Below are 72,089 nucleotides of genomic sequence, written 5' to 3'. Positions count from 1 at the left end.
AATCCAAATGGCCAACAGATATATGAAAAGGTGCTCATCTTCTTTAGCTATTAGAGAAATGCAAATCAAAACGGCAATGAGATACCACCTCACACCTGTTCGATTAGCTGTCATCCAAGACAGGTAATAGCAAATGTTGGAGAGGCTGTGGAGAAAAAGGAACCCTCATACACTGTTGATGGGAATGTAAAGTAGTACAACCATTATGGAAGAAAGTATGGTGGTTCCTCAAAAAACTGAAAATAGAACTACCTTATGACCCAGCAATCCCTCTACTGGGTATATATCCCAAAAACTCAGAAACATTGATACGTAAAGACACATGCAGCCCCATGTTTATTGCAGCATTGTTCACAGTGGCCAGGACATGGAAACAACCAAAAAGCCCATCAATAGATGACTGGATAAAGAAGATGTGGCACATATACACTATGGAATACTACTCAGCCATAAGAAATGATGACATCGGAACATTTACAGCAAAATGGTGGGATCTTGATAACATGATACGAAGCGAAATAAGTAAATCAGAAAAAACTAGGAACTGTATTATTCCATACGTAGGTGGGACATAATAGTGAAACTAAGAGACATTGATAAGAGTGTGGTGGTTACGGGGGGGGGGGGGGGGAGGGGGGAATGGGAGAGGGAAAGGGGGTGGGGAGGGGCACAAAGAAAACAAGATAGAAGGTGACAGAGGACAATCTAACTTTGGGTGGTGGGTATGCAACATAATTGAACGACAAGATAACCTGGACTTATCTTTGAATATATGTATCCTGCCTGACCAGGTGGTGGCGCAGTGGATAGAGCGTCGGACTGGGATGCGGAATATATGTATCCTGATTTATTGATGTCACCCCATTAAAAAAATAAAATTATTTAAAAAAAAATTTGCTAGGAGGATCAATCTCATGTTAAGTGTTCATACCACGAGAAAATAAAATTTAATAAAAGATTTATTGGGATTAAAAAAAAAAAAAGATAACTTAAAGGAAAGTTACTACTTGTCCTGGAGCTTTGCAATAAATGCAATGAGGAACTTAAAGTGAGGGCTCTCAGTCCTTGAGGCTGTGAGTCCCCTGTTCCCATCTTTAAATCTTCTTTTGTGTAGTCTTTCCTTATGTTCTATGGCTCCCTTCACTCATTGCAACCTATTGCTGACCTGGACTCAGCAGCTTCCATTTCCTTTCATTCTTTTTCTAGGATTCCTTTTGTTCATTTATTTGGAGCATATTTCTTTGTCTTCCCATTTTTTTTCTGTGTACTAAGTAGCTCTGCTGTGCCTCCTGAATTTGTTCTGATGACTTTATGAGGCTGGTGGGCTCAGTGGTATTAACCTCCAGGCCACCTGAGCTCCTTGTTTTAGGAATGTTTCTTGAGGGTTATATGTACCCTAATGTTGTCTGTGAGTCTTGAATGTTTTTGGCCCTTTTGCATGTAGAGCAGTGGTCCCCAACCTTTTTTGGGCCACAGACTGGTTTAATGTCAGAAAATATTTTCACGGACCGGCATTTAGGGTGAGACGAATAAATGTATCACGTGACCGAGGCAAGCGTCAAGAATGAGTCTTAGGCAGATGTAACAGAGGGAATCTGGTCATTTTTAAAAAATAAAACATCGTTCAGACTTAAATATAAATAAAACAGAAATAATGTAAGTTATTTATTCTTTCTCTGCGGACCGGTACCAAATGGCCCACGGACCGGTACCGGTCCACGGCCCGGGGGTTGGGGACCACTGATGCAGAGTTAACCTTTCTGGTTGGCTGGATGTAAGGGTCAACCTTGGTCACATGTATTAGATGCTGTACAGTGACTGATCTCTGGGGTGTAGTTATTCTCAGCAGGGTGTGGTGCCTGCTAGACACCCACTTTAGGCGTGCCACTTGTATGTGGCTAGTTGGGTCTAATGCTGGTGTGGTCTGCAACCCATTACAGGTTGTGTTGGTTCTGGGTTCACTTGGGTGGGGTTCAGGAATGGGTTGATGTCAAACATTGTTTATAACCATCTATGGGCTACCTGTCTGTAGCTACCACTCTTTTCACTTTATTTATTTATTTATTTATTTATTTATTTATTTATTTATTTATTACAGGGACAGAGAGAGAGCCAGAAAGAGGGACAGACAGACAGGAACGGAGAGAGATGAGAAGCATCAACCATCAGCCCTTCGCTGCGACACCCTAGCTGTTTATTGATTGCTGTTTATTGATTGCCTTCGCATATGTGCCTTGACCGCGGGTCTTCAGCAGACCGAGCAATCCCCCCTCCCCTCGCTCAAGACTGCGACCCTGGGTCCAAGCTGGTGAGCTTTGCTTAAACCAGTTGAGCCCGCGTTCAAGCTGGCGACCTCGGGGTCTCAAACCTGCGTCCTCCACATCCCAGTCCGACGCTCCATCCACCATGCCACCGCCCGATTTTCACTATTTTTATCTGCATTTTCTGTGTCTGGGTGTGTGTGGGAGGGGCTAACCCATGTTTAAAGGTTGACTTCCTCCTGTTTAGAGCTGCCATCAGCTCTGTAAAAAGGCTCAAGCTCCTTAAGATTCACCCCCACATTTTAGCTGCTCTACCTCCTCTTGCAACTGCTTGGTCTTCCCACAGAGTCTTCTGTAGAAAGACTGTAGAATGGGCTGACTGGCCTCACCCCACCAACACCTCCACAGGTTACAATCTTGATAGGGTAGGGCAACTGAGGTCAGGAGGATAATATTAGTGAGACCCCCTATTAGGGGAGGTCTCTTGGTCAGGCACTTGGTATTGGAATGTGGCCCCTATTCCAGAGCCTAATCCCTCGGTCACTGCTGGATATTCTAATTCTATTTCTCCCCCCGAGTTGTGAGCAGGAGGCTCAGGTTGGGTGGGGCTGACAGTCTCCTCTGAAGTTCTTTCAACTGAGGACTCCCAGGTCACAGGGAGGAACATTGAAAAAGCCTTTCACTGGGGCTGATTGTGAGCCTTCCCCCAGATGGTGGCTAAGCCCCTTGTCTTCTCCCAACAATAACCTCCAAGGAACTCATACTTTGAGTGTCTGAGCTCTAAACATCTCATCCCTCCCCCTGTGGAACTGAGCCCAGTGGAGGAGGACATCTGAGACTTAGGCTGGCTGACTGTGAGGCTCTATCTCATCTAATGCATGAGAACTGTTGCACAGGTGCTGAGCACAGAAACTGGAATTCTCCTCAGCTGGTTTTGGTGCCTGCTAAGCTTTCCCTTTGGATATGCTGCTTGTAATGCTAACTGAGTCTTGCTCTGATGTTGTTTGTAGCTGGCCACTGGATGTGTTGGTTTTGGGTCTCTTGAGAGAGAACCTAGGGCAGACCAGTGTAAGACACTGCCAGTGACTGACCCTCTGCAACTTGTTTGGACCTACAAGTGATCCACAGTTTGTCGCTGCCTCTGCTGGGCTTAAGTGCATATTGAAGGAACAAGGTGCACACCTAGGTTTGCTTTTACCATCACCAGACCTGGGGGCAGGTCAGCAAAAGTCCCAAGGTCACTAAGATCCACCTCCCCCTGCCTGTGTCTGCTGGCTGCTTGTTAGTCTTGGTAGAGTAGAGGGCCTGGGGTTAGTAAGCTCCTCTGACAGAGAGGCGTCCATTCTGTGTCAGGGAAGGTGATGGGTGTGGCTCCCTACCTAGAGCCCTAGGTGTCCTCAGTTTTTTCTCAGACCTCAGTAGGGTGTATTCTCTAGGAGTCAGGTTGGTGGGACCACTGAAACCTAGAGATTTGGTCTGCCAACAGCCCAGACAGTTTCTAGTGAATCCCCCCTGAGGGAAAAGCACCAGTCATATTCTTGGAAAAGTGAAGTGAATAGCTTTTACCTCAGAGCCAGACTACTGAGTCACTGTTACCCTGTGAGTCTGTTTAGCTACCCTCTGCTCCCTGGGCAAGGCTGCTTACTTCTCAGCATAGCCCAATCTCCATAGGGTGCAGCAAGAGAGATTTCCAAGGATGGGGCAGTTGCTTTTCCCCATGCTGATGCCACATTGAGGGTAATCATCCTCCCAAGAAAGATAGTGAGTGTGGTACTGGCAAATGAGTGTACACAGAGATCCTGGTGGCTGTCCCCTCACCGTGTCTCTTCTCAAGGCTATCAATCTCATGCTGTCCTCACAGTACTCTAGTCTGCTCAGCCCTCCCTCTGCCTAAGACCAGGGTAAGTGGCTGTGAATGAGCTTCGCTGTGTTTGCCCTTTAAGAAGGTGCCTGTGTTTGTGTGAACTCCCGTCTCTTTCCTGGAGACAGGAACCACCAAATGTTATGTGGGCACCTCTTTTTGGCTCTGGTTCTCTAGACTGGGGAGCCCGGCTAGGGGTTTAGGACCCAAATTTCTCACAAAGAGCCTTCCAGCAGCTGAGATATTACTCCGGAACCTCGTTCATTGCTCATGGGAGTGGAGTCAAACATTTTTCGCATCTCCGCCCTTCCTATCAATCTTGATGCGGCTTCTTCTGTGAATTCTTGGTTGCAAGACTTCTCTTTATTTAGTCTCGAGTTGGTTTTTCAAGATGATTTTTCTTAAATTTAGTTATAACTCCAGTTGGGAGAAGGCAAATGGGTCATCTGCCTACTCTGTTGCCATCCATATTAATTGAAATTTCCAAATCTACTAAGACATGGTAATTTCCAGCAGATCTATCTGAGTTAAGGTGGTTGGGCAATGATGCTAGAAGGAGCTGGCCATGATTATAAAGAAAATTAAGTTGTAGTTCTGATCTCAGTGAGCATAGAATAGGAATCAAGAAACATGCATGTCAGCAAGGGTTCAGAGAGAGAGTTCCACTCACTTCCAGGCATGGCTTGTTGACTATGGGCCTGTAAGATGCCTAATCATAATGACTGAAGTATAGGTAGACCTGAATAGTAGGAGATCATGACAGGTGACTTCAAACAAGGTGATGATGATGATAATGATGAATATAATGATAATAATAAATAATACTTATGGTACCAGATAGTTACCTACATCCTTAAAACACATTATCTCATTTAATCTTTATAATAATTTTTGTAAGGTAGGTATAAGTGTCCCCATTTTACATAGGAAGAAAGCAAGGACAGAGACCTTATCAAGGTCACACAATGGTTAGTGGTAGAGTTGCAATTTGAATCCAGGTATTCTGGTTTCAATGTCTATGCACTTACTCACAAAATAAATTATATGACAATATGATAAATACTACAGTAGAGCTAAGATTAGAATGCTGTGGGAACTGAGAAAGGAGCAAGTAATGAAAGTGCCAGGGAAGCTTCACAGAGGAGATATTTGTTGTATGTCTTGAAGAGTGAGTAGAAATTCCCCAGACAGAGAAATCTTGGATGTGTGTGTGTGTTGGGGGCGGGGGGAGTGGAGAGAGTATATCCCAGACAGCATAAGACAGCATGAGCAAAGGCATGAAGTGAGAAAAGGAAGTGGTATTTTTGAAGACTAGAAAATAATTCTGCACAGCTGTATGAAAAGGCGTGGAAGGTTGGCTTGCAAAGAAGTCAGAAGTTAGAGACAGATTGTTAACCATTTTGCAAACCACACCAATTTGTTCTGCAGGAAGTAGGGAGCTGAGGAAGGGATGAGTCAGAACTGCCACTAACTTTCAGGGATCCACAGGATGATGTCTCAGTTACCTTGCTTTAGATTACACACAATATAAAATGACTTCTGCTTTGGCCACCTGCTCCTTGCTTTTAGCACCCCCAGCAATTACAGGAAGAGGTTGGAGTTGGGTAACTTTAGTCCTACTGCCAGTCAGGGCTGGAAAGTGAAGAATGCATAATTGCTTAAAGGCAGAGTTGGCAGGATACCCCAGCAGCATTCCTACAAAAAATTCTGGGCTCTTTATCCATTCTGTGAGCCCTGAACCCAAGAAAACTCAAATAGAGACCAGAAAAGAACTTATTTTCCTTAGAATCTCTGAAAAGATCTCTAAGAATGAGCCTCTCAGTGAGAAGGCTCCCTGGAACTTCACATGTAGGAGAATGAATAGACAATGAAAGTTGACTCTCCTCATGACACAACTTCCATCTAATTCAACAATCTCTTCTCATTCTCTTCAGAACACACTTGCAGCCTCACCAAACATAATAAGTCCTTCAGTTACAAGCTGTGTCTCTATATCCAAAGGTTCCCTTACTAATAAATATGTAGAAAGTTTATAAGTGCAAAGGCTCTCAGACCATCTGTTTCTTTTTTAAAAATTATTTTTCAATTACAGTTGCCATACAATATAATATTAATTTCAGGTACAATATAATGATTAGACATTTATATAACTTATCAAATGATCACCCAGATAAGTCTAGTACACATCTAGCACCATACATAGTTATTGCAGTATCATTGAACATATGTATTTCCTATACTATACTTTGTATCTCCATGACTATTTTGTAACTACCAAATTGTACTTCTTAATCCTTTCACTTTTTTCACCCAGTCCTCTAAACTCCCTCTTATCTTGCCCACTTGCTTCTTGGTGTCTTGGCAGATCACTGAGAAAGAGTCTACCAAAGGTCCTGCAGCCTCAAGGGCATAGCGATGCAATTACAGGAATAATACAACAGCAGGGCAGATCAGACAAAAGGGAAGTGGGTCTGGTCAGCTTCAGTTGGAAGCCTGGTTGAAATGAGCTAAGGAAGTAAGATGGTCATTACCACTGCTGTTATATGTGTACCTTTGTGTGTCATCTTTTTTCTGACTCCATTCTTTACCCTCAGGCCCAGCTAGTGAAGTAGTGCCCAAAGAACTCTAGAAGTTGTTGTCACAGGCCCTCCCTGGGATAGGAGGAAGTGGATAATTATTTCCCCAACATTTTTTTTATTATTAATCTATAATTGGCAAACAAAGAAAGCTGTACATATTTTATGTGTACATCTTGATAAATTTGAAGGTAAGTATACATTTGTGAAACCATCATCAAAAACAATGTCATAGATGTAACCATCACCTCTAAAAGTTTCCTTTCTATCTCTCTCTCTTTGTGATATGAACATTTAATATAAGATAAACCCTCTTAATAAATTAAGATTACAATACAGTGCTTAACTATGCACTAAGCTATACTCTAAGATTTATTTGTCTTGCATAATTAAAACTAAGTATGGAAGTAGACAAATATTAACACAAAGCCTTAGAAGATGTTTGCTTGTGTTTCACTTTGGATAAAGTAATGAAACAAAGAAGTTGAAGACCGAGGTTTAAATCTTCCCGGTTTGTTCAGTAGATCACAGAGAGGGGCTTGGGCTGATGGGAGGAAAGGGGAAGAAGAAGGCTAACATTAACTTCCTCTTATTGGCATCTAAGTGCTTCACAGTCTCAGGACATTAATCTTGACAACAATACCATAAACTGGCTACTATTATTATCCTCTATTTTACAGATGAGGAAACCAAAGCACAAACGTTAAACAACTTGTCCAAGACATTCAGCAACTAAATGACTGAGCCAAACTCCAAACCCAAATAGTCTGGCTCTCAAGTGCTATAAAGGTTTTCTGCCTAATATGAGAAAGTACTGACTAATCAGTGGTTGCTCAGTGGATAAAGCATCAACATGGAACACTGAGGTCACCAGTTCAAAACCTCAAGGCCACTGGCTCTGAGTGCAGGCTCAATAGCATGGAGTCACTGGCTTGAGTGGGGAATCATCCACATGATCCCAAAACTTACCAGCTTGAGCCCAAAAGGTCACTGGCATGAAAAACCCAAGGTTTCTGGCTTGAGCAAGAGGACACTGGTATAGCATCAGTCAAGTTGATGCTTCTCGCACTCTTTCACCTTCTCTCTCCGTTCCTGTTTTTCTCTCTCTCAAAAAAAAAAAAAAAAAAAAAAAAAAAAAAAAAAAAAAAAAAATAGCCTGACCAGGCAGTGGCACAGCGGATAGAACGTCGGACTGGGATGTGGAGCACTAAGGTTCGAGACCCCAATGTCGCCAGCTTGAGCGCAGGCTCATCTGGTTTAAGCAAAGCTCACCAGCTTGGACCCAAGGTCGCTGGCTCGAGCAAGGGGTTACTTGGTCTGCTGAAGGCCCGTGGTCAAGGCACATATGAGAAAGCAATCAATGAACAACTAAGGTGTCGCAATGAGCAACAAAAAACTAATGATTGATGCTTCTCATCTCTCCGTTGCTGTCTGTCTGTCCCTGTCTATCCCTCACTCTGACTCTCTTTCTCTGTCTCTGTAAAAAAATAAAAAATAAAAATAAAATTAAAAACAATATGTATATATGACAAAGTACTTTCATAGTTTACCAATTAAAAAAAAAAATGAAAGAGAATTGTTCTATGGAAGTATATAAGCCAAAGCTAAGTGGCCATGTTCAAGAGATGCTGGCTCAGTAAATGTTGCTTTGCAGGAAGTATAAGAAATCAACATTTATGACTTTAAGTCAGAGGAGGATGAGAAGGAGGAGAAAAAGTAGAAGAATATAAAGATGAAGAGGAAAATCAGTTGAAAGAGTGTTGGGAGTGGGTGCAAAATAAAAGAAACTTCTAAATATCCATATTTGAGAAGGTACAGAACAAAGACTGCCCTAAGACCCAGGGAGCAAGAAGTAACTAACCATTTCTTTGGGGCTACAATTATCCAAATGAATCAACTCTAATATATTTCTGTCTTTTCCCCATTTTGTTCAAGATTTAAATGCCAGGGAAAGAATATTCCCTCATCCTAGCCTTGGAAAATATTTATGATAAAAATTGCTAATATTTATGGCATGTTTATTTTAAACCAGACATTGTTCTAAGCACTATATTTATACATATTTTTTCTCACAATAACCCTATGAGGTAAGTACTATTCAAATTAAAAAAAAACCTGAGGCACAAAGAGCTTGAGTTACCAATCTAAGTTTGTGTAGATGATCTAGTGACAGAGCTGGAATTCAAGTAGAAACAATGTTGTTCCACCATTGCTACACTTCTTCTAATACCAACAGGGAGAGGAGAGGTCCTCCCAAGCAGAATTTTGGTATTGATGAAGAAGGGGAATGGATGCTAAGAGATAAAACCCACAGATGCTTCCTGTAGGGCCAGTGGCCGCCACCATCATGGCCATCAGGTTCACATTGGATTTGGGTAGACAGTAAAGAAACAGTGGAGCCAAAAAATGGTGGGCTGTTCCTTTATTAAAGTCTTACACCGGCCAATGAGCAAACAGGGAGAGAAAACACTTTCTTTTCATGCAGGGCTCCTGTTGGTCGAATAAGTTTTTAAATATGATATATGTTTGCTCACTTATATTTTGCATTGGGTGTGGGGACAGGCTGTAAGCAGGCAGGGTCCTTATAGCTTAAGGCTTAGTTTTAAGATTAAGCTTTTCACCACACCCTTGACTGATTGCATGATGTGGGGTGATGCACTATCACAAGGAATCCCATTATGCCTCAGATAAGTGACTTTGTATCAGAGACTTGCTTGTTTGTATATTGGATTAAAGGTTTTGATTTCTACACTATAAAATGGGGCAGACCAGGAGCTTGCTCTCTCTCAGTTCCTGAGATCAGCATTAGAGAAAGGAGGGCAGAAAAAGGCCACATGAAGGAGAGGAGAAGCAGCCAAGATGGTGGAATGCTGAAGGAGAAGCCAGTTTGTGCAGAGAGAAGAAGATGGGGAACAGAGGTGAATAAGTCTGGTGAGCTAGAAACCTTTGATTCTAGGAATCTCGGATAAGTTAGTGGCTTTGGGAGCCCTGAATGGAAAGGGAAGTGTTTCCCACTGTGTGTATTTCTTGCCTGCTGGGTGCAAGCTAGGATTAAAGCTAATGACCCACCAGTTCTAGGCTCCATTGTTTCATTACAGTCTGTCCGAATCAAATGTGAACCTGCATGGGCCAGTGTAAAGCCAGCGGCCAGAGCCACCATCACAGCCGCCCGGCCCATGCAGGTTCGCATTGGATTCGGACAGTCGGTAAAGAAACCATGGAGCCAAAAACTGATGGGCCATAACCTTTAATCTAGCTTGCACCCGGCGGGCAAGTAAAAATACACACTGGGCTCCAAAACCCAGTCACACTCAGTGCTCACAAAGCCACTGACTTATCCGAGTTTCCTAGAATCAAAGGTTTCTAGCTCACCAACCTTATTCTCCTCAGTTTCCCATCTCCTTCCTTATCCCAGATACAAACTCTACACAGACTGGCATCTCACTCAGTACTCCGCCATCTTGGCTGCTTCTCCTGGCCTACTCCACATGGCCTCCTTCTGCTCTCTGCTCTGCTCTCTCATGCTAACCTCAGGAACCAAAAGCGCAAACTCCCGTTTTGCCCCCACTTTATACTGTAGCTTCACAACCTCTAATCCAATATACAAAGTAGGGAAGTCTCTAAAACAAAGTCACTTCTCTGAGGCATGATTGGATTGTACCGCCCTACATCAAAAAGGGTGGGAAAGGCTTAATCCCAAAACCAAGCCTCAGGCTACAACGATTCTCAACACACATTAATATCACCTGGGCAACGGCCTCTTTAACAAAGTGAGCATAATACATTTTATCTGCCCAACAGCCAGGCAGCTGTGATGGTGGCCATGGCTACTGGCTTTACAGCTCCCAAAACCCTGACACATTCTCCAGTTCCACAACCAGGAGAATCTTCTCTGGTTCCTCCTAGAATCAAGGCCCCACCAGTCTCAGCATAGCTTGCAAAGTCCCTCAGCTCAGGTTCCCCATCTGCACACCTCTCTCTCTGCAAAAACTGCTGCCTTCTTCAGCACTCTGCATTTTTTCCCCTTTCTCTCCCTGCAAAACTGGCTGGGGCCTACAAAGAACCCTCCTCCAGCAAACATTAGCAAAACAATGGCCCCTCCTAAACGGGAATGCAATCCCTAATTTACAATCAACTGCCCTGCTCTGAGGGCAAGCACACCCATGGCTGCCCAGCACCATTTTTTAATAAAAGCAGATTCAAAAAATACAAATTTTACAAACTCATTTTCCAACACTTCCTCATGCCTTGGTCCTGCTAGAGAGAAAGAGAGAACTCCTGAGTTATCTTCCTACCCAAGAATTTCACATTCAAATTTTCATCCTTACCCTCTCATCTTTGCAAAAAGAACATGAAAAAAAGCAAGATGCAAAAAGACAATTAAAAAACAGATAACAATTAAATTGTTGTATATCTAAACGAAAGGACTGAATGAAATAAAGTTATAAGAAAATTAATAATTTTTTAACAAGAAATAGCCAAATGACAAAATTCTGAGAGAATAAGAGTCATGCCTATAAAGGACAACTTGAAAGATAATGAAGAAAATATTCCAAATAATGAACAACTCTGAGAAACTGAAATTAATTGGAGAAAAACAGAGAAGCCAATATCCCACAAATACTGAAAAGAATTGATGTAAATTCTAAGTACTACTAGAGTCTGGACCTCACTGGTTTAGGATGAGAGTTTGGAGTCAGCCTGCCATGATTAAATTCATGTCACCTTGGAAAAGTTACATGATCTCTTCAAGTTCCAGTATCCTTATCTGTAAAATTTTAAGAATGCCTATATCAAAGGAATGTTGAGAGGATAAAACAATATGTGAGAATGTGTTAATCCCACTGCCTGGCACAGAACAGGTGTTTACTAAATATCAACTACATGACCACTAAATGTTAGCTTCTACAAGCCCAACATGAGCATCCATGATTGGATGCCTAGAACCAGCCCCTCTGGGGAATCATAAACAAAGACCCTAGGACCACAGAGATCTGGGTTGCGTATGGGAGGCCAGGGAAGGCAGCACTAGATGGGCCCCCACCAGAGAAATGATCAGGGTGAATAGAGGAAAAACACCCCAAGAGTCTGAGAAGGTAGATAGTGGGGTATCAACAATGAAGCTCCAAGACATTCTTCCTAAAATACAATTGTAAGAACTCCTCTCTGTGGACCCCTTAGAAAATGCCTTTGAAGTCTCCAAGGAGGCAAGTAACAGAAGCCTTGGGCTGGCAATTAAGAGCCTTGGATTTTGGCTTCTGAAAATGCCAACTAGGCTTTGTGGCCTTAAGTGAGTCATTTATACTTTCAGGGTCTCAACCTCCTTGTCTGAAAAAGTGGGAACAGTGAGATCCACCTCAAACCACTGGGGTGAAGATTAAATGAGCTGATGCCTATAAAGCACTGGGCACATAGATACTGAACAAATGACAGCTTTCCTCCCTTTTACCCATTGTTATAAAACAACAATACACCAAGCAGAGAGTCCTCTAGACCCAAAAGAATAAGGTAAGTGAATGCTTTTCAAATTCAATTCCCAGAACATTTGTGTGTGTGAATCCATACCTTTAGCCAGTCTCACAGTCCAGAATGACCTCTCCACCCCACCCCAGCCTTTCTTTCTAGCAAACATATTTTACCCTTCAAAGCCAAGCTTGAATATGTACCTCAAGAAATTGTTTCTAGAAATTCCTCAGTGGGTGACTTGTTCTCCAATTATGCATTTATTTTCCTCTGCCTTGTGTTGTATTTAGTTCTTGAGGGCAAGGAGGATATCTTATTTGTCTTGGTATTATTCACAGTCTAGGCTACACCACGTATGTATATTTTTTAGCATTTGACATGAGGCTCTAGGGAACACCCTGTTTCTAAATTCATATCTCCTTTTGGAGCAACACCTAGTTCCTCCACTTGGCCTTCCTCAATGCTCCCCAAGAAAGAAGGAGATGATTATGTAGTTGGGAAATTTGGGAACAAGAACTGGACATGCAGGGCCAACTTATCCATTTGGCATGGTGACTAAGGTCCATAATATTTTTAGGGACCACAAAAAATATTAAAAAAATTTTTTAAATAAGAAAATAAACATTAAGGTTAGATCAAAAAATGTCTTAAAATATAATATATATTTATCTTTATGCCACTAGATATGTAATTTTTATATTTCTTATACAGGAAGGGTCCCTTAAAGGCAAAAATTTTATATTGCAACTATGTGGGTGTGAATAGCTCAGCCCTCTCCCGCCCTTCCTCTTGGGGAGCTGCCTGTGGGCAGGAAGCTGGCATTTAATCTGCTGCTCCATGCCCACAATTTGGCAGCATCACAGCTGTATTCAGAATTGCTGGTGATCTTAAGGAAAAGCCAACTGTTGCTGTACACCCTAAGCTAAGCATCTGAACTTGGTCTCATCAGTAATAAAGGTAGTAGATTGACCTCCTCCCATTTTGCTCCTGTGTCTATCACTCCCATTATTTCCTAACTTGGACAGAAAATAGGGATGTCATCTATTGGGCCCCTAAAATTATTAGGCTGATACTTTCAATGACCTTGTCAGATAAGTATAATCTTTATTCAGCTAATGAAGACACTGAAAAAACAGGAAGTTTAAAGAATTTACTCAAGGTCAAACAGCTAAAAAATGAGTTTAGATCACAGATTTTTTTGGACTCCAAGTTAAGGCTCCTTTCTCCTACACAATATATAGTAGGGGCTAAGTAATTTTTTTATATTTTATTTAGACAATTTTAATGGGGTGACATTGGTCAACTAGAGCAGTGGTCCCCAACCCCCGGGCCACGGACCAGTAGCAGTCCGCAGAGAAAGAATAAATAACTTACATTATTTCCATTTTATTTCTATTTAAGTCTGAATGATGTTTTATTTTTAAAAAATGACCAGATTCCCTCTGTTACATCTGTCTAAGACTCACTCTTGACGCTTGTCTCGGTCACGTGTTACATTTATTCGTCCCACCCTAAAGGCCGGTCCGTGAAAATATTTTCTGACATTAAACCGATCCATGGCCCAAAAAAGGTTAGGGACCACTGAACTAGAGTTCATAGATTTAGAAAAAACATCTCCAGATCATTTTGACATTCGATTATGTTGTATACCCATCACCCAAAGTCAAATCGTCCTCCGTCACCTTTTATTTGGTTTTCTTTATGCCCCTCCCATCCCCCTACTGCCTCCCTCTCCTCTTTTTTCTTTTCCCTGGTAAACACTGCACTCTTATCTATGTCCACTCTTATCTATCTCAATTTTGTGTCCCACCTATGTATGGAATCATAAGTTCTTAGATTTTTATGATTTACTTATTTTACTCAGTATAATATTATCAAGGTCCATCCATGTTGTTGTAAATGATCCTATGTCATCATTTCTTATGGCTGAGGAGTATTCCATAGTATATATGTACCACATCTTCTTTATTCAATATTCTGTTGAACGGCTTTTTGGTTGTTTCCATGTCTTGGCCACCGTGAACAATGCTGCAATGAACATGGGGGTGCATGTGTCTTTACATACCAATGTTTTCTAGTTTTGTAGGGGATTGCTGGGTCATATGGTAGTTTTATTCTTAATTTTTTGAGGAACCACCATACTTTCTTTCATAATGGTGTACTACTTTACATTCCCACCAACAGTGAATGAGGGTTCCTTTTTCTCCACAGCCTCTCCAACACTTGTTATTATCTGTCTTGTCTATAATAGCTAATCTAACAGGTGTGAGGTGGTATATTGTTGTCATTTTGATTTGCATTTCTCTAATAGCTATTGAAGATGAACATCTTTTCATATATCTATTGACCATTTGTAATACAGTAAGGTAGCAGGATACAAAATTAATATCCAGAAGTCTATTGCTTTCTTATATGTCAACAATAAAACTTCAGAAAATAAACTCAAAAAAATAATTCTTTTATGGTTGCAACAAAAAAAAATACCTAGGAATAAACATAACAAAGAATGTAAAGGACCTACCTATATAATGAAAACTATAAAGCATTATTAAAGGAAATAGGAAAAGACACAATGAAATAAAAAAAATATTCTTTGTTCTTGGATAGGAAGAATAAATATAGTTAAAATGGCCATATTACCCAAAGCAATATACAAATTTAATGCAATTCCCATCAAAATTCCAATGTCATTTTTTTAAAGAAATGGAACAAAAAATGATCAGGTTTGTATGAAACTATAAAAAACCTGAATAGCTAAAGTAATCCTAAGGGAAAAAAATGAAGCTGGGAGCATTACAATACCTGACTTCAAATTATATTATAGAGCCATGATAATCAAAACAGCATGGTATTGGCAGAAAAATAGACACAGAGACCAATGGAACAGCATAGAGAACTCAGAAATAAAACCACATATATATGGTCAAATCATCTTTGATAAAGCAGCCAAAAACATACAATGGAGAAAAGAAAGCCTCTTTAATAAATGATTCTGGGAAAACTGGAAAGCCATATGCAAAAGAATGAAACTTGACTACAGTTTGTCCCCTTGCACAAAAATTAACTCAAAATGGATCAAATACCTAAATATAAAATCTGAAACAATAAATTTACATAGAAGAAAACATAGGTACTAAACTCATGGACCTTGGCCATAGAGAACTTTTTATGAATTTGACTCCAAAGGCAAGGGAAGTGAAGGCAAAGATATATGAATGGGACTATATCAGACTAAGAAGTTTCTGCACAGCTAAAGAAACTGACAACAAAACAACCAGACAGCCAACTAAATGGGAGATGATATTTTCAAACAACAGCTCAGATAAGGGCCTAATATCCAAAATATACAAAGAATTCACAAAACTCAACAAAAAACAATCCAATAAAAAAGTGGGAAGAGGACATGAACAGACACTTCTCCCAAGGGGCTAAGTAATTGAGTGCCAAAATTAATGAAATGGTGAGATGGTATTTGCCAGGCAACAGAGCTTAGTTGCAATTTCTCCAAAATTGTTGACTTGGCAATTATAAGCTTCATATGAAACCTTTGACATTCACCATTTCCTTAATAAACACTTTATAAAGCTCCAATCCATTTCCCTGTCTTGAAGAAGCTCCAACAGTTAGAATATGTTTAATACTATCTTTTGCTATCTTTTCAGGGACAGATTAAGGGGGAAATCTTTTAATTACCAGTTTTATTTTCATGTAGACAGACAGAAATATGAATAATCATGCACTTTTTTTAAAATTAAGCTTCTATTCCAGGATGCCATCACTCAAAGATTAGCCCTTTCTACTGTCTCTGGGCTATTGATTTCCACACTGAGAGCTGGAAAGGAAAGAGGCCTTGGAGGATGAAAGTGACAAAGGGTGATGCTTGTGCTACTACTCCAGAAGGACTCTGTTTCCTCTCAAACAGAGGCCAGGTAAATCACTGATCACTGGTCACATTTAGAATCCTCAAATATTTGCCAAATTTTTTTTTTTTTTTTTTTTTTTTTTTTTTACTTAGCGAGAGAGAGAAACATCAGACAGGAAGGGAGAGGGATAGAAAGATCAACTCATAGTTATGTCACTTTAAGTTGTTCATTGAGTGCTTCTCATACATACTTTAATGGGGGAGGGGGACAGCTGAGCCATTAATCTCTTACTCAAGCCAGCAACCTTGGGCTTCAAGCCAGGAACCTTTGGCCTCAAGCCAGTGACCATGCCATGGGATCAAGCCTATGATTCCATGCTTAAATCAGCAATCCCACACTCAAGCTGGCAGCCTGCGCTCAAAGCCGGCGACCTCAGGGTTTCAAACTTGGGTCCTCAGCATCCCAGAGCAATGCTCTATCCACTGCACCACCACTGGTCAGGCCAAAAAAAAAAGTTTTTTAAAGAGTAAAGAATCTCCCACCCACTCTCCTTGCCAGAGGGAATTCCAAGATTGTTGGGCAAGATGAAGTAAAGAATTTTCAGAAAGAGAAATTTCCTAATTTTCACATTGAATTTACATAAATTTCTGCCTCACCTTGTTCCTATCTACCAACCCCAAATAATGTTAAGCCTTGAATCATTCAAGTACAGCCAGCCCCTTAACAGCAAAGATTCACACAAGGTATTAATAAGCAAGATTATGCTAGACTTATGTTCACAAAATATTCTAGAGTGTGTTTCACAAATACAGGTGAATCATCTCTTTGTTTATGAGTGCCACAAACCTTTCATCCTCCCCTCTCACTTATGTTTCACACACATAATCAACTCTTCTTCGTCCTTTTTTCCTGTTAGAGTATGAACTCCATGAAGACAGAGACCAAGCCTGCCTTGTTCACAGTTTTGAGCATAGTGTATGGCTGTACAGAACAGAGATCAAGAGCATGGGTTCAAGGAAAAAATAGGCCTGGGTTTGAATTCTAGAAGCTACTTACTCATTATGTGACTTACAGACAGTGACTCTGTATTACTCAGTTTCCTTATCTGTAAAATGTAAGTTTCTCTTCTGTAAGAGCTATTGTGAAGATTAAATTAGCTCACACATGTAAAGTATTTAGCTTGACTCCTGGCAATACAAGTGCTTAGTAAACATTTGCTAATTCTATTGTATTAAGCACTAAATGGATATTTTGAGTAGAATATTTTTAAATGAGAGTGAGTTCAAGCAAGAGGAATGCATAGGGCTACCCTCATTAAAGAGAATTCTTCAACCCTCTGGGATATTGCTGGGTGGTTTCTGGAGGGTTCTCACATGAAACAGCAGGGAAAAATAAGCAGATCATAAGCAGTCCTAAAGGCACCAGCTCTTATGATATTAGCCTCGTCTCCCCCTGCCCACCCTCAGAGCAGTGGAAACTAAGACTCTTTGTTCCATGAAATTCTTTGTTCCCAAGAAAAGCTTCATCCAGAGCAAAGGAGACAAGCTCCACTGTGGAGGACGTGTGCCCAGGTCTCCCACCACCCCTGACGCCAACTGTGAGGCTGGCAGCGCAGGGCCTTGCCCCAGCATCCTTCATTATAATGTAGCACTCACCACTCTCTTGTTAGCTTGAATGCAGGCACCACTGCCCAGATCTCTGGGCCATTGCTGGGATAGGACTACAGCTGAGAAGGATTGAGTGTGTGTGTGTGTGTGTGTGTGTGTGTGTGTGTGTGTGTGTGTGTGTGTTGGGGGGCAAGCTGAGCTGTGGCACCAGGCTAAGGGTTCCCCAGTATTAACATTTTGAAACACCCAATTCAAATGTGATGATGACTATTTTTGTAAAACTAAAGAAAATTAATAGTCTACACAAAGAAATGTGTTACCCAAGTGGTGAGGTACCTATCCTCAAAAGACTAAACTGTCCCAGCTTTGAACATTTTCTAGCCTTTCCTAATTGTATGTAGTCAGTTCCCTGAGACGTCCTAAAAACACTAGAACTCAATCATGGAACAAAAATATCTTAAACATCGCATTCAAAATCATGTGTTAGAGGTTTATTATATATACCTTAGGAAATTTAGAATTCTTGCAAAGTTTAGTTATTACATCAGATTGCTAATTTTTCCCTTTAAAAAAATTATCTTTGAACCAGTCTTTGAATTAATGACTTTTAGATACTTTTCATAATTGAAAGGGGCTTTTTTCTTCTGATTATATAAATAATACTTGATGTAAAAAAAAATCCATAATACATAAACCATAGGATGAAAATTAAAAATTACCTGAAATGTTACCACTCTGAAATAATCACATTAACATTCAGTGATTATGTCTATATAAACTATATATATGAATATTTATATTTGTATAGACATGTAGACAATATATGTGATTTTATAAAAGTTGTGCACTTTTAAAATTATGAATATTTTTTTTCTTAAGTGCAGTGTTCTAGATAATCCTGACACAAGGATTAAGGAACTGGGTGGATATGTGATATATATCTCATGCTTGTCTCTCTATATATAATAGGATATATGTATTATAAAATATCTATAAGGCGATAGAGATCTATATGGCTAGCTATATACAACTGCATAAATATAGAGATCAGCTTCTATAATTCTGTAATTTTATTTGACAGTCTGGTATGAATTCCTACTTTATCAGCCCATCAATCATCATGTGTATATAATAAAGAATATGATACTTTTTTTATGATTTCAGAAAGAGTAAGGGAGAGAGAGAGAGAAACATAGATCTGTTCCTGTATGTATCCTGACTGGGGATCAAAGTGGCAACCTCTGTACTTCCGGACAATGCTGAACTATCCAGCCAGGGCAAGAATATGGTACATTTGTTTTCTTAAAAGTTCAATACATAATTTGTGATTTGTTATTTTGAAAGTGAACTAGGGATGTGCCACAAGGCACATGGTTACGTGGCATTGTTAGAAGCTAAGATCAGGAGGTATTATAATCAGCTTTAAATCTAAGAGAGAGTTTGAAATTCAAAATCCTATAACTAATCACAGTTCAAAGTAAATCAGACCACAGTAAAAAAAAATGTCAACTCTGAAAAGAACCTTTGAGACCACCTGCTCCAAATCACTTCCTTTAAAAATGACAAGACTTGGGCCCAGTGAAGTGGATGTGGCTAGTGTGGCCAGACTCTGTTTTCCTGAATCATTACTCCACCTCTTTCCATCAGATCTTATTTCCTATTATATGTAGCAGATGGTAAAAATGTTTTCCCTTTTTCCAAATCACACTTGCCCAGAAAGGGCTGGCGCCATATTCATTCAGACATTTTCAGAGATTGAGTCAGAGGTGGAAATAGGGCAAAATGGGGTACAGAAGAATTCAGACCTCAATATGTCTAGGAAGATCAGGGCAGAGAGAATAATATTGTAGTTATAACAATAGCTAGTACATGCAGCACTTATTATGTTTTAAACACTGTCTCAATCCTTAAAATGGCCCAATGAAGTTATTGTTATTATGCCCTCTTTACAGAGGAGGAAACTGAGGCTCCAAGAAGCTAAGTAACTTCTCAGGATTTTGTAACTAGCAAGTGTCAGAGCCCTGATATGAAGCCAGCAGTCCAGCTGCTTCCATAACTATTTATTGACCCTTTCTTATTTCTTTGTTCTTTTTTTGGTTTTTTTGTAATGTTTTATTTCGGAAGATCTCAAACATATACAAAAGTAGTCAGAATAACACAATAAATCACCATGTACCTGGCTCTTACCAACAAATGTTTGCCCCTGTGTTTTTTTAAAAAATAATTTATTTCATTTTCTCACCTATTTAAAATATGTTTTTACATTTTGTATATATAATGTACTTAATATAGTAAAAACATCATACATTTTATAATTTATAGATAATTAAACATACATGCACTGGAGAGCCTGCTTATACATATGACACTAAAAATACTTTTTACTAAATATTTAAAAACATACACTCAAGTGGCTAACAGTGATTTATAGACATAACTGACATGTCAAACAGAAATAAAGCCAGATGTCTGGGTTCAGGTTCTGGCTCCACTGCTTACTTGCTGAGGAAGCTTGCATAGTCACCTCACTTCTTTGAACCTCATTTTTCTCACCCACAAAATAGGCCTAGTAATCTACCTATCCCTCAAGGTTGTGGTAATCAAATGAGATTAGAAATATAAAAGACTTTACAAGCATTAATGAACCACATAAAGAGGAGGAGGAAACCAGACTAGCATAAGGTGGAGTATCTATGGCACCAATGTTGAAAGCTAAAATCCAAGGTCAGGAAGGTCATTACAAGGATCACACCAAAAGTAAAAGAAGAAGCATGAAGCAATTACAATACTTGCTAACTGAAGTAACCTAGGCAGGCTTTCAAATATGGCCTCTTTGTCCCTCCGTTGGCACTTGAGGTAGCTACAGTCACAGCTGGACCCAGGACTTCTTCAGGACAGTTGGGGTCTTATGGGCTGCTGAGGTCATGGAGTGACTGTGGAATGGAGTCTGTGACTCACTTTATCTTCTTAGTCCCCCACCCCACCTTCTTTTTGTACTAGTTTATTTGCATGTCTTCTCTGGATGAGCAATAGTTTAAGTATGAAAGTCTTATCTCCAGCCCTGGCCTACTAGGTAGGCCATTCCAAGGTCCCTCTGCCAGCCAAAAGGAATTCAAAGACAGTCCTTCTGTTTTCAACACTGCGGGTTCTATTGCTTAAATCATTTGTAATCTTTGCCAACTCTCCTCTGACACTATTCCTAATTAGACTAGTGACTCCCTCCACTTCATCTCCAAAGACACAACCAAGGCAAGACTGTCCATCCACAGTAAGTGGAATCAAGAGGGCACCAGACCTCCATGGCCAGTGGAAAGAACACAAGCATAATATTCTCCCTTGGTGACCACACTGCTATACAGTTGACACTCAACCCTGCCCACTGCTGTCCAACCTATCCCCAGCCTCCTTAGGAGGATCAGCACTCTTTTGATCTCTACCCTTGAAGTACAAATGCCCCTCTACCTCCTACCCTGGGCCCACCACTTACTTGAGGTTGTTAACCTCTAGTCTAAGGGGCTCCTTGCCTCTCAGGGAAGAGACAGAGTGAGACAAATGCAGTCCCTCTAAATAATCACAAGTCAGAGGAGCAAATAAACACAGACAGGCCAGCTGCCACAGCACATGGAGGCTGAGAGTAATTGAACTTGTGCACATTTTATAAGCCACTTAGAGAATATTTTTAAATTGGGATATTTCTGTCCCAGAGTCGCCCTGGGGACTTTGTTCATCGACATGTCTGATGCCTGAGAATGGCAACTTTCCACAAAGACTTATGTGTTGGGGTTACAAAGGCCACATACCCTGTATGTTTCCCCAGTGATCAAGGCCGACAGAAACTGAAAGGCTGCAACAACATTGGGGGTTGCCCAATTAAACGGGCCTAGGGCTCTGGGTAGTGCATTCTTGCCATATTGGGATATGATATTTCTCTCTATTCCCAAAGGGGAATGAACATATATACCCTCAAGTATGAAAACTGTAGCCTGGACTATTTGACCCATGGCCCTGTCATTGCAGGTGTTATTCTTATCTGCATGTGTATTTATTTGATGCATATTTACATCTCAGTTCTTGAGAAATTGTCAGGCTCAGGGCTAACGTGACAAATGAAGAAGAAAAGCTTTTTAGGACGTAAAGGACTTAAAAGGTGTTTGTGAAATGTGCCGCAGTTTTAAAATGTGGTGCTGGCCAGGGAAGGGGCAGAGGTGGAGGAGGGTACCAGGTGATAAATGGTGATGGACAAAGACTTGGCTGGGTGTGGGGAGACACACAAGCAGAATAGGGTGTATGAAGATGCGTTACAGAATTGGGCACCTGAATCCTGTATGATTATGTTAATCATTGTCACCTCAATAAAATTCAATTAAAAAATAAAATAAAATGTATTAATTTAAAAGCTGCCTGGCCTGTGGTGGTGCAGTGGATAGAGCGTCAACCTGAAATGCTGAGGTCACCGGTGTGAAACTCTGGGTTTTCCCAGTCAAGTCACATACAACAAGCAAGTGATGAACAACTAAAGTGAAGCAACTATGAGTTGATACTTCTCTCCTGCTCCCTCCTCTCTCTTTAAAATCAATAAATAAAATATTTAAAAAACTAAAAAGGACCATTTTCTTTATTATTGGCAGAAGATACTTAGCAATTACCCTTAAAAAACAGTGCTCCACAGCACACTTATTAAGAAATGACAGAGTCAGGGAGGATTCACCAAGGTTGATAAGACACATCTGACCTTCGAGGAATCCATGGTTTAGTGAAATAAATAGACAGATGAACCTGTCTTTTTAATACAGAGAAAAAAATACTGGAAAAGAACTAGTATAAAGTATTTGTGAGCACCAGAATAGAGTGACCAAATGTGCATGGAGTAGGACTTGGGCATCAGGGAAGACTTTGCAAGGGAAGTAATAATTATAGGCAGCCTCAGTGGGAAAAAAGGGTTGGACGTAGAGGCCCTCCCAGCAGCAGAAGCATCTTATGCAAATGTAAGCGAGTGATTCAGTACTCTAGTAGCTGGTATCACTGGGCTATGGACTCAGTGCAGGGCTAAGGAGAGATGAGGCCACAGAAGTTGCAGGGACCAAGTTGAAAAGGAATCGATTTGCAGTAATGTGGTTAAGGTATATATGCAGCACTTTACTGCTCCCAATCTCTAGCACAGGGGTCCCCAAACTACGGCCCGCGGGCCGCATGCGGCCCCCTGAGGCCATTTATCCGGCCCCCGCCGCACACCCGGAAGGGGCACCTCTTTCATTGGTGGTCCGTGAGAGGAGCATAGTTCCCATTGAAATACTGGTCAGTTTGTTGATTTAAATTTACTTGTTCTCTATTTTAAATATTGTATTCGTTCCCATTTTGTTTTTTTTTTACTTTAAAATAAGATATGTGTAGTGTGCATAGGGATTTGTTTATAGTTTTTTTATAGTCCGGCCCTCCAACGGTCTGAGGGACAGTGAACTGGCCCCCTGTGTAAAAAGTTTGGGGACCCCTGCTCTAGCACCTGCTCCGTCAAACCAAATCAACATTGGTTGTTTGCTTTGCAAATGCAGCTTCACTGTATGGTTTCTTGTCTCACTCAGCCTTCCAATTAGATCAATACCTTAAGCCTCTCTAACATAGACATTCTGAAATTTCCACTGCTTTATGCCTGTCTGGGGAGTTTTCTCCACTGTGTGATGGGAGCCACAGTGGAATTTTTAGCAGAAGAGGCTCTTGGCTTTAACCAATAACATTTATCCCCAGCAAATCAGTGGTAGAACTTTTTGAAAATCTGGAACCTCAGAGCTGCCATTTTGCTCCCAGTTACCTTAATGTGAATTAGGGAAAGGTTTTCCTCCTTCAAGATGCTGTATTCTGCCTGACCAGGCAGTGGTACAGTGGATAGGGTGTCGAACTGGGATGCAGAGGACCCAGATTCGAAACCCCGAGGTCACTGGCTTGAGCGCGAGCTCATCTGGTTCAAGCAAGGTTCACCAGATTGAACCCAAGGTCGCTGTCTTGAGCAAGGGGTCATCAGCTCTGCTGTAGCCTCCCCCCCCCCCCCGGCCCCATCAAGGCACAGATGAGAAAACAATCAATGAACAACCTAAGGTGCTGCAACAAAGAACTGATGCTTCTCCTTTTTCTCCCTTCCTGTCTGTCTGTCCCTATCTGTCCCTCTCTCTGTCTCTCTCTCTCTCTCTGTCACAAAAAAAAAATATATATATACTGTATTCCAAGTGCCATAAAAGTAGATAATATATTGCTTTTGTTAGAATGGATACTTTACTGCCATCTGCCATAATATACCAATCTAAAATGTCTAAAATATAAGCAGATCCCTTCAGATGTTTCATCCTGAGCAGTGTGCAACCTATACTACCATGCACAGCAATCCTACTTCAGAGAAAAGCTCATTCATCTGCTTTGTCAAAAATGAGGCTGCTGGAGACAGGCAAAGAACCAACGTGGCACAGGTGATGAGAGAGGCAGGGTCCCTTCCAGTATCAATCAGCGCAGAGACTGTCCTTCGTGCTCTCCCATGTCACCAGACACTGAGAGCTCTACTGAGGCTGGGCCTGGTAACGATCCTTTCCTCTAGGCTTTTACCCTTGTTCTACCCATCTCCACCCCACCCAGGCTGTTCAATACCTTTTAGAGACATCTTTATTTCCTCTTTATTTTCCCTCAAATGGGAGGCATCCTTGAGTACCTTGATTAAAACTGTTAACCCCAGCAAACACCTCCCCCCAGTTCCCTGCTTCTTATGTGTCTCTCTCAATTAGAATGTAAGCTCTGTGAGACTAAAGGTTTGATCTGTTTCAGTTTGCTGCTGGATCTCCAGTTCTAAGAACAGTGCCTTGCACATACTAGGCACTCAAACATAAGCTGAATGAGTTCTTCTTTGGGGTCACTGCTCTCCCTGTTTCTGAGGCTCGCTCTTTTAGCTCTGTTGATTTGGGGAGCTTTTGTTCTTCTGATCACACACTGTTGTTTGCCCAAGATCTTGAGCACCCTGTGCCTTAATCAGAGCTTCATTCCCTGGAGTAAGGCTCTGAGTCTTATTAAAATGTCTCTGGAAAGAGACAGTACATTAAATTCAAGTCCATTATCAGTACCTTTGGGTGAACCTATTGATGAGATTCCTTCCTATAATAATATGACAATAATAGCTATTTATCCACTAGGTATTATCATTCCCTATTTTTATAGATGAGGAAGGTGAAACTCAGAAACATAGGAAGCATGACCAAGGTCTCACAGGTAGAAAGTATTACAGCCCAGATCTAAATCCAGAGCTGTCTGAGCCCTAAGTCCCGCGTCGGCTGGCCATTCTCCTGTCCCCAGTAGTGTCGTCAACTGAGTAGTCACTGTGGTTAATTCACACCAGAAATTTATAATGGGCATTAACCAAGTGGGCCCTGTTTCTCTGTCTCCATTACACACAATTCTTTTTTTTTTTTTTTTTTTTTTTGTGTTATTTATTTATTTATTTTTTCATTTTTCTGAAGCTAGAAACAGGGAGAGACAGTCAGACAGACTCCCGCATGCGCCCGACCGGGATCCACCTGGCACGCCCACCATGGGGCGACGCTCTGCCCACCAGGGGGTGATGCTCTGCCCATCCTGGAGTCGCCATGTTGCGACCAGAGCCACTCTAGCACCTGAGGCAGAGGCCACAGAGCCATCCCCAGCGCCCGGGCCATGTTTGCTCCAATGGAGCCTTGGCTGCGGGAGGGGAAGAGAGAGACAGAGAGGAAAGCGCGGCAGAGGGGTGGAGAAGCAAATGGGCGCTTCTCCTGTGTGCCCTGGCCGGGAATCGAACCCGGGTCCTCCGCACGCTAGGCCGACGCTCTACCGCTGAGCCAACCGGCCAGGGCCATTACACACAATTCTAGTGATAAATCATTTTCATGAATTCCTGTCTGAGGAATTGAGAGCAAGGAAACCAAAACAGAATCTGTTACTATTGAACTTTAGGAAAAGCTTGGATGGAATAAATGTTAGCCATTCAGATACTCCTTTGGGTAGGTTTGCTTTTCTGTCTTCAGCAAAATGACAAAACAGAGTTGCACTGATTCCTTAATGCTTAGCCATCTATTTAGTGTTTTAAAAAAGAAAAAAAAAAAAAAGGACAGGTGGGTTCAGAGTAAGGAGCACTACTAGCCTTACAGAAATGGTCCTGAGTGGAAACTGTGAGAGGTTATACTAGAGATGAGCCATATTCATTCCTTGAACAATTATAGAGTACCTACTACATTCCGGGTTTAGCCAGAGCATGCACATACAAGAATGTATTTTGTTAAAAACCATATCCTACTCTAACTGAAACCCAGAATTAGGACCAAAATAGTTGTCAGATCCACGAGGTTCATATCCAATACCTGGAGAGTTATGAAAACTTTGAAAGGATGAATTTCATCCTTGCTTAAAGATGAGAACAGTGTATGGTTTACAGTATAGTAAATAGCAAACATATAGTTATACACAGGTGCAAACACCTCACAGTGGGTCCCTAATGATGACTCACAACCCCTTCTTAATAAGGAGTTGGTGACAACTCTTCTCCAGCAGTACCCAAAAAAGACTGTCACAGTTTTGGTGGGTCCAGATTTCTTGTCTCTTTTCTTTACCCAGATTCTGAGAATCCTATCCCTCATCCCACACTATCTTTTTCTCAGCACTACCTAGGAGACAGGCTACTTCTTTGTGTTGTGGCCTCATCACTACTTTCAGAAAGTCTCAGAGTCTTCATCTACAGTTTGATCTGAGTGCAGCCTAAGTATAGAGAATATATCCTCAGTATTAATAAGATTTAGATCCCTTTTAATATAAATACATGTGAGAAACCATTCACTAGCAATCCTTTAATCATCTCAGTGTCTCTCTCTCTCTCTCTCCACTGTTTGACTTTTGCTCCATATTCTGTGTTATCTTCCTTGTAACCTAGCAGTGAGGAGAAGGCCTGTAAATCCTTTGCAAAGTGAGTAACTGGCAGCTTGTTCAGAGCTAAAAATGGATTCCATAAGTATAATTTCATGTACTCACCATTCTCCTTTGACTGAAGCTTCATGGGGTTTTATTTCTGTTACCATTCATGACCAATAAAACAGACTGTGTACTGAGTTCTGAAGATGCAAAGACGAATAAGACCCACCCCTGCCCTCCAGGATTTTCAGTTTAGTTGGGGAGACACAATAAACAGATGACAACAGTCCAAGGTGAGGTAGGTTATCTTAGAGCCCAAGGAAAATGACTCATTGTCTGTGAGACTTGAGGGATGGGGAATAAGAAACTTTGAAATGGAAGGGATTTTAAGACTAACATTCCCTACCAGCCCAGTTCTGCCCAACACCTAGCAATCAGATGCTGTTCTAGCCAGCAGAGGTTTCAGCTTCTGGCCTCTTTCTCTTAAGCTCTTTGAGTTTTCAGCATTCAGAAACTACACAAACTTTTCCAGGGTCACATTTCTTGATATCCTTGTAGGACCAGTGGCCATGGCCATGCAGGTTTATATTGGATTCAGGTCAGAGGCAGATTTAATGGTGGGCACACCGGGCATATGCCCTGAGCCCCGACTTCTGAAGGGCCCTGGAAAACCCCAACTTTATACTTTTTTTCTAATGACCCCAAGTTTGGTTTCATATGTGCAATTTTAGCATTAATAGTACATAATATTTTTTATTTATTTTAAAATATGGTTAACATGTATTTTTATTTTCCCTGTCTCTCTTTTTTTTAGGGAGCTCAATATTTTCTTCTGTGCCTGGGGCCTCAATCCACCTTAACCTGCCTCTGATTCAAGCAGATGATAAAGGAACTGTGGAGCCAGAGGATGGTGGACCACTCCGTTTATTAGAGTCTCCCAACAGCAGATGGGCAAGCAGGCAGGGGAAAACCACTTTCTCTCAGAGCAGACAAGCAAAACAGACCAGGGAGTAAAAACCCCTTCTCTCATAAACAATAGCAAGAAGTGGCCCCTCCCAATGGCAGCAGACAATCTGACATCTGCAATATGTCACACTGAGGACAAGCACCTCCAGCCCCACTTGGACTATACACAGGAGGTGCTGCCCTTGCTCATGCAGCAATAGGCAAAGTGCAAGTGAGTAAGCCCGACACACTAGTTTGCCCAACATTCCACCTGTTTAGGGTTGGTTGCTCACTTCACAATCTACACAACAGGTATCTTCCATGATGGTCCCTGTGCGAGGAGTGAGGTACATTGCATAAACAAACAGACTACAGCAACAGCACAAGTTATATATACAATTACAATAATTACAAAGGTGCCCTTCACAATGTCTCCCTGAGCACTCTGCCCAAGGTGCTAACTGGAGGCCCATCTCTAGCCCCCTTACCCCATGGTAGGTGGGAGGGCCTGCATAGTCCAGGGCTGTGTCCATGGAAACCATAAAGTGGGCCTCAGGCCTCCTTGCCCATCCCTATTAAGCAAGTCTCTTGGCCTTCCCCCTATTCAAACTAAAACAATGGGTCTTCAGGATCCTCCTTTCAAAACTGTCTCCAAGAAGTAATCCTGCAACCGTGCTGCCGGCACACCAACCACTTTATTGGTAGCTGCTGGTGCCTTTCGTCTCAGCAACTGGAATCTCTATTCTGGCTCAAGCTGCCACCAAAGCTCTTAAAGGACTTTATTATACCTGCCATCCAAATTTTCCCTATCTTCCCCCGCCACAATCAAATTTACCCACATCTGTGTCCGGGTTACCTTTACAGGCCCATTTCCCTTGTTAGTTGGGCGGAGAGAGGGGGCAGCATGGGTAGCAGCCCGCACAGCCTTACAGTCCCATGCTATCTCCAGCTTCCCCAAATCTGTTACCATCTGCATAACTGCATTGATGAACTGCCCCATATAGGGGCCCAAGATATCCACTAGTGACCCAAAAATGGTTGATGGGGTGCTGCAGAAGATAAAGTTTCTTATCCCTGCTGTAAACTCTTCCTCATCTGGCCCACGGGACCTTGGGTTGAAAACAGCATTCTTCATACCTAGTTCCTGAAGGACCTTTACTAGCTCACTATAGCATGCCACCTATTCACTGCTTCTGGCAAGTCTCCGGCATTCTGCCAGACTATACAAATGACATACATCATCTATTCTAATAGGGTATGGTTTCCTGGGTTGTCATGGCAGTTCTAAAGATGCTGCTTTAAGTAGGAGTGTATGGTAATGGCAGCCAATTTCTCCATCTCTGTTCTGGAGAGCATGATGCCATCCACCCCCTATGTCCCACAACCACAGCAATCAGGCTGCTAGGGACACCGTGGGTTTCTGCCTAAATTGTGCCTCCAACTCCATCAGCTCTGCCTGGGTGTATGGCTGGACTACAGAGCGCTCCACTACCTGCAGAGGGGACTGTGCCTGCCACTGAGGGACACTTGGTTGCTGGGTTTTTACCTTCTGGGCGACCACTGGCTGGGCTCTGAGTTTGTGGACATCAGCTTCATCCCAAGCCTCCTCTTCCTCAGAAGAGTAGTAATAAATGCTAAGCCTCCCACTGACTCAGAGCCACTCTGCTAGCACAAATGCCCCTTCTTTGGTGACTGTTTTGGATCTAGAGGCTGCCAGCTCTTGGCCTGAAGCTGAGACTCTAGCCCTTGAACCTGCAGTTGTATCTCCACCAATTGTTGGTGCCAGAATTCTGCTTCTGGGAAAAACTGGAGCTCACAAACCTGTAATTCCTTCTTCAGAGATCGCTCCAGTTCCAGGTGCCATTGGTATTCAGCCTGCATCTCACACTGCAGCTTTTGATAGTAGTTGGCCTCCTTCTCCAGCACTCACTCCAGTTCAAGCCATTGCTGGTTCTCAGCCTATAGCCTGACCTGCAGTTCTCAGACCTGCAGCTCTTTCTCCAGTGACCATTCCAGCTCATGCCATTGTTGCTATTTGGTCTGCAATTCACCCTGGAGCTTTTTTTGCACAGAGCTCTTGGTTTCCTCTCACAGGATTGTAAAAAGCACCCAGCCTACAGCCCCCAAAAGGAAAGCCATGGTGAACCATACACTGGAGAGCAATGACCACTCCTCTTACCATTCTTTAAGGGAGTTGACGGTGCCATACCAATCTGATCTGTATCCTGCTGGCTGCACCAGATGGAGGGCCAGTGGCCATGGCCTTGTAGGTTCACATTGGATTTGGGAAGATGGTTAAGAAACTGTGGAGCTGGAAGATAGTGGGCCATTACATTTATTAGAGTCTTGCAACAGTGGACAAGCAAGCAGGCAGGGAAATCCGCTTCTCTCGCTCTCAGGGCTGACAAGCAAAACAGACTGGGGGAAGAAAACCCTTCTCTGGTAAACAATAGCAAGAAATTTGCCCACCCAGTGGCGACAGGTGATCTGCAATCTACAATTTCCACCTTGAAGTCAAGCATCTGTAGCCTTACATATACTATACACATGAGGTGTTGGCCCGTGCTCATGCGCCAACCAGGCAAAGTACAAGTGAGCAAGCCTGACACACCTGTTTGCCCAACAATCCCTGACAACTTCCTTCAGTGATTCTTAACTACTAAATGGCAAAGTCAGGAATGCAGATATGTCAGTAAATGAGTTTCTCAGAGTGGAAATGTCTCCATGAGATGAAAAGCTGGCTTGGCAACCAGCTCAGGACAATGTGGTTCCCAACACACACTTAGAAAGTTGACAAAAATGACTTCAAGTTATTAAGTGATCTTCAGACCATGATTAGGAGCAGCATTGGCCACGCATGGCCAGTCTCCATCCAAATCTGGTGTCATAAAGTGATGCAAGTCTAAACTTCAGCATTCTTCTTAAAACAAGAGAGGTAAGTTAATGGAAATAGCTCTTCCTTTTCTCCGTATTTCTGTGGACTATGGGGAAATTGGAATCCATCTGGGAAATAGTAGCTATGCTCCTGAGTTATGTGTACTCTTTGAGAATATTCACTGAATTATATAAGATTAGTTTTCATATTAGCATGTTAGTGATTGATGCTCTTTCCTACTTCTTGCCTAGTATTTAACGACAATTCCTGGACATTAGTGCTGAAAGTTTGGATGAAGTGTTTACAGTGAGAAACTACAACTAGTCATCCTTATCAACAGTTTTAATTCATCCTCTTTCCATAGTGTTAATGTTAGAAGTAGAAGCATCACTTTAGGTTCAGATCTCAGCTCTGCTTCTACCTAACTGTGTGAGCAAAGTATCATCTTTGTCCCTCAGTTACCTCATCTGGAAGGCACGATACATTTTTTTTTTCATTTTATTTCTTCATTTAAAGTTTACATTCAATATTATTTTGTATTAGTTTCAGGTGTACAACATAGTGGTTAGCTAACCTTACACTTTACCAAGTGTTCCCCTGATACTGTCAGTACCCACCTGGCACCTTACATAGTTATTACAATATTATTGCCTACATTCCCCATACTGTATTTTATATCCCTATGAGTATTGTGTAACTACCACTTTGTACTTCATAATCCCTTCACCTTTTTACTCAGTTCTTCAAACCTTCTCCTCTCTGGCAACCATCAGTCTGTTTTCTGTGTTTATGAGGGGTTTTTTCCTATTCTGTTTATTTGTTTGTTTGTTTGTTTGTTTTCTCCTATGGGTTTCACATATTAATTAAAACATACGGTATTTGTCTTTCTCCGACTGACTTATTTTACTTAGTGTAATACCCTCTAAGCCCATCCATACTGTCACAAATTTTAAGATTTTATTATTTTTATGGCTGAGTAATATTGCATTGTGTACCACCACTTTTTCATTCACTTATTTATTGATAGGCACTTGGGTTGTTTCCATATCGTGGCTGTTGTACTTAATGCAGCACTGAACATGAGGTGTATATTCGTTTGAATAAGTGTTTCAGGTTTCTTTGAATATATACCCAGAAGTGAAATCCCTGGGTCATAAAGTAGCTTCATTTTTAATTTTTTAAGGACCCTCCATACTGTTTTTCATAGTGGCTACTCTAGTCTTCATTTTCACCAACAGAGCATTAGATTTTCTTTTCTCTACAACCGGGCCAACAGTTGTTGTTTGTTGATTTATTTATGAGCGCCATTCTAATAGGTGTGAGGTAATATCTCATTGTGGTTTAAATTTGCATTTCTCTGATGATTAGTGGTGTTGAGCATTTTTCATATTTCTATTGGCCATCTGTATGTCCTCTTTGAAGAAGTGTTTATTCTGGTCTTCTGCTCATTTTTAAATTGGATTATTTGTCTGTTTGGTCTAGAGTTATATGAGTTCTTTATAAATTTTGGATATCAACCCCTTTTCAGATGTATCATTGATGAGTATCTTTTCCCATTCAGTAGTTTGTGTTTTTGTTTTGTTTATGGTTTCCTTTGCTGTGAAAAATCTTTTTAGTATGATGTAGTCCCATTTGTTTATTTTTTCTTTTGTGTTCCTTGAGCAACAACATTATTTACTTTGTAATATTTTAATCATTCATTCATGTATTTATTCCACAAATATTACTGAGCACTTACTATGTGCTATGCAACAAAAGGCAGTATACTTTTTTGGGTTCAACGCACTCTAGAGCCAGAATATGTGGTTCCAGGATCCCCCATTTCCTAGCTATGTGACTTGAGACAAGCCATTTAATCTTTCTATACCTCAGTTTTTGTATTCATAAAATGAAAATAACAATAGTACCTACCTCATAGGGTTGATATAAAAATTAAATTTCTAACATGCGTAAAGTACTCAGAATATAAATAAACATTAGCTATTTTTTTCTAGGTACTGAATTTCTGGTTAAAATTTATATTCTAACAGGAGAAGGGGTAAAAAATATCATAAATAAGTGAACTAATAAGTTAGAAGTTAACAAGTGTTATAGAGGAAAATAGAGCAGGGAAAGCAAGATGGAGTGTCAGAAGTGGGTTGCAATCTTTAACTTGGTGGTTAGGTTAGGCCTCATTGAGAAAGTGATATCTGAACTCTGAACAAAGAATTAAGGGAGGCAGTAGAGTGTGAGTGAAACCCATATCTGGGGAAAGAACATCATAGTAGAGAGATCAGCCAGTACAAGAACCCTAAGGTGGGCATGTGCCTGTCATGTTTGAAGAATAATCAGTGCAGAAAGGAAAAAAAAAATTCTTTTTTTTAACTTTGATTTTTTAGATAGAGGAGAGAGAGAAAAAGAGGAGGGAGAAGGAAAAAAACCACATTTTTTATCCTCTTATGTTCAGTATCTAGGGTCTTATAAATTAAACTGACAAAAGATAGATTAACAAGAGAAGAAGCAAACAAATTCTATTTGATGTTAATATTTTAATTTAATTTTTATGTGTACATAGAGATCTCACAGAAAAAGAAGGAAAAACCCAAAGAACTGGTTAGGCCTGAAAACTTATTTATATTATATGTATTATATTATATTATATTATATTATATTAATTATATTATATTATATATAATTTTAACAAAGAGCAATACATTTGTGGAGAAGGAACAAGACAAAGAAAAGGGTTTGGGTTTCTAGGTGCAATAAATTGTGGGAAGGTAAAAATATAAAGGGAAACTAATTGAAGTTAGGGTTATTTCAGTATGGTTTATTTATGTCCATTCAAGTCAGTGCCATCTCCAATGACAAGAGTTGTCTTGTCTTCCTAATATGGGAAAAGTGAGGGACACCTTCCCAAGGGGAATTTGTGCCCTGCTTTTAGGTAGTTGGGGAGAGGACAGAGAGCTCATCCTGCATCTGTTGTTGCATTTACCCTTGACCCTCATTGAGAATGCTCACTTCTGGATGCAAAGGGAACCTGGGGTACTCCCCAGCCAGGGTCTGCCTTTTTCAAGGCTGTCACCTGGTTGCTTCATCATTCATTGTCACTGGTGTCAAAAATTATGTTTGTTCCACCCTCCTTCTTATCTCTCTCCCTAGAGTCTTTCCCTTGTCAGTAAGTACAACAGAAAACTATAGAAATAGGAGATCATCACTCTTCATTACTCATTCAAGAAGCATTTCTTGAATACCACTATGATACTGTCCTGATTGCCCACAGAGGTCGCAGTGTAACAGGGTACACAGCATCCAGCAAGAGAACCCCATGCCCTTCCTTGGATTTGAGATCTGCCCATCTAGCCCATGCACAAAGACCAGTGAGATGACACAGATATAAACAACAGATCAGCTTGTCTCATGCTGATTCTTAACCTTCATTAAATTGACAAGGCCAATGGAGGAAGAATGATCGCCCAGAACCAGCACTTCTCTCCAGTGGTTACATTTTGAGGGCCTCAGAATGGCTGTGTCCCCTTCTTCCTCTGCCAACTGACCTTTCACCATTTAAACATTGAGTTTTTTTAATTAAATTGATTGTGGTGACATTGGTTAATAAGATCATGCAGGTTTCAAGGGTACATTTCTATGATACATGATCTATATTTCCATTGTGTGCCTACAACCCACAGTCGAATCATGTTCTGCTCATATATCTGGCCTCCTTTACCCTTTACAAATGTCCCCAACCTCCTCCCTCTGGTAACCACCATACCTTTGTCTGTGTCTATAGGTTTCAGTTTTATATCCCACAAATGAGTGAAATCATATGGTTCTTAGCCTTTTCTGACTGACTCACTTTACTCAGCATAATATTCTCAAGGTTTATTCATGTTGTTGCAAATGGCAGTGTTTTCTCTTATGACTGAGTAGTATTCTACTGTATATATGTACCAAATCTTCTTTATCTAATCCTCTATTGAAAGACACTTTGGTTGTCTTCAAGTCTTGGCCACTGTGCGTAATGCTGCAATGAACATATGGGTGCATATATCTTCACAAATAAATGTTATCAAGTTTTTTCAGTAGAGACCCAGAAGATGAATTGCTGGCTAGTACGATAATCTAGTCTTAATTTTTTGAGGCACTGTCATTCTGTTTTTCACAGTGGCTGTAGCAGTTTGCATTCTGATCAGCAGTGAATGAGGGTTCCTTTTTTTCCACAAACTCTCCAACTTTTGTTATTACCTGTCTTGTTGGTAGGTTGTATCTCATTGAAGTTTTGATTTGCATTTCTGTAATAGCTAGTGAAGTTGAGCATCTTTTCATATCTGTTGGATGTTTGTCTTCTTGGGAAAGGTGTCTGTTCTGGTCCTCTGCCCATTTTTCAACTGGATTGTTTGGTGTTGAGTTTTATGAGTTTTTTATATATTTTAGATACTAACTCCTGTCAGAGCTGTTGTTTGCAAATATCATCTCTAATTCGATTAGTTGCCTTTTTGTTTTGTTGGCAGCTTCTTTGCTCTGCAAAAGCATTTTAATTTGATATAGTCCCATTCACTTATTTTTGCCTTTACTTCTCTTGTCTTTGGGGTCAAATTCATTAGATGTTCTCTAAGATCAAGGCCCACAACTTTAATTCCTATTTTTATCTATGTATCATAATTCATTGTTTCAGATCTTACATTTCAGTCTTTGATCCATTTTGTACATGGAATAGAACAGTGCTTTTCAATCACAACTTATTTGTGAGTCATGAAATCAGTTTAGTGGGTTGCCGTCACCAACTTTAATAAAAGAGAAAATAAAATAACAGTGTGCATTGCAAAAAGTAAGGGCCTATATTGTTTGGTAAAACTTTTGGTTGCTAGCATAAGTGTGTGTATGAGTGTATGTGTATGAGTGTGTGTGTGTGTGTGTGTGTGTGTGTGTGTTGTATATTCTGGCCTGAGTATTAAGTGTATTTTTTGTTTTGTGACAGATTCAGAGAGGATAGACAGACAGGAAGGGAGAAAGATGAGAATCGTCAATTCTTTGTTATATTGAGGGTAGTTTCTTAGTCTCCTTAGTTGTTCATTGATTGTTTTCTCATATGTGCCTTGACAGGGGGCAGGGAGGGGGGCTCCAGCAGAGCAAGTGACCCTTTGCCCAAGCCAGAGACCTTGGGCTTCAAACCAATGACCTTTAGGCTCACGTCAGTGACCATGGGGTCATGGCTAGGATCCCACGCTCAAGCCAGTGACCCCGTGCTCAAGCCAGTTAGCCTGCACTCAAGCCGGATAAGACTGCGCTCAAGCTGGCGACCTTGGGGTTTCAAATCTGGGTCCTCCACATCCCAGTTGATGCTTTATCCACTGTGCCACCGCCTGGTCAGGCTTAAGTGCATTTTTTACTATGCTTACAATGAAGTCTTCCCATCCCCATCAAAGAGCAATACCTACTACAGACTGTAGCAGAGAGTCTTTCAAAGCAGAGGCTGGTCTTACTCATCCAATAATGAAAAACTGAGGGTTCATGAATTGGGGGGCTACAGGCTCTGTAGAGGGCTGCCTGCCACCTAAGTTCAGGGGTATGAGTGAATCTGAGGAAAAGTTTGATTTGAGAGTGATCTTGAGCAGGTTTTTAATAGTCCCAGAAGAGGAGAATTCTTGCTGCTGAGTGTAAAGACAAAACAGAAAAGCTAAAGGTTGCAGAACAAGCAGAGGGTCTGGTGCACAGACTGTCCCTAAGAGGAAGATGTTAGTTGGACTGTCAGCATTGTCAGCATACAGGTTAATGTAAAGCTCATGGCTAAGCAGTTTAGGGCATCCAAGGGACAAGAAGGCGCTGGCCTTAAAATGAGCCCACATCACAAGTATAAGAAGCCAAGCAGATGTGAACAGTAAAAGACATCATGGCAAAACAGTACATTAACCGAGAGACCCAGAAACTAAGATGTCCGTCAGTGGGTGAATGGATAAATGAACTGTGCTCCATCCAGACAATGTAATAATATTCAGTACTAAAAAGAAATGAGCTATAAAGCCATGAAAAGATATGGAGGAAACTTAAATGCATATTACTAAGTGAAAGAAACAAATTTGAAAAGGCTACATATTTATGTCTCCAACTAAATAACATTCTGGAAAAGGCAAAACTATGGAGATGGTAAGAAAAAATAAAGTCACTGCCTGGTAGGAGGAGAGAAGATGAAAGGCGGATCACAGAAGATTTTTAGGACAATAAAACTACTCTGTATGATAATATAATGATGAATATAAGCCATTATATATTTGTCCAAATTCCTAGAATGTACAACACCAAGAGTAAATTATAATGTAAACTATGGATTTTGTTTGACAATGACATGTTGTAGGTTCATCGATTGAAACAAAATCATGTGTAGGAACAGGAGGTACATGAGAAATCCCTGTGCCTTCTTCCTCTTAATTTTTCTGTGAACCTAAAACTGCTCTTAAAAGATAAAGTTTATTTAGAAAAAAAGAAAACATCATGGGTATGAACAATACAGTCAGAAACAGAGAGAATGTATACACTAGATAGGGCATCTCACAGGGGAAAATGAGAAAGGCCCTGAAGGATTCAGAGTTTGAAAGTGTGGCTGGAAAGGCATTTGAGGTTTTCAGGAAAATAGGATCATGACAGGGTGCCCCAAGTCAGTGTTACCTAGTCTTAAGAGTACACCAATATTACGCTAGCTAGAGCAGGGGGATTCTGTTTAGAGGCTGGATTCATAGGGTGAGGCAAGAATATGGAATGCCAAGGAAATGGATTTGATATTATATATAAATAAAATAAAAATCTAACAGACCCCATGTCAGCAGCAGGCACCTTGCCACTTGAGATCCAGATAAGATTGGCTTGAATCTCCATTCCACATCCTGTGGAAAGTTCAAGGCCCTCCCCAAGATGTCTGCATGTTCTTGGAGCAATCACATTTTTGTGGTCTTCTCTGGTTCTGGAATTAGTTCAGTTTATCAACTCGCACCTTCCAGTATACTTCTTCTAACCCAGAAGTGAAACCTTTTGCTTAATTACTTACAACCTCTACAAATCTGGCAAGGCTTTTCTGTCATTTTGAGGAAAATGGAGGGTGAATTTTAATATTAAAAGGTCTGTGTTCTTAGAAATTCCCTCTGTAATTTTCCAGCAACTGGTTTTTGTTTTGTTGGGTTTTTTTTTTTTTTTCATCTAAATTGCTGGGCTCCTTGTAACTGCCTTCTGTTCCCCTGCTTCTCTAATCTTCCCCCATGAAAAGTCCCTGTTCATTTCTTTTTTTAATTGAATGAGAGGATGGGAGGCAGAGGGACAGACTCCTGCATGCACCCCAACCAGGATCCACCCAGTAAGCCTCCTCCCTACCTGGCCATGCTCTGCCCATCTGTGACATTGCTCTGTTGCTCAACAACTGAGCTCTTCATAGCACCTGAGGCAGAGGCCATGGAGCCATCCTCAGCACCTGGGCCAGCTTTGCTCCAATGGAGCCTTGGCTGCAGAAGGTGAAGAGAGAGAGAGAAGCGAGATGGAGAGGGGTAGAGAAGCAGATGGGTGCTTCTCCTGTGTGCCCTGACCAGGAATCAAACCCCGGACATCAACACGCCCAGCTGACACTCTACCACTGAGCCAACTGCCCAAGGCCTCTGTTCATTTCTTATGCAGAACAGTTTAGGACCTCTTTAGTTTTCTTGTTTCCTGCCAACCTCAGGATCTAACCTTCCACCTCCAAGTCTATCACGTGATTTTCTTAAAGACAGTTTCCTCCCTAACAGGAATTAAATGACAGCCTAGGAGATGGTGAAATTGAATGCAGAAGATGTGTGGAAGATAGGAGACAAAAAAGAGAATGATTTGAGGTTGAAAATATTGTCAAAGAAGGAAGAAAACAAGTATTAAGAAAATCCAACCAAGTTACATTGTACTTACTGGTGTTTTTTGAATTGGTTCTACATGATTCAGCATTGAGGCTGGCAGGAAGAAAGACAGGCTTTTCAACAACAGGAATCTATTTCTCACAGTTCTGGAGATTGGAAATCAGCAATCATGGTACCAGCATGTTCAGGTTCTGGTGAGTTTGAGGAGAGAGCCAAAAAGTAAGATGAAACACCTAAATTCTGCTCTTTAACTTGCAGTATTGATAGGGTATCGATATAGTATTCAATCAATTATATATATGATTGCTATTGCACCATATGCAAACTATTTCCTAGCTTGTCTTTAGCACCCCCACCCAGGAATGCAAGAGAACTACTGAAGCCGACTGTTCCCATAACCCTGAGGAGACCTACTGACGCGGGACGTTTCCATACCCCTGAGGAGATGACTGGCACTCAAGAAGCAATAAAGACTGTGATTAGATCGGTACGCCATAACGAAGAAATTATGATTCTAGGAACCAGCCATCCTGCTTGATGACTCTTACAATGCTGGGAACCAGCTATCCTGCTCTATGACTAACTGCATGCCTCCCATTGTACTAACCTCCCCTGAAAAAGAATATAATCAGCCCTTGCAACTGAGATTGTAAGGCAGGCTTTGGGTTCAGATATGCCCCCTGTCTTCTCAAGTTGCAGGGCAATCTTTTTTTTTTTTTTTTTAAGATTTTATTTATTCATTATAGAGAGGGGAGAGAGAGAGAGAGAAGGGGGGAGGAGCAGAAAGCATCAACTCCCATATGTGCCTTGACCAGGCAAGCCCAGGGTTTTGAACCAGCAACCTCAGCGTTTCCAGGTTGACGCTTTATCCACTGCACCACCACAGGTCAGGCCATGGGCAATCTTGATTAAAGATACCTGTTTCCCTCTCAGACCCAGTCTCTGTTTATTGGCTATTGCAGCAGTGGGTGACCTGAACCCTGGACCAGTTGTAGTCCAGTATTAGTATGACCCTAAAATCATTTCCTGCTTTTGGCTTCAGTTTCCTTATCTGTACAGTAAGGAAGACTAGACATCCTTTCCCATAAATTCCACAATCAGACCTTAAATTATGTTTGCAGGGTTTTTTTGGAAGCTTTTTATTAGTAGCAAAAGACATGATAGGCAAAAGTTTCATAACCATAAAGGGAGGGCAACAAGGATATTAAAAACTTCTGAAAACATGTAGACCTGAAGAGGTTAGAGAAGTTGACTGGCACATTAGGTAAAATTTAGTTCTTTTAGCAGAACTGTATTTTAATAGAAGATAGACCCTCGCAGAAACACACATTAAATGCTCTGAAGTTCAGCTCTCCAAATCTAGAGAAAGCCTAATAGTTTGGGCTCACACTGTCATAAACAGGCCTCTCTATTATTCTAGTGTCATTTACTTCAACTTTAAATGTTCTGTCTAGAAGGCAAAAACCCACCCACTGAATTGTTAGTCTTGACAATCCTAACCTCTGGAAGGGGAGTTATTTTTTTTTCAAAGTGTGTTCATTTAGTCTTAAAGATGCTCACAAATCGAAGAGAAACCCTTAAATTAAATGTGCTAAGGAAACAACATCTGCCATTTTAGCTCTTTCTCAGATAAACACAATGTGAAAAAGTTCTCACCTTTTTTAGAATTTCTTGCAGTGCTTGTACAGCACGCAGGCGAAGCATACACTGTTGGTAGCTCTGGTAGCCCATCTGTCTTAGTCAGTTTGAGCTGCTATAACAAAATATCATGATTTGGGTGGCTTTTCAACAACAGGAATTTATTTCTCACAGTTCTGGAGGTTGGAAATCAGCAATCATGGTGCCAGCATGTTCAGGTTCTGGTGAGAGTCCTCTTCTAAGTTGCAGACAGCCGACTTGTCCTTGTACCTGCAAGTGGCAGGAAGAGAACTAGCTAGCTCTCAGGCCTCTTCATTGAAGAGCACTAATCCCATCATGAGGGCTCTAGCCTTGTAACCTAATTATCTCCCAAAGTCCTCTGAATACTATACATTTGGATTAGTGTTTCAACATATGAATTTGGGGGATAAACATTCAGTCAGTTGCACCACCCCAAAATTATGCATTTCCTTTTCTCCTTCTTAACAGAATCCTGATTTTGTTCTGATAATCCTCCTCCTCCTCATAGTAAACTGCTTCATTCACTGTGCTAATCAGAGTAAACACATTCCCCTTTCCAGTAATATTTATGGTCAAGGAAACAAAAAGACTGTGGGGTGTAGGTTTAGCTATGTAATTTGTGAGGTCCAGTGAAGAATGAAAATACAGAAGCCCTTGTTCAAAAAGCAAAACAAAACTGCATTAAAGGTACTAAATTATAAAGCTTTTTCCTTACTTTTGTGGTCTCTCTCTATTTAACCTTGTCATAGTTTTTTTAGTTATGTTTTGTTTTTGTTTTACTGTTTACTGTCATTCTAAGTAAAGAAAAAATAAAAATTTAAAATTATTAGCATGAATTTTATTGTTCATATTATATGGTTTTAAATGCAAATATAAGAGTATTTAATTCATGCAGAATTACCAAAGTAACACAATTCATATTATGTAGCTTATACATTCTTTATTTTTACCAGAACAGTGGAGAGGCTATGCAAAACTCAGTTGTTTTATTTTACTCCTTGATGTGCATATATATTATCAACATTATTGAAATCAACAGCTTCCCCAAATTTCTTACCTTGTATTAGTTTTGGGTTTTGATGAACTCTGAACTCCCCCCATTTGTGCTCATGGGACATTGCAAAAATTTTATGAGAACAAAATGTTAAGGAAGGGCAGAGACATATCTCTCCTCTACTCATGTGCAAGTGCCATTGTCCCATGAAACTTCACTTACAAATCACAAGAGCAAAAATAAAATTACCGTATTTTTCGCTCCATAAGTTGCACCTAACCGTAAGACACACCTAGGGTTTTTGTTTTGTTTTGTTTTTTCTGAAGTTGGAAACAGGGAGGCAGTCAGACAGACTCCTGCATGTGCCCTACTGGGAATCACCCGGCATGTTCACCAGGGGGCGACGCTCTGCCCATCTGGGGTGTCGCTCTGCCGCAACCAGAGCCATTCTAGCGCCTGTGGCAGAGGCCACAGAGCCATCCTCAGCACCGGGGCCAACTTTGCTCCAATGGAGCCTTGTCTGTGGGAAGGGAAGAGAGAGACAAAGAGGAAAGAGAGGGGGAGGGGTGGAGAAGCAGATGGGCGCTTCTCCTGTGTGCCCTGGCCGAGAATCGAACCCGGGACTCCCGCACGCCAGGCCAATGCTCTACCACTGAGCCAACCAGCCAGGGTCAATACTATATTTTTCACTCCATAAGATGCATGGGCATTTTCCCCTCCACTTTTTTTGAGAAAAAAATGCGTCTTATGGAGCAAAATATATGATACTAAGAATTCCAAGATGGTGACAGTCTTAAACAAGAATTAAACTAAGTAGGAGTCTCTTTTGAGCTCAGGGCCCTATGTGACTGCACAAGTGTCATGCCTATGAAGCCAACCCTGGCAGGAAGGTTTCTTGAAAAGCATTTATCATTCATTTAGAGAGTCATTCTTTCATCTGGACATCCTTGTGGCTATACTTGGAAGTCATCTTCTAAGCGTGAGTGGAACTAACCTGAGTACAAGGCTGACAAAGGAAAATAAATATAGATAGAAGGTCTTTGAAAAAGTTATTAAGCCTCTGAATTAATCAGTTGTGTTTTCTCTGAAAGCATCCTAACTTGGCTCTAAACCAGGAATCGACATTTTTAACTAGCTCCCAAGATTATTCTAATGCAGTTGGGCTAGGAATCACATTTTGAAAAACTTGACTCTAAAAGGATAGCAAACATCCTAGCTATATGGCCAAAAAAAAAAAAAAATCCTACTTCCATGAAATAGATACCTCATTTGATTCAGGTGAATGCCTCAAATGCATAGTTCTTAGTTGTTCTTGCTATCAATTCTGCCTTTGTACAAAGCTCAGCACATCCTCTACGCTTAAGAATTTCTTTTCTTTTTAAATTCTTTATGATTGCTTAATATCTTGGGAGCAAAATAGATGGAAATCTTGGTTGTGGTTAAATAAACATTCTCCATTTTACTGCTCCAGGGAAGACTTCCTGACTTCCCTAGTACCTTATAAAGTCATTTTAGAATCTCAGGATTCTCCAGGTTCTCACCAATCACTCAGTCCTTATCCATTGATCTAAATAACCTCAAAGAATAGTTACTGTTGCTGCTGCTACTCCTGCTAAGTAAGGTCGCCGTGTCTAACTTCTCTTCCTAAGTAAACAGTGGCCTAGGGTTTTGACCGGAGCTCTCCTTGTAGAGCTTGAACTGGGTAAGGGAACAGAGGCAGCTGCAGCTGGGAGTGTTGAGTAAGTAAAGAAAAGAAATCAGAATTCCGGGCTAACAGGGGGCCTGACACTCAGAGATAGTCAAATCAAAGTATAATTCACAGTGATCCAGAAAGACTAAGCAAAAGGATTGTAACCTGAATCAAAAAGACAGAGAGTGAATGTGGTCAAACTGCCTTTTAGGGAAGTCTGTGACTTCCCATGGTTTTGTGTTACCTCTCTATTTTTCATATTTCACTTCTGACATTTCTGGTCACCAAAGGTGGAGGATGGGGTAAGGGGTTTCCCACACCAAACAATTCTGTGACACCAGTTGGTATCCTACAATTTAACTCAATTTGACATTATCTACTTGGAGCTATAGCCATCAAACTATAGCCAATCAAATAATGTCCTTGCTTTGCTTCTTCTGTGTCTTCTCTATAAAAACCTTGCTCCTGTCTCCTGACAATGGGGTGTTCTTAACCACTTCAGTTTTGCTGCTACCCAATTCAAATCAATGTTTGCTCAAATGAACTCTTAAAAATTTGAATATGCTTCAGCTTATCTTTTAACAGATGTATAGAGCAAGGTATGGAAAAGACAGAGGAGCTTCCATGCTCTCTTCAGGTGCACAAACTACCCCACACCTCCATGTGCCCCATACCTTAGTGACCTGGCACCTCTCTACACCTCATTCTTTAAGTAGGCATAATTGATTAAATTATTGGCTGTTAGTGATTGATTCAATCTTCAGTCTCTCTCCCCTCCCCTCAGGTAGGAAAATGGGACTGAAAGTTCCAACCTTCTAATCACCTGGTTGGTTCCCCAGACCCCATCTCTAGGGTTTTCTAAAAGTCACTTTATTAACATAAAGTCTGGTGCAGTCGAAAGGGGCTTATTATGAATAACAAAAGATACCTTTATAGCTCTTATCACTTAAGGAATCCCAAGGGTTTTAGGATCTCTGGGTCAGAAACAAAAAGACCAAATTTATATTTCTTACTACCACCTATAATATTACAGCATAGAAAAGAAAGACCTGTAGAAAAGGACACCATAAACTTCTTAATAAATGCACTTGTCTCCCAGCAAACTGGTAATGTTAGCATAGGTAGCTAAATACTAATAAGAAAAGGAAGCAGAGTGAACCAGACATTGAGCATAAATAATAACCTAGGAAAGAGGGAGTCAAATATTAAGATTAATAAAACTGAGAAGCCTGCTTCAGTTATATACTTCAGTAGGAAGTTATAGCATTCCATTTTCTAAGAATTACAGTTTCACACACCCCTGGAGATCCTGGCCTTGCCTGGTAAGGGTATTAACTCTCCCTCCCACCCCCTGGTAGGGAGGAAGGACCAGTTTTCCAATCTTCCCAGGGTATATCCAGTCCATTCCCAGACTATGTGAGGGGAAGCACTTCTGTGCTTCCACTTTAAGGGATGCCCAGTAAAAGCCAAATGACATCCACAAAGGTCTGTCAGTCAGCCTAGAAGGAGGATCTGACTGGTTACTGGGAGGGACCAATGGAAGCCCGTATAAAATTAAGAAGTTGATTTACTGGTTTAAAGAAAACCTAGTCCTTCGCAGCCAAGATAATAGAAGCCCATCCTTAACAAAGAAGACTTCCTTCGCCCTTCTCTCTCCTGCTTAGAAAAATGTGCTCACCTTGGTTTGTTTCCAGGTATTCCAAGTAGCCACTTAAAAGCTCTCTGTGAGCCTGCAGCCATGCAGACCCCCAAGTACAAACTCCGAGCAGCGCCTGGACTGGACTAAGCTTTAATATGTATTGAATCACGGACAGAATTTCTGGACACTGGTCCTTCTGCTGGGCCTAATGAAGATTAGCTTGGACTTTTTCTATGGTGGGACAGAGGGAGATAAGACACTGAGAACCTGTGAGCAGCCTTTCATTTCAACCTTGACTAAAACTTACTGTGAAAGCATTATTTCCTCCATACATGAGTCTTGCAGAATGCCTTCTATGTGACTCCATAAAAGTAACAATAAGTAAAAGCTCAATATTCTATACAGTATATTAGAGATGGCAATCTTACTACACAGAGTCAATGGGAATAGATGGAAAATTGTTTTAAAGTTTCAGATAGCCCTCAATAATTAACACTATATTATTTGATTGTGGAGGAGAATCCACTCCATCACCCAAGGAGAATATAATCTCCCTGGAGGAAGAACCATGTTTTACTATTTTGTATCACCACATTGTGCTGAATTTACATCCCCATAAACAAAATTGACTTGAGTTGAGCTAAGCTACTTCTCAAATGAGTCATTTTGATTGAGAAAGCAGTAAATAAAACCAGCACTATCCTTATGTGGAACCAAGGATAACAGGAACCCCTAAATATATGGTATGGGGAAATCAGAAAAAGAATTTTATCCTACTTATTGCCTTATTTAGGCCACTATCCTTGTGCAATAAAAATAAGTAAGAAGGCCCTGGCCAGTTGGCTCAGCAGTAGAGCGTCGGCCTGGTGTGTGGGGGACCCGGGTTCGATTCCCAGCCAGGGCACATAGGAGAAGCACCCATTTGCTTCTCCACCCCCACCCCCTCCTTCCTCTCTGTCTCTCTCTTCCCCTCCCGCAGCCAAGGCTCCATTGGAGCAAAGATGGCCTGGGCGCTGGGGATGGCTCCTTGGCCTCTGCCCCAGGCGCTAGAGTAGCTCTGGTGATGGCAGAGCGACGCCCCGGAGGGGCAGAGCATCGCCCCCTGGTGGGCAGAGCGTCGCCCCTGGTGGGCGTGCCGGGTGGATCTCGGTCGGGCGCATGCAGGAGTCTGTCTGACTGTCTCTCCTCATTTCCAGCTTCAGAAAAATACAAAAAAAATAATAATAATAATAAAATAAATAAAAATAAATAAAAATAAGTAAGAAGATAGATACTATTGCTTCTCCAATTACCCCCTTGGTATCCTCGTCTCTAAAAGTCTCTCTTAAAATTCTCCCTTCCATAAGGCCTGCAATTCCACCACTGGAGACTTGTTCCTTTGCATTCAGTATTGCCCTCTCTAGAACAAAGTTTTAAAATGCAAGTACCTCTGGGAGAATTAACACATTACATCTCTATTATTTTTGTACAAATACATTGAACCCAGGCTTTCCTCTTAATAAAATAGACTGGACTCCTCCAGGGGCTTAGAATTATGAAAAAGGAGGAAAGAAAAGATGCCCAGAGGAGAAGAAAATGTATGGGTCAGGGAAGAATGGTGTTCAAGTGCAAGTTGGCCTCTGTCTCAATCTTACTAAGTCCTGGCCCTGAATAAACCAATAATAACAATTGTAGCAGCTTTTATTGTTCATTTTGTGAGATTCATTTCTTCATGGTAAAACTCCTTTACTTTAGGCTATTATCACTTTATAATTAAAACAATATATTGTATTCTCCACTTGAGATTCCTTTGAAACAGTAGGGATAATACACAATGGAACTCTGAAAGCTTTTATTTTGTTTCTCTTGAGTTAAAGCAGAAGCTTTCAGGAAAGATTTATCATGCTAAGTCCAGAAAGCTATCTCAAATAGCTCACACGCAAGATGTGGGATCCCGGGAAGAGATTCAGAGCTCCTTTTCTTCTGTGAGGAAGGTACAAATATAAAATCATTGCCAAAGCTGTCATAGAGACAAATGACTTTTCACCTTTAAATTTACTATAAGAAGAACAGGGTCTCTCGCATGAGCAGAGCCAGAAAAGAGGTCTTCTCTCTTTTAAGCAAACAAATCTTTCCCTTATTTTTTCTTCTGAAAGGAAAATGTTTCTTTATAGGTATACTTTGTAAAAAAAAAAAAAAAATGACCTTAAGGAAGTCACTGTTTGGTCTTTTTAATGGTTGGCTTATCTACAAATTGGGTTAATAATGCTCACCTCAGAAAGCAGTAATATAAATTAGATGAGGTTGTGTGGAAAGCAGGTGGCCAGAGCCACACACCAGGGCTCTGATATACTAGTATCCATAGATACTAGTTCTCTTCCCAACTTCTCTCAACTGATTATAACCCCAAAACTTACTAACTTACTTTGGGGAGCTAACATGCCAAAACTTATAGATTACATTCCTGACTTCTCCTAGTCTGACTTAAACTCCATTTCTGAAATGAATCTGCCTCTTATAGGTAAAAAAAAAGAAAAAGAAAGAAAGAAAGAAAGAAGGAAAGAAAGAAAGAAAGAAAGAAAGAAAGAAAGAAAGAAAGAAAGAAAGAAAGAAAGAAAGAAAAAAGTTTAATTCCTAACTGTCCCATAACCATATTTTCCAAAAATTGAAATGCACAGCTTCATAATATGGAGGATTCAGTTTTCCCCCCTCCTTCATATGTACTAATTTATTTATGTGAAAAGTCTTTCAAAGGCAGAATAATTAACTCACATTCAGTTGTGTATTCAAAGAACTAACTTTCTGAAGAATGAAATTGCATCAAAAGAAAGAAAACACAGGAAAATGTAAAGTCCTGGATGACACTGGGACTGTGTGAGACAGCACGGTCATCACAGACACACCTTTATTTGCTAATCAGTAAGGATTGTTACAGTTGGTTGCCAACAATGAATGCTATGTCCCCATTGACAGCCATGGGTTCACCCTGCTTTGCCAAGCAGCCTGGGACATTTTGGTCCTTGGCTGGATGTGCTGTCATTTCCTCAGACCCACAGATCATGTGACATATACTCTGAGTGTTATTGAAATGAGATGCCTGGAAAGTGGTCGGTGTTCAAGTAATGGGAATGAAGAGAAAAATTCTCCAAAAATAGAAACATAAACAAATGTAAGGTTAAGAAAGTCAAATTGTTTTTTTATTATTTTGTTTTGGTGGTTTAATGTCATGGCTTATTTTGGTCTCACTTCTTAACATTTTTTAGCCAAGGCAAAAAGACTGGTTTATTCTCCTAACCCTTTTTGATATAGTAATCTCAGAGATATACTTCATGAGGTCAAGGACTGTGCTTTCCAATAAACAACTCAACTAGAAGATACTCATTCAGTGAAAGATGTAATTACCTAACTAATAAATTTGACACTGAAGTTCAGGCTGGGTGACCTGTGTAGTCAGTTTCCTTTGGTTAGCACCATCCTTCATAAAGCTGATCCCCAAATCCAAAGAATTCTCTACAGCTGCTTTCTCTTCCTCAGGTGGAATGGCAGCTTAACTAGACTAAGAGGCACGATAGTGTCCATCTCAGCTGGTTCAATTCTTAAATTCTTTCTAATTGCTGAGCGAGTCTTATCTATCTGGGGCAGCCTTTAACATTTTTTTAGCAAAATGTGTTTCAAACTTTTTTTTTCCCACTATATTTTTTTCTCACTGCTACTGGCTTCCCTCCTCTTCCACTTCCACCAGTGCCCAAGATCTCACCGTCTTTATCAGAATAAACTGTTGGAGAGATAAAAATTATATTGGCTAAGTATACATCAGTTAGCATCAGTCAATCTGAAGGAAGAGGTTAGCTCCTGCCTCTCTGCCTATCATATTCCAGCCCCTTCATTCTTAGCCCTGCCCCAGTTCTCAGATCCATCCCAAGGCTGTTAGTGTGGTGGTTATAAGCACAGGCATTGGAGTGTAGCTGTGTAACTCTGAAGAAGTCCCAGAGCCTCTAAATAAAATAGTACAAAATAGCTACCTGTAGGGAAAAAGGTTGCAGTTAAGCTGCCTCTCCTGTTTACAGCTGTATTCACTTTACATAATTAGTGATGTAAGTACATGGCAGAAAGCCACTTTTGTGTGCATAGCCTATATAAAGCTATGGGTACTTTCCTCACTGACTATTTTCCCGTTTACTCGGCGACCACCACAAGAAGTGGTTTTCCCCTACCTGTTCACTCACCTGCCACCACCAGAATCTAATAAACAGGAATGGCCTACATCTTTTGGCTCCATAGTTCTTCTGTGGTCTGCCCAAATCCAGTGTGAACCCTTCTGGCCTCGACCACCAGCATTAAACCTAGTGTAGTGGGCAGGATTTGGTTCAGACTGATACAGAGCCACCAGCATTCTTGAAAGGTGGGATAGAGGAATAGCCGTTTTTTGAGCATGTGGAACATGTGGGTCCCTATGGCTACCTTGTTGGAGGCCATGGGGTGGGTGTTTATTACAGCTCTGCAAGCAGAAACTGAAAGCTCTCTGCGAGAGGGTGCCTGAGTTCAAGAGCTCCAGTATGATCTGGAAGCTGAGCACCAACAGTGACAGGCACTGGAAAATACCAAATGACTGCTGGAGGAGGAGGTGCATTTGTGCAACCACAGTGATGGGCTGCCCTACATAGGGGCTGGTTCTGAGTGCCAGTGGAATGGTTCTGAGTTGACAGTGGCTGAAACTGCCTTTGGCAGACTCAGAGCCTGCCTGGTCATCACCCAGAAGGTGAAAACCCAGGGGCAGAGAGTGCCTCCAGGGAAGGCACAACGCCTTCCACAAGTAGCAAAGCACTTTGTGTTCCTGCCCTGCAGCCATACAGAGTGGATAGAGTTAGGGGAGAAATGCAGTCAGAAACCCACTGAGTCTCTGGCTGCTTGGTTGCTTTCAGTCTGTGGCCCTGTGGGCCAGATGAGGAGGTCTTTACAGCAGAGATGAAGGACTTTATTCTCCTGAATGCCCTGTCCGCCCTTTTTGGGTCCCTGGCGGCTATCTTAAGCCCCTATGTAGGGCAGCCCATCATTGTGGTTGCACAAATGGTAGCAGATTTGGGGGATCTGGAGGCAGCACAAAACCAGAAGGCTGTGCAAGCTGCTCCCCGTGCTGCCCTGCTACTAACAAGAGAAATGGGTCTGTAAAGGTTACCTGAACACAGATGTGGATAGATTTGATTATGGGGGGGGGGGGGGGGCAGATAAGGAGAAATTAGATGGAAAATATAATAAGATCCTTTTAGAGCTTTCGCAGCAGCTTAAGCTGAAACAGAAGTTCCAGCTGCTGAAAAAGCATGGGAAATGATTGGCCTCCAACAGCTGCCAAGGAAACAGTAGGTGCCCTTGCCACACAGCTGCAAGATTACATGTTGGAGGCAGCTGAGGGAAAGGAGGATTCCCTGTTCCAGTTTGAATAGGGGGAGGCCCAAGGGACCTATCTAACAAAGACAGGTGAGGATCAGAGGCCTCATGTGGAATTGGCAATCTACTGGTTCCCTTCTACTATGCAGGGTCTTGGCCCTAGTAGATATAGTATTTTGCAGCAGCAAAGAGAACTGTCAAGGCAGTACAGGCCTTGAATGTGCTTGATCCTGTCAGGCCCTGTGAGCTCATCTGTGTGACCTCTGAGTGGTTTGTATGAGGTTTGTGACAATCGAGTGCTTATAACAACCTATTGGGTTTTGGTTCCAATGTGGAAAGGCACTGAGGTCCATTACTCATTAGTGGAGAAGCAGTTGATGGCTGTGTATGCTTCCCTCCTAGCCACTAAGAGTATCACAACCACAACTCCAGTTACAGTCAGGACAACGTACCCCACTGCAGGATGGGTGAGACATCGGGCAATGAAAACACGTAGCGGCATGGACCTAACCTTTACCCTGGCCAAGTGGGTGCATACCTGCAACAATGCTGTGCTCTTAGCACCAGCCTATTGGGGGAAAAACTGCGGGAAATCTTGGGTCCCATCACCTACACAAACTAGAGTCAGGTGCAACTGGAGTTCAAGAAGCAGAATCTGAAGTCAGTCCCTACCAGGCGGGGCAAACACCCATCCCTGAGGATACCTGTTATACTGATGGCTCTAGCAGGGGCCAACCTGCCAGGTGGATGGTATAGCCTTCCATCCAGCAACTGAGACTATTTGGATAAACACAAGTATGGACCAAAGCAGCCAATGAGTGGAATTAAGAGCTGTATGGCTAGTTGCCTGTAATTAACCTTCACCTTTGGCGATTTGCACAGGCAGCATGGCTGTCTATTGTGGGCTAACTCTTTGGATAGTTACTTGGCACATTAACCAGTGAATGGTAATGAGGTAAGGTCATATGGCAAGACTTATGGGAAATAGGACACCAGAAATAGGTAATAGTATATCATGTCATGGGGCATGCGCCTCTAGCCCATCCTGGGAACAATGAGGCAGACACCTTAACAAAGGTGCAATGGTTGGATACTATACCCACAGATGATGTGATACAATGGCTCCACCAGCATTGGCTCCATGCAGGACAGAAAACTATGTGAGCTATGTTTAAGACATGGAACTTGCCTCTGTCCTATGCAGAAGCACTTGCAGCTTGCAAACAGTGTGCAGTGTGTTCTAAGAAGCACTCTCAAACAACTGGTGTCACCTGGACAGATCTAGAGAGGTCGTGTTCCACTGACACAGTGGCAAATAGATATCATCAGACCTTAATCAAAATGAAATAGGAACCAGTATGCAGTCACCTGTATAGATATTGTCACCAGTCTGCTTGCTGCCTACCCCACCCATAACATCAGGAAAACAGCTCTCATTTACTGAATTTCTATGTGTAGCAGACCATAAGCTAAGTGCTGCAGAATCTGTTAACCCTCATGAAAATCAAAGTGTAAAAAGTATACTTGCCCAAATGCACAGATAATCAGTGGCATATCTGAAATTCAAACCAAGGCTGAGTTCCTATGCCTGTGTTCTCACAGCCAAACATTCCTGCTTTCTTCATTGTTGGAAAGGTTTCCTAAGATTTATAATTTAGGTTGAAGCTGCAACTCCCATGCACCATTGTTAGCTTTACTCTTTGAAACCAACAAAACATACCTAGCTCACCTGCCACTTTACCAGCCTGCAAATAATTGAAAATAGGTGGCCTGATTCCAGGTCCTCTCATTTCCAGCTAGACATCCTTCAGCTTCAGACCTGACTCCCTCATGGCCCGCCTCCCACCTCTGGACATGTTTCACTTTGTCCCAATTGCTTTTCAATGACAGAGTCCAGAATGAGTCACACTCTCCAGGTGTTCCCCATGTAGCAGGGAGCCAGGTATAGCTCTTAATCCCTCAGTTACATTGTGCCCCTATTTTAGGGTGAATCTCCCTAAATTTATTCATATTATGCCAAGTCACCCCTAGCCTCAACACATACAGGGGTCCTTGGGTTACAATAGTCTTGACATACAATGTTTCAAGTTTACAACATTCACTCCCATTAAAACTTTCAAAAATTGAGATGTAAGTGTTTTGGATTACACCGTATAAAGCCAGTAGCCATGGCCACCATCACAGCCGCCTGGCCCATGCAGGTTCGCATTTGATTCAGACAGACAGTAATGAAACATCAGAGCCAAGAACTGATGGGCCACTAGCTTTAATCCTAGCTTACTCCCAGTGGACAAGAAATACACACAATGGGAAAACACTTCCCTTTCCATTCAGGGCTCCCAAAGCCACTGACTCATCCGAGTTTCCTAGAATCAAATATTTTTACCTCACCAGCCTTATTCACCTCTGTTCCCCATCTCCTTCTCTCTGCACAAACTCTGCACAAACTGGCTTCTCCTTTAGCACTCCACCATCTTGGCTGCTTCTCCTCTCCTCCACGTGGCCTTTCTCTGCTCTCCTTTCTAATGCTAATCTCAGGAACCAAGAGAGAGCAAGCTCCCAGTCTGCCCCATTTTATAGTGTAGAAATCAAAACCTTTAATCCAATATACAAACAAGGAAGTCTCTGATACAAAGTCACTTATCTGAGGCATAATGATATTCCTCATAGGAGTGCACCACCCCCTATTATGCAACAGTCAAGGGTATGGGGGCAAGCTTAATCTTAAAACTAAGGCTTAGGCCAGGGGTCCCCAAACTACAGCCCACAGGCCACATGTGGCCCCCTGAGGCCATTTATCCGGCCCCCGCCGCACTTCCGGAAAGGGCGCCTCTTTCATTGGTGGTCAGTGAGAGGAGCATAGTTCCCATTGAAATACTGGTCAGTTTGCTGATTTAAATTTACTTGTTCTTTATTTTAAATATTGTATTTGTTCCCGTTTTGTTTTTTTTACTTTAAAATAAGACATGTGCAGTGTGCATAGGGATTTGTTTATAGTTTTTTTATAATCCGCCCCTCCAACGGTCTGAGGGACAGTGAACTGGCCCCCTGTGTAAAAAGTTTGGGGGCAAAAGGAGATGACGTCAGAGTAATGGCGGGGTAGGAGCGATACCGATAAATCTCCCCCAAAACTCAACAAGATCTTCAACCAGAAACAGAAAAACCTATACTTGGAGCCTCCAGATGCTTCGCAATATACCCAAAGAGCGTGAGACTGCTGGCCGGATATGCTGGTCTGCATGCGCAGACAGTGAGTGAGAGTTTCCTCCAAGCGCCCCGGAAGTGGGCGCCCGCCTGTGTTACTGGACAGAGTGGCAGAGCCAGAGGTCTTTGAGTGGGCAGAAACCCTGCCTGATTATGCTAGCAGCTCTGACTGACTGAGCCTTACCCAGAGCCCTGTGCTGAGTGGAAATAGAGTGGGGAGTTGCCAGCTCTTTGAGCCTCTTACTATCCAGGCAGAGGCAGCAGCAACACCATAGCTGGATTATCAGGCTACTAATTGAGGAAGGAAAGACTAGGAGAAAGGCTCCAGGAACACGGACTCTCTCACTGTCGGAGCCTATAAATGCTAATGAGCCTCGACTGCCAACGAGACTAAAGCACAATACATGACATTGCCATAGAGACTTATCAACTGCAAACCTCTACCTGAGCGTGCCAAAGGGACAGAACCCGGGGTACAGAGTCACCGACCAGGAAGAGGGAGAGAAAAGAAAAAGCAAGAAGATAACCTCTCAAAATCAAGAATAATCTGCAGACTTTATAACCTATCCCATTTTATTATATTTGTTCGTTGGTTTCTCTTATCTTCATTCTTGATTTTTTTTTTCCTCCCCCAATTTGGCCGATTAACTCTCTGCCAGTCTTACTCTCTCCTCTCCTTGAACTACACTACCCATAAGTGTTACATCTCCCATTATCTTTTCTCTTCTCTTCCTTTCTCTCTATGAGGGTTGCACTCCAAAACCCTTAACTCTCTCTCTCTCTCTCTCCTTTCTTTTTTCTTCTTTTAGTGGTTCCCTCTTTTTTTATCTCTCTCTCTTTCTTTTCTCCCTCTATATTAGTTTCTTCCTTTCTCCTTTACATCTCCTCTCATTCAAACCTCAATAACAAACAAATTATCTTATCTGGGACTCAAACTTATGTTTGTGGCATTTTGGGGGGTTTTTACTTCACCTTTTTAACTCACTAGCAGTGCTCCCATCCCTGGCTCTCCATTTTATCTAGTTCTTGTTCCACTAAATACAATAGTAATTTTTTAATTTGTCCCCCCATTTCTCCATTTTCCTCTTATTCCTCTCATCATAACTCTTAGACAACCAACACCTAAAAGCAAATCATTTTATTCTTGACCCAAATTTTTTCCTTATTTGCTTTTTGTGGGTCCATACGCTCTGTTTTTTTCTTTTTTCTTTTTTGCCCCTTTATTACTTTTCCCCAATTCAGGCCCTCCATCACAGGCATTGTTTGTTATAATTCACAGTTCACCACAAGATTTTCTCAAGAAAGAGGGGAGAGGAGAGGAGAGGAAAAAAGGAAGGGGGGAATAATTTCCTTTTTTAAAAAATTTTTATTTTATTTTATTTTTCTTTATTTCATTATTAATTTTTTTAAAAAAAACTTCTCAATTTTTTATTTTTTTTATTTTTTTATTTTTTTTTAACTTTTTATTCTTTATTAAATCTCATTAATACTATCAACCAAACCACCCTCAGATGCCATTAAGGAAGAGAAAATCGAATATCATGGATACAAAAGAAAGAGAGGTAACACAGATAGATGAGGAAAAATCTATGGAGAAAAAATTTAATATATTGGAAACCTTGGAGCTAAATGACAGAGAATTCAAGATAGAAATCCTAAAAATCCTCCGAGATATACAAGAAAACACAGAGAGGCAATTTAGGGAGCTCAGAAAACAACTCAATGAACACAAAGAATATATGTCCAAGGAAATTGAAACTATAAAAACAAATCAAACAGAGATGAAAAACTCAATTCACGAGCTGAAAAACGAAGTAACAAGCTTAGCTAATAGAGCAGGTCAGATAGAAGAGAGGATTAGTGAAATAGAAGACAAGCAACTTGAGGCACAACAGAGAGAAGAAGAAAGAGACTCAAAAATTTAAAAAAATGAGGTAGCCCTACAAGAATTATCTGACTCCATCAAAAAGAATAACATAAGAATAATAGGTATATCAGAGGGAGAAGAGAGAGAAAATGGAATGGAGAACATACTAAAACAAATAATAGATGAGAACTTCCCAAGCCTGTGGAAAGAACTAAAGCCTCAAGTTCAAGAAGCAAACAGAACTTCGAGTTTTCTTAACCCTAACAAACCTACTCCAAGGCATATCATAATGAAATTGACACAAACCAATAGCAAAGAAAAAATTCTCAAGGCAGCCAGGGAAAAGAAGAATACAACATATAAAGAAAGGCCCATTAGATTATCATCAGATTTCTCAGCAGAAACTCTACAAGCTAGAAGAGAGTGGACCCCAATATTTAAAGTCCTGAAAGAGGAACTTTCAGCCATGAATACTATACCCATCAAAGCTATCCTTCAAATATGAAGGAGAAATAAAAACATTCAGAGATACAGAAAAGATGAGGGAATTTATCATCAGAAAACCCCCACTCCAGGAATTACTAAAGGGGGTTCTCCAATCAGATACAAAGAACAAAAAAAACAGAGCCACAAGTAAAAGCTCCAAGAAGAACACAATAAAACCAAATGTAAACTGTGACAACAACAAAAAGAAAGAGGAGGAGAAGATGGAGATTAACAGTAGCAAAGGACGATGGAGTGCAAAAGTACTCACAAAATAGTTCACTACAATGAACATGGTAGGGACCCTTTTCATTACTCAAAGGTAACCACCATTGAAAAAACCACCACAGAAGCACATGAGATAAAAAAGATAGCAACAGAGGAAAGATGTATGGAATACAAGCAAACAAAAACAAAAGATAGAAAAACGAAAGAGAAGGATCAAACAAGACACAAAACTAACAGAAAGCAATCTATAAAATGGCAATAGGGAACTCACAAGTATCAATAATTACACTAAATGTAAATGGATTAAACTCACCAATAAAAAGGCACAGAGTAGCAGAATGGATTAAAAAAGAAAATCCAACTGTATGCTGCCTACAGGAAACTCATCTAAGTAACAAGGATAAAAACAAATTCAAAGTGAAAGGCTGGAAAACAATACTCCAAGCAAATAACATCCAAAAAAAAGCAGGTGTAGCAATAATCATATCGGATAATGCTGACTACAAGACAGGAAAAGTACTCAGAGACAAAAATGACCATTTCATAATGGCTAAGGGGACACTGAATCAAGAAGACATAACAATCCTTAATATATATGCACCAAACCAAGGAGCACCAAAATATATAAGACAGCTACTTATTGATCTTAAAACAAAAACTGACAAAAACACAATCATACTTGGAGACCTCAATACACCGCTGATGGCTCTAGATCGGTCATCCAAACAGAGAATCAACAAAGACATAGTGGCCTTAAACAAAACACTAGAGCACCTGGATATGATAGACATCTACAGGACATTTCATCCCAAAGTGACTGAGTATACATTTTTCTCCAGTGTACATGGATCATTCTCAAGAATTGACCATATGTTGGGCCACAAAAACAACATCAGCAAATTCAGAAAAATTGAAGTTGTACCAAGCATATTTTCTGATCATAAAGCCTTGAAACTAGAATTCAACTGCAAAAAAGAGGAAAAAAATCCCATAAAAATGTGGAAACTAAACAACATACTTTTAAAAAATGAATGGGTCAAAGAAGAAATAAGTGCAGAGATCAAAAGATATATACAGACTAATGAAAATGACAATACGACATATCAGAATCTATGGGATGCAGCAAAAGCAGTGATAAGAGGGAAGTTCATATCACTTCAGGCATATATGAACAAACAAGAAAGAGCCCAAGTGAACCACTTAACTTCCCACCTTAAGGAACTAGAAAAAGAAGAACAAAGACAACCCAAAACCAGCCGAAGAAAGGAGATAATAAAAATCAGAGCAGAAATAAATGAATTAGAGAACAGAAAAACTATAGAAAAAATTAATAGAACAAGGAGCTGGTTCTTTGAAAAGATCAACAAAATTGACAAACCCTTGGCAAGACTTACCAAGGAAAAAAGAGAAAGAACTCATATAAACAAAATCCAAAATGAAAGAGGAGAAATCACCACGGACACCGTAGATATACAAAGAATTATTGTAGAATACTATGAAAAACTTTATGCCACTAAATTCAACAACCTAGAAGAAATGGATAAATTCCTAGAACAATACAACCTTCCAAAACTGAGTCAAGAAGAAGCAGAAAGCCTAAACAGACCTATCAGTAGAGAAGAAATAGAAAAAACCATTAAAAACCTCCCCAAAAATAAAAGTCCAGGCCCTGACGGCTATACCAGCGAATTTTATCAAACATTCAAAGAAGACTTGGTTCCTATTCTACTGAAAGTCTTCCAAAAAATTGAAGAAGAAGCAATATTTCCAAACACATTTTATGAGGCCAACATAACCCTCATACCAAAACCAGGCAAGGATGGCACAAAAAAAGAAAACTACAGACCAATATCTCTAATGAATACAGATGCTAAAATACTAAACAAAATACTAGCAAATTGAATACAACAACATATTATAAAAATAATACATCATGATCAAGTGGGATTCATCCCAGAATCTCAAGGATGGTTCAACATATGTAAAACGGTTAATGTAATACACCATATCAACAAAACAAAGAACAAAAACCACATGATCTTATCAATAGACGCAGAAAAGGTTTTCGATAAAATACAACACAATTTTATGTTTAAGACTCTCAACAAAATGGGTATAGAAGGAAAATATCTCAACATGATAAAGGCCATATATGATAAACCATCAGCTAACATCATATTAAATGGCACTAAACTGAAGGCTTTCCCCCTTAAATCAGAAACAAGACAGGATTGTCCACTCTCTCCACTCTTATTTAATGTGGTACTAGAGGTTCTAGCCAGAGCAATCAGACAAGACAAAGAAATAAAAGGCATCCATATCAGAAAAGAAGAAGTAAAGGTATCACTTTTTGCAGATGATATGATCCTATACATCGAAAACCCCAAAGAATCCACAAAAAGACTCCTAGAAACAATAAGCCAATACAGTAAGGTCGCAGGATACAAAATTAACATACAGAAGTCAATAGCCTTTCTATATGCCAACAATGAAACAACTGAGAAGGAACTCAAAAGAATTATCCCCTTCACGATTGCAACAAAAAAAATAAAATACTTAGGAATAAACATAACAAAGAATGTAAAGGACCTATATAATGAAAACTATAAACCATTGTTAAGGGAAATCGAAAAAGATATAATGAGATGGAAGAATATACCTTGTTCTTGGCTAGGAAGAATAAATATAATCAAGATGGCTATATTACCCAAAGCAATATACAAATTTAATGCAATTCCCATCAAACTTCCAATGATGTTTTTTAAAGAAATAGAGCAAAAAATCATCAGATTTATATGGAAATATAAAAAACCCCGAATAGCCAAAGCAATCCTAAAGAAAAAGAATGAAGCTAGGGGCATTACAATACCTGACTTCAAACTATATTATAGGGCCACGACAATCAAAACAGCATGGTATTGGCAGAAAAATAGACACTCAGACCAATGGAACAGAATAGAAAGTCCAGAAATAAAACCACATATATATAGTCAAATAATTTTTGATAAAGGGGCCAACAACACACAATGGAGAAAAGAAAGCCTCTTCAATAAATGGTGCTGGGAAAACTGGAAAGCCACATGCAAAAGAATGAAACTGGACTACAGTCTCTCCCCCTGTACTAAAATTAACTCAAAATGGATCAAAGATCTAAACATAAGACCTGAAACAATTAAGTACATAGAAGAAGACATAGGTACTAAACTCATGGACCTGGGTTTTAAAGAGCATTTTATGAATTTGACTCCACAGGCAAGAGAAGTGAAGGCAAAAATTAATGAATGGAACTACATCAGACTAAGAAGTTTTTGCTCAGCAAGAGAAACTTTTAACAAAATAAACAGAAAGCCAACTAAATGGGAAATGATATTTTCAAACAACAGCTCAGATAAGGGCCTAATATCCAAAATATACAAAGAACTCATAAAACTCAACAACAAACAAACAAACAATCCAATAAAAAAAATGGGAAGAGGATATGAATAGACACTTCTCCCAGGAAGAAATACAAATGGCCAACAGATATATGAAAAGATGCTCATCTTCTTTAGCTATTAGAGAAATGCAAATCAAAACGGCAATGAGATACCACCTCTCACCTGATTGATTAGCTGTTATTAGCAAGACAGGTAATAGCAAATGTTGGAGAGGCTGTGGAGAAAAAGGAACCCTCATTCACTGTTGGTGGGAATGTAAAGTAGTACAACCATTATGGAAGAAATTATGGTGGTTCCTCAAAAAACTGAAAATAGAACTACCTTATGACCCAGCAATCCCTCTACTGGGTATATATCCCAAAAACTCAGAAACATTGATACGTAAAGACACATGCAGCCCCATGTTTATTGCAGCATTGTTCACAGTGGCCAGGACATGGAAACAACCAAAAAGCCCATCAATAGATGACTGGATAAAGAAGATGTGGCACATATACACTATGGAATACTACTCAGCCATAAGAAATGATGACATCGGAACATTTACAGCAAAATGGTGGGATCTTGATAACATGATACGAAGCGAAATAAGTAAATCAGAAAAAACCAGGAACTGTATTATTCCATACGTAGGTGGGACATAATAGTGAAACTAAGAGACATTGATAAGAGTGTTGTGGTTACGGGGGGGGGGGGAGGGGGGAATGGGAGAGGGAAAGGGGGTGGGGAGGGGCACAAAGAAAACAAGATAGAAGGTGACAGAGGACAATCTAACTCTGGGTGGTGGGTATGCAACATAATTGAACGACAAGATAACCTGGACTTGTTATCTTTGAATATATGTATCCTGATTTATTGATGTCACCCCATTAAAAAATAAAATTATTAAAAAAAAAAAAGTTTGGGGACCCTTGCCTTAGTTTATAAGGACCCTGCCTGCTTACAGCCTGTCCCCCACACCCAATGCAAACTATAAGCGAGCAAACATATATATTATATTTACAAACTTATTTGACCAGCACACCATTAGTGTCATACTTACAGATTATGTGGGCAAAGTAGTTTGGCTGCACTGCAGAAGAATATGCAGTATTTTTTTGGCTTAGTTGTGTTTTTACGTTCAACATTATGATTTTACAACTTGTTAGGATAGGCAAGTGACTTAGGCTAGGGTGTGTTTCAACTTACACTAAAATTTGGGTTACGTCACTGTGGTAAGAACAGAACTGTGTCACAAACCGAGGACCCCGTGTATGAAGTTGACTTTTTAGGACTAAGTAGAAGATTTCCCCTTTTATTCCTATTAAGTCCCTTATTATATCTAGGACATCACTTTTATCTGCTGAGAGCTTTCTAAAAATCCTGATTTTGTTATCCAAACCCCTCAGCACATATGATCAGTTTGTTTTGTAAACCCATCTAAGTCATTACTAATAGTCATTACTATTTGACTTAGACCCTGTGGCAAATAGCTAGAGACCTCCCTTAAAGCTGACACAGATTTGTTAATCATCAGTCTTTGTGTGTGATTATTCAACCAATTACAATCCACTTAACTGTACTGGCCTCACAGATCTCTATCTTGTTGAAACCCACAGCATGGTAGCCCCATCAATAAAAGAAATGAGCTTAGTCTGGTATAACTGGTTCTGAGTGAGCTTCTGTTGTATAATAAAGATTAGTCTGGCAAGGTAGATCATGAACCCACACTACTTCTCCTGATAGTGTGTGAACATAAGCTGGGAGTTGCAACAACATAATTAATCATGTGTAATCACTCCCAGAACTCTAACAGGCCGGAGCTCCCAATTACCTACCATAACACAAAACAAAAATACTTAAATGCAAAAGGCCAGTCTGAAGGTAAATTGTGAAATTTATCTTTGCTTTCGGGCCCATTGCTCTGATCCCTTCCCTTTTTATAATATCCTCCTTTTCTTACCCAATATAAATCCTGTGACCTCATGAGAACCTCTTACCTCCCAAGGCTTCCCACCTTAGTAGCCTATCTCAATCCTGCCCTCCCTGAAGTGCTGCAAGCTCCAAAATGAACTCTCCCTGAACCCCGTCTCCTCCATCCTAGTTTCTTAAAGTACTGTACTGATCTCAGATACAAAGCAAAAAGCAACTAGATTGAAAGAATTTACATCAAAAATGTGAAATATTAATTGCCCTGCAAGAATGTTGGTATTTTTGAAACAGAACCATAGGTAACCTCAGCCAATCTCTAATTAGTGAGTTAGAAGCCAGGTGATAAAATTTGGGTAAAGAACTGTAAGCAGAATTGGAAATCTTTTTTTTGCGGAGGTGGAGTATAAGGGGGTGGGTGAGGGGAGTTGTACTAGTCAAGGTACTTGAAGGCAAGTAACAGAAACTGACTCTGATTACCTTAATCAGCAAAAGGACTTAAAAGGGTATAAGGTATTGTCCTCAGAACTGTGAGACAATTTGAAAATCAGACCAAAGTGTAGGCAGCTGAGAAAACTCATCTAAATCACTCAACAAAAACAGGCAGTCTAGAAAGCTGTGGCAGGCTCTACTGCTGATGGATTCTTGCTTCTCCTGGGCACTCAACACTGAACCATCCCTAGGCACCCGAATCTCTGTCTCTGCAGCATTAAACATTTTCAGATGCCCCAAAGATTCAAAACCAGTACTAAATCATCCACTAGCTGAGCCTGGGCCACATATCCACACCCCAGTGCCAGGGAGCAAGAAAAACTACCTTGCCCTCTTTGGTTTTCTTGGTGGAAAAAGCCAAACCCTACCCTCTTATTTTAGTATTTGAAAGTAATGCATCCAAGAACATGAGGAATGCCCAGTATAATTCCTAGAGATCTTTTAAGTTTTACCATGAACTTTTACTGAGTTCTGCCATGGTCGGACCCTTCTATGCTCATTTTTGGGGGGTGGAAGGAACTCACTATCTTCAAATTATTAGTGTAGATAATTTAGTAACATAGTAACTAATGTTTTCACCTCACACTGCTCCCAAACACAGCAGCCAGAATCTTGACAAACCACATTTCTAGCTTTTTATTAGAATATAACACACATACAGAAAAGTACACAAATCACAAATATATAGCACTATGAACTTTCACAAAGTGAACATTCTTAAACCTGCTAAAAAATATTACCATCACCCTAGGTTCCCCCATCTTCTGTCAGTCACTACCTCTCCAAGGTAACCACTATCCTGAAATCTAGCAGAATACATTTGTTTTTTAACCTTAAAGCAAGGCATCATATAGTAGTTTTCTTTTAGGCTGGCTTTTTTTTCTCTCTCTCTCTCAACATCCTCTTTGGGAAGTTCATTCATATTTTTGGGGTATGGTTGTATTTGGCCAACCACTTTACAAAGAGAACTACTGCACTACCTGACTATCTCCAGGGCTCTGGGATTTATTGACATCACATACCTAGGTCATCTCAGAAAGCAGAATCTGTAGACATTTGTTATAGTCACAAGAAATTTTCACCGAATCATAATGTTGGGCGTGCAAGTGTGTTAGCCTTGCTCACTTGTACTTTGCCTGATTGGTGCAGGAGCACAGGGCAGCACCTTGTGTGTATAGTCTATGTAAGGCTGCAGGTGCTTGCCCTCAGGACAGCAAATTGTAGATTGAGCATTGCCTGCTGCCATAGGGAGGGGTCATTTTTGCTATTGTTTGCCAGAGAAGGGGTGTTTTCCCCTGTCTGTTTGCTCATCAGCCGTGAGAGAGGGAAGCAGTTTATGCTGCCTGCTTGCTTGTCTCTGATAAATGGAATGGTCCACCATTCACCAGCTGCACAGTTCATTTACTGTCTTCCCAAAGTCCATGTGAACCTGCAAGGCCACAGCTATGGCCCCTACATCAGGCACAGCTGGCAGGATTCAGATCAGATTGGTATAGAGCCACCAACACCCTTCAAGGGTGGTGTAGAGGAGTAGTCATTGCTCTCCAGGGTATGGTTCCTCATGGCTATACTTTTGGGGGCAGTGGGCTGGGTGTTTTTTACAACCCTGCAAGAGGAAACCAAGAGCTCTATGTGAGAAGCTGCCTGAGGTCAAAAGCTCCAGGGTGAGTTGCAGACCAAGTGGCAAGAACAGCATGAGCTGATACAGTCATTGGAGAAAGAGCTGTAGGTCTGAGAATTGCAGGTCAGGCTACAGGTTGAGAACCAGCAACAGCTTGAACTAGAGAGAGCACTGAAGAAAGAGGTTGACCAATCTTGAAAGCTGCAGTGTGAGAGGCAGGCTGAACATGAATGGCGCCTGGAACTGAAGCAATCTCTGAAGAAAGAGTTACAGGTTCATGAGCTCCAGTTTGCCCTAGAAGTGAAACACTGGCATTGAGAGTTGGTGGAGAAACAACTGCAGGTTCAAGAGCTAGAATCTCAGCTTCAGGACAAGAATCAGCAGCCACAAGACCTGAAGCAGGTGTGGAAGACAGAGCTACATCTGAGCCAGCAGAGTGGCTCTGCAGGAGCGGGAAGAGAGTCCACTCATCTACTGATGGACACTTGGGCTGAGGAGAGTTTTCAACTCTTCTGAGGAGGAGGAAGCTCAGGATAAAGCTGCCATTCACAGACCCAGAGCCTGGCCAGTGGTTGCCCAGAAGGTAAAAACCGAGCATCCAAGAGTTCCTCAGGGGCAGACACAAATCCCTCTTCTGGTGGTGGAGTGCTCTGTGGTTCATCCTTACACGCAGGCAGAGCTGGTGGAGTTGGGGGAACAATTTAGGCAGAACCCCACTGATTCCCTGGTAGCCTGGTTGCTGCTGTTGTAGGACATAGAAGGTGGATGGCATCATGCTCCCTGGAACAGAGGTGAAGAAATTGGCTTCCATTACCATGCACTCCTTTTTTCTTCTTTATTGATTTTAATTTATTGTGTTGACATAGATTCAAGTGTCCCACAGAATACATCCCCCCACCCCTGTGTTCCCCTCAACATCCCCCTTGTCCCCCTCCCCCCAATGCCCTCCCCATTCCCTCTAGGATTTGCTTTCCTGCTCTCTATAATGCTGTTACGTATATATAATATAATTTCACCAATCTCTTTCCCTTCTCTGATCCCATCCTCTCATCCCCTTTCCCTCTGTACACTTTCCCTCTAGCCCCTTTGATCCTGCCTCTGCCTCGATTCCGTTCCTCAATTCACATTGTTCATTGGATTCCTCAAATGAGTGAGGTCATATGATATTTTTCTTTCTCTGCTTGACTTATTTCACTTAGAAAAACAGTTTCTAGGTTCATCCATATTATTGTAAAAGGTAAGATTTCCTTCTTTTTCACAGCCACATAGTATTCTATTGTATATATGTCCCACAGCTTTTTCATCCACTCGTCTATTGATGGACACTTGGGCTGTTTCCAAATCTTGGCTATTGTAAACAATGCTGCAATAAACATGGGGGTGCATTTCTTCTTTTGAATCAGTGATTTGGTACTCTTAGGGTATATTCCTAAAAGTGGGATGACTGGGTCAAAAGGCAGTTCTATTTTTAACTTTTTTAAAGTTTTGCTTTTTATTTTATTTACTTTATTTATTTATTTTTTACAGAAACAGAGAATCAGAGAGAAGGATAGACAGGGACAAACAGACATGAACAAAGAGAGATGAGAAGCATCAATCATTAGTTATTTGTTGCACGTTGCAACACCTTAGTTGTTCATTGATTGCTTTCTCATATGTGCCTTGACCACCAGCCTTCAGCAGACCAAGTAACCCTTGCTTGAGCGGTGACCTTGGGCTCAAGCTGGTGAGCTTTTGCTCAAACCAGATGAGCCCGCATTCAAGCTGGCAACCTCAGGGTCTCAAACCTGGGTCTTCCGCATCCCAGTCCGATGCTCTGTCCACTGCGCCACTGCCTGGTCAGGCTATTTTTAATTTTTTGAGGAATCTGCATACTGTTTTCCACAGTGGCTGCATCAGTTTGCATTCCCACCAGCATGCAGGAGGATTCCCTTTTCTCCACATTCTCGCCAGCACTTATTATGTGTTGTTTTGTTAATGAGCACCATTCTGACTGGTGTGAGATGGTATCTCATAGTGGTTTTAATTTGCATTTCTCTAATGATTAATGATGTTGAACATTTTTTTATCTCCCTATTGGCCCATCTGTATGTCCTCTCTGGAGAAGTGTCTATTCATTTCTTTGCTCGTTTTTTTATTGGATTGTTTATCTTCCTGATGTTGAGTTTTACAAGTTCTTTATAAATTTTGGTTATTAACCCCTTATCAGACATATGGTCAAATATGTTCTCTCATTGTGTGGTTTGTCTTTTTATTTTGTACATATTGTCTTTAGCTGTGCAAAAGCTTTTTCGTTTGATATAGTCCCATTTGTTCATCCTGACCTTTATTTCACTTACCCATGGAGATAAATCAGCAAATATATTGCTGCGAGAGATGTTAGAGAGCTTACTGCCTGTTTTTTCTAAGATGCTTATGATTTCACGACTTACATTTAAGTCTTTTATACATTTTGATTTTATTTTTGTGAATGGTGTAAGTTGGTGGTCTAGTTTTATTTTTTTTTGCAGGTAGCTGTCCAGTTTTCCCAACACCATTTGTTAAAGAGACTGTCTTTCCTCCATTGTATGCCCTCACCTCCTTTGTCAACTATAAATTGTCCATAAAGGTGTGGGTTTATGTCTGAGTTCTCTGTTCCATTCCATTGATCTATATGCCTGTTCTTATGCCAGTACCAAGCTGTTTTGAGTACAATGGCCTTGTAGTATTACCTGATATCAGAAAGTGTGATACCACTCACTTTATTTTTTTTAATTGCTGAGATTGTTTGTGTTCTTTTTTGGTTCCATATAAATTTTTGGAATATTTGTTTTATATCTTTGAAGTATGTCATTGGTATTTTAATTGGAATTGCATTGAATTTATAAATTGCTTTGGGTAATATAGACATTTTAATGATGTTTATTCTTCCTATCCATGAACACGGTATATGCTTCCACTTGTTTTATCTTTCTTGATTTTCTTTATCAATGTTTTATAATTTTCCGAGTACAAGTCTTTAACCTCTTTGCTTAAATTTACTCCTAGGTACTTTTTTGTTGTTGTTGTTGCAATAGTGAAGGGGATTGTTTTCTTAATTTCTCTTTCAGACCATTCATTGTTTGTGTATAAAATACCTTTGATTTCTAAGTATTAATTTTATATCCTGCCACCTTGCTGAATTCATTTATCAGGTCCAGTAATTTTTTGACAGAGACTTTAGGTTTCCTATATACAGTATCATATCATCAGCAAACAATGACAGTTTTACCTCTTCTTTTCCAATTGGGATGCCTTTTATTTCTTCTTCTTGTCTGAATGATGTGGCTAGGACTTCCAGAACTATGTTGAATAAGAGTGGTGAAAGGGGGCAGCCCTGCCTTGTTCCTGATCTTAGGGGAATTGCTTTTAATTTTTGCCCATTAATTATGATGTTGGCTGTGGGTTTGTAATAGATGGCCTTTATCATGTTGAGGTATGTTCCCTGTATTCCCACTTTGCTGAGGGTTTTGATCATAAATGAGTGCTGGATTTTATCAAATGCTTTTTTTGCATGTATTAACTTTATCGTGTGTTTTTTCTCCTTCCTTTTGTTTATATGATGAATCACATTGATTGATTGATTTGAGAATATTATACCAGTCTTGCCTCCCCAGAATAAATCCCACTTGATCATAATATTTGATTTTTTTCATATTGCTGGATCTGGTTTGCTAATATTTTGTTGAGAATTTTAACATCTACATTCATCAGGGATATTGGCCTATAGTTTTCTTTCTTTGTATTGTCTTTGCCTGGTTTTGGAAGGAGAATTAGGCTTGCCTCATGAAAGGAGCTTGAAAGTCTTTCCTCTTAAATGTTTTGAAATAACTTGAGAAGGATAGGAATTAGTTCTTCTTTAAATATTTGGTAGAATTCACCTGTAAAGTCATCTGGCCCAGGGCTTTTGTTTGTTGATAGTTTTTTGAGTTTTTTGTTTTGTTTTGTTTTGTTTTACAGAGACAGAGAGTGAGTCAGAGAGAGGGATAGACAGGGATAGACAAACAGGAACGGAGAGAGATGAGAAGCATCAATCATTAGTTTTTCATTGTGCATTGCAACACCTTAGTTGTTCATTGATTGCTTTCTCATATGTGCCTTGACCACGACCTTCAGCAGACCGAGTAACCCCTTGCTGGAGCCAGCGACCTTGGGTTCAAGCTGGTGGGCTTTTGCTCAAACCAGATGAGCCTGCACGCAAGCTAGTGACCTCAGGGTCTCGAACCTGGGTTCTCTGCATTCCAGTCTGACACTCTATCCACTGCGCCACCACCTGGTCAGGCTGTTGATAGTTTTTGATAACTATTTTGATCTTATTTGTTGTAATCGGTCTATTTAAATTTTCTGATTCTTCCAGATTAATTTTTGAAAGATTATATGTTTCAACGATTTTGTCCATTTCACCTAGGTTGTCTCATTTTTTGGCATACAGTTCTTCATAGTATTTTCTTACAATTCTTTGTATTTTTGCTGTGTCAGTTGTTACTTTTCCACTCTCATTTCTAATTTTATTTATTTGAGTCTTCTCTCTTTCTTTTATGAAGAGTCTGGTTAAAGGTTCATCAATCTTGTTTACCTTTTCAAAGAACCAGCTCTTGGTTTCATTGATCCTCTGTATTTTTTTTTTTTTTTTAGCCTCTCTGTCATTTATTTTCACTCTGATCTTTATTATTTTCTTGCTCCTCCTTCTTCTGGGCTTTACTTGATGTTCTTTTCTAGTTGTTTTAGATGCAGTATTAAATTGTTTATTTGAGTTTTTTCTTGCTTCTTGAGGAATGCTTGTAATGCTATGTACTTTCCTCTCAGGATTGCTTTTGCTGTGTTCCACAAATTTTGAGTTGTTGTATGTTCATTTTCATTTGTTTCAAGGAAAATTTTTATTTCTTTCTTGATCTCATTGTTAACCCATTCATTATTTAATAACATGCTATTTATTTTCCAAGTGTTTGAGTGTTTTTCAGTTTTTCTATTGTAGTTGATTTCTAGTTTCATGCCATTGTGATCCAAGAAGATGCTTAATATGATTTCAATCTTCTTAAATTATTGAGGCTCATTTTGTGTCCTAATATGTGGTCTATCCTAGTACCATGAGCACTTGAAAAGAATGTATATTCTGCTGTTTTAGGGTGAAAGGTTCTGAAAATATCTATTAAATCCAGTTGATCTAGTGTGTCATTTAAGGCTGCTGTTTCTTTGTTAATTTTATTTCTTGAGGATCTATCCAGTGTTGTTTGTGGGGTACTGAAATCCCTACTATTATAGTATTGTTGTTGATCTTGCCCTTTATGTTTATCAAAATCTGCTTTATATATTTAGGTGCTCTTATATTAGGTGCATAGATATTTATAATGGTTATATCTTTCTGTTGAATTGCTCCCTTATCATTATGTAGTGACCTTCTTTATCCCTTACTATAGCCTTTGTTTTAAAGTCTATTTTGTCAGATATAAATATTGCTACCACAGCTTTTTTTAAATTTCCATTTGCATAAATTTTTTTTTCATCCCTTCACTTTCAGTCTATGTGTATCTTTTGTTTTGAGGTTGGTCTCTTATAGAGAGCATATGTACAGGTCCTATTTTCTTATCCATGCAGCTACCTTTTGTCTTTGGATTGGAGCATTTAATCCATTTACATTTAAGGTTATTATATATATGTAGTTGTTTATTGACATTTTATTCTTTAAATCTACATTCTTCTTTTACTAGATATTTTTTCCCCTTTATTCTGTTTACAACAGGCCCCTTAACATTTTTTTTTTTACAGCATTGGTTTGGTTGTAATAAATTCCTTGAGGTTTTTTGTTGTTGTTGTTTGTTTGTTTGTTTTTTTGTTTTTTCTGGGAAGCTTTTTATTTCTCCTTCAATTTTAAACAGTAGCCTTGATGGATAAAGAAGTCTTGGTTGTAGGCTCTTGTTCTGCATTTCTTTGAATATTGCTTGCCATTCCCTTCTGGCCTCAAGTGTTTCTGTTGAAACATTGGATGTCATCTTTATGGGGGTTTCTTTGTAGATGGTTGACTGCTTTTCTCTTGCAGCTTTTAGTATTTTTTTATCTCTTAACTTTGGTATTTTAATTATGATGTGTCTTGGTGTAGGTCTCTTTGGGTTTTTCTTTAATGGGATTCTCTGTGCTTCCTGACTTCTCCTGCATCAATTTAGGGAAGTTTTCAGCTATGATTTCTTCAATCAGGTTCTTTATCCCTGTTCTTTCTCTTCTCCTTCAGGAACCCCTATGATGCAGGTGTTGTTTCTCTTCATGTTGTCACACAGCTCTCTTAGAGTTTCCTCAGACTTTTTGAGACTCTTTTCTTTTTGCTGTTCTGCTTTCGTGCTTTTGCTTATTTTGTCCTCTAAATCACTGATTTGATCCTCTGCTTCATCCAGCCTGCTTTTAATTCCTTCTAGTGTAGTCTTCATTTCTGATATTGTGTTTGTTGTTTCTGTCTGATTCTTTTTTATGATTTCAATGTCCTTTTTCATGCCCGCTATTTATTTGTTTAGCTGCTCATTTTGTCCATCTATTGTTGCTCTAGGATCTTTGAGCATCTTAACAATCATTATTCTAAACTCTGCATCTGGTATCTTGGTTAGTTTCATCTCATTCAGTTCTTTTTCTGGGCATTTCTCTTATTGATTCATTTGAATTGCATTTCTCTGTCTTCCCATTTTGTCTCTGTATAGACTACTCCTTTAAATGTGTTGTTTGTATAGCTAGCTGAGTATCAGGTTGGTGTTGTCTGCCTCAAGCTTTTAGTTGTATTGTTTCTAGATCTTCTTGGGTTGGCTTCAGCTGTTTGTATTCCACTGAGGGCTACTTGTCTGCTGCTACAGCTCTTTTTGTTGTTTGTGACAGCATTTTTTATGCCTTAGCTGGGTCAGGTGTGAGGAGCCTTTCCTTAAGATACCACTCTAGCTAGGGTTGTTAGGTCCAGAGCTGATGCTCTCCATATCTGGCCACTGGATATACCAGCCCTGGACCTCCCTGGCTGGAACCTGGTGCAGATCAGTGGGGGTCACTGCTTTTGACTGGTCCTTAGCAATCTTCCTGGAGCTACAAGTGATTCAGAATTTGTGGCTGCCTCTGATGGGCCCTGATGCCATTGTAAGTATCATCTTCATGCCCAGTGCACTGGTCAATAAACACATGAGTGATTGGGGATAAACTGGACTTGAGGAATCATGATAGTGAGGGAAGGATTATTGGTGCAACTAGAGAAAACAAAACATGTTTACAAAGAAACTGCTGATGGAGACAAAAGGTTGCATTAATAAAGGGGCTGGCCATGGACAGGACAGGGAATGTTGATGATCAGACCTAAAATATTTGTGCTTTCCCAAAAATGTGCTCCAGAAAAGCAATCTCCTTGAAGAAACAAGTTGAAGATTAAATTGCACCTCCCTGGGAGTGCCTGCAGTCATATGATAGTGCACTTGTGGGGTAGAAGAATCTAGGGTTGAGAAACCAGCAGAAAAGCAAGGGGTAGCTAGCAGGGCTTTGTAGGGAGAAAAATTCCTGATTCTTCTGTTATGTAAATGGAGGGGGGAGTACTTTGCATTCCACAAGCTTCTGTGAATAAACCTATCACTTGGGAAGTCTCTCTGTTCTTAATTAATTTATACTGATAGGATGAAGAGAGGTTGTTATGTATGAGATGTCTGAGTTAGTGAAGAAGGCAGCAAGGGAACAAGTCTAAAGCCTAAGGAGGCCATGACTCAACCCAGTGATCTAGCTTTTTCCCAGATGAAAGTGTCTGATTCTCTGTGCTTCTCATCACCCCACCCCACAACAGCCCCAGGCTCAGAGTCATTATCACTCTGTGGTGATGTAAGGGTGAAGCAAAGAGAGAAATAGAAAAGAAGTGGTGAGAAAAAAAAGAATCTGAGCAAGAAGAAAAAGTTGAAAGGCTGCAGGCCTGATCTCTGGTGGCACAGCAGATGAAGCATTAACCTGGAATGTTGAGGTCTCTGACTTGAAACCCCAGGTTTGAGTAGTCAAGGCACATATGGGAGTTGATGCTTCCTTCTCCCTTCTCTCTCTCTCTCCCCTCCTAAAAAAAGGAATAAATTTTAGAAAATCTTTTTTAAAAAAGCCCTGGCTGCATTACTCAGTTGGTTAGTAAATCATCCTAAAGAGCAGAAATTGCCAGTTCAATACCCAGCCAGGGCATATACAAGAGAAGATCAATGTTCCTAACTCTCTCTCCCTCTCTACCATCCTCTCTCTCTCAAATCAATAAAATAAACATTCAAAAAACAAGAACAAAAAAAATAAAAAAAACAGACCTGACCTGTGGTGGTACAGTAGATACAGCATTGACCTGGAATGCTGGTTTGAAGCCCTGGGCTTGCCTGGTTAAGGCACACATGGGAGTTGATGCTTCCTGCTCCTTCCCATCCTCTCTCTCTCTCTCTCTCTCTCTCTCTCTCTCTCTCTTTCTCTCTCTCTCTTCTCCCTAAAATGAATAAATAAAATCTAAAAGAAAGAAAGAAAGAAAGAAAGAAAGAAAGAAAGAAAGAAAGAAAGAAAGAAAGAAAGAAAGAAAGAAAGAAGAAAGGATTAGGAAGAGAAAGGGATATGAGAGCAGAGGAAGGAGCTACGTTATAAAATCTTCTGTTCACACTTCCTCACAAAACCATGAATTTGCCCCATTGTGGATGACAGACAAGGGAAGCCATGAAGAAAACATCTATGATGGAGTGGTAAGCAGAGGGGAGTTCTAATAGGCTGAGATAAAGCTCTGACTTTACACTTCACTGCAAAATTCATTCACATTTGGCTTTCACTCTTAGCCTTCTAAGAAAAAGAAACTTCATGTGGAAAGCTGAGTCCACTTCAAGTCCAATCAAAAGTCGCAACAATTATGTGTATCTACGTGAATGAGGTACTGTTTTAGAAGTTGCAAAAGATACAAAAATGAGAAGAATGTCTCCAGCCTCTCACCTACCAGGGAATAGAGGAGAGATTCTGTTAAGGACCATGGGATGGTTAAATATTAAATAAAATATTGAAGGCCAGCAAAAGGAGTGAAATCACCCTATTAAAGTGATCAGGGAAGCCTACCAAAAGGAAGCATAATTAGGAAGAACATTAAAAGATAGGGAGTAGAACAAAGTATTCCAATTAGAAAGAATCATCTTAAACCAAGATACACAAGTGGAAATGCACTGAGCATTTTTTAAACAATTGGTTCTGTGTAGTCGAACCTTCGAGGGCTATAAGGAGATGAAGCTAGAAAGAAGAAAAGCCATAGTATAAAAGCATTTGAATGCCAGAG

This window comes from Saccopteryx leptura, chromosome 2 (genome assembly GCF_036850995.1).
Source record: "Saccopteryx leptura isolate mSacLep1 chromosome 2, mSacLep1_pri_phased_curated, whole genome shotgun sequence".
NCBI lineage: Eukaryota > Metazoa > Chordata > Mammalia > Chiroptera > Emballonuridae > Saccopteryx > Saccopteryx leptura.
The sequence above is the reverse complement of the archived record's forward strand: the minus strand, read 5'-3'. Positions refer to the sequence as shown.